Below are 71,705 nucleotides of genomic sequence, written 5' to 3' on the forward strand. Positions count from 1 at the left end.
CTGAATCAAACTGGAAATCCTCCCATCCAGATGCTGCCTTCAGGTTTCTACTCCTTAGACGTGGTGCCAGGCACTGGCTTATTCTGCATCCATGGAGGGCCAGAGCAGTTTATGCCATCATTGTCCAGCCCACAGCAGCCACAACAAGGCAGGGTGGTTTCAGTTTTATGAAGATTTGGTGTTTGACACAAATGGCCTCAAGGGACCTGGGTACCAAGAGGATGTGCTCAGCAAGAGCCTGGTGCCTTCTCCAGCTGCTTCAGCTGAAGCTGCACAAGGGCTGTGGGTGGTGGCATTGCTCAAAAAGTCACCATGTTTCACACATCATAGAGTCATGGAATGGTTTGGGTTGGAAAAGACTCCAAAGATCATCAAATTCCAATCCCCTGCCATGGGCAGAGACACCTTCCACTAGCCTAGGTTGCTCCAAAGCAACCTTGGCCTGGAACACTGCCAGGAAGATGGGGAAGCCACAGCTTCTCTGGGCAGCCTTGGCCTCACCACCTCCACAGGGAGAAATTTCTTCCCAATATCCCATCTATCCCTGCCCTCTGGCAGTTTGAAGCCATTCCCTCTTGTCCTGCTTTATTCTTCTAAGAACAAGTGGTAATGATTTCACCTGATGGCATTTCTGCTTCATTTCCCCCTTTATGTTTAAGAACACTGATGAGGAGCAGGCACTGCTGAACAGGGAGGCCCTAAGGTCCTGCAGACCTTGGGTTAAAAATAAGGCAAACCAAGAGATGCAATGTGCATGGACTGTTTCCAGACCATCTCCTCTGCTGTGTCATCACTCCCCACAGAAAGAGCTCATCATCAAACAGAAATTAATAACTAGTCATTTTTTATTTTTCTTGGGGGCTTTTTGGGTTTTCTTTCTTTCTTTTTTAATCCATTGCACAAGCATTGTCTAGAGAACATTTTCTGCAGCTGCCTGTGTGTCACCCATCTATTTTCTCCAAGCCCTGGGAACAATGGGCCCTGGTGTTTACTGTCAGAGGCTGGGGCACAGCTCTGCTGTGCCATCTGTTTGGGGCAGTGGGACAGCCACACTCTCCTCCTCTCACCCTTTGTGTGGTGGCTCCAAAAGCAGAGCCAGACGAGACAGCCATAAGCATCCTTAGGTGGGCAGGGGGATAATGTTTCATTTCCAGAACAAGGGAGAAGGTGATCCAGGATCCCTCCTGCCTTTTGGGAAGCCACAGGAGCCAACTTGCTGTTGGCCAAGGCTCCCTGACTTGTACCAGAGACTGGTATAGAAGGCTCAGATGGCTGACACAGATGATTCATCGGGGAGCTAATGAAATAATCGATGCTGGGGATAACTCCCTCAAGTAATTGTTTACTGGGGTCCTCCAGGTAACAGCTGTGACTGACAAGTAATAATCGCCTGGCCAAGAGAAAATTGCTGCAGTGCAGATCGCTGTCAGAGGTGTCTGCTGCACGTGATGGATATCTCCAGCACATCTGTCCCCATCTCCTGCTTCCTCAACAGGGAGTGAATCCACCCTGCTGGAAACCCCCTGCCTGCCCCCCAGTTACATCCACAGCAACCAGATCATCTCAGAGATTGGTCCCCAGCCACTACCCACCCTGAGCTTTGCAAACAAAAGAAATGATGGCTGCTCCTTGTTTTATTACAGGTCTGCTGAGCTCAGAGACCTCAAAATGCTGCCTTGCAAATATTAATTCATGATGCTTCACATTTGCCTTTGGTATCAAGGAAATGTTCACAACCATTCTCAGCTAATCATAAAATCAGAGGCTGCTCCTCACTATTGTTCTCATTGAAAAGTGCTTAGGAAAAAAGTTGGCTAAGTCATGTGCTCTATTCACTGCTGATGTTGTCTTTTATTTATTTTTAAAAAGCGTAACCATTTGCTCATATTTTTCTACCCACTATAAATCACCTCTGTTTGAAAACTAGACAAAAAACCATCACATTGGTTTAGCCTCTGGGTTTTCCTGTTGTTTTTCCAGAGGTCTAGATAAACCATCGACTGCAGCGAAGGTTAAACACAACAAACCAGAGCAAAGTTATTCACCTGTTTTAATTAATTTACCCATGAAATCTGTTTGTGGCTCCCACAGCTGCAGGGCACTCCTGCACAGTAACCTTCAGTCTGCATGCTGCACCTGCCCCTCTATCAAACACCTTGGGCAACCCCAACCCCAAAGATTTAACCCAAATCCAGAGGGCAAAGGGGAAATTACACCTTCAGCTGAAACATCTGGAATGCATCACACTGCCAGCGGTCCCCTTGCACTCTTAGCCCAAAGTGCTGCATGTGATCATGTGCTTAGGGCTCTGTTCAACAAAAGCATCTTAGCCCGAGCCTAATTTGAAGTTAACTTCGTGCCAAGTGCTGTGCCAAGTAGGGATGGGTGCCCTGCTAATAGAAACCATGTGAGTGCAGGCTGACAGAGGAGCCTGTGACTTGACTTTTCTAACCCCTTGTCAATCATGTGGTTGCCTCTGTAAATTCCCTAGGGACAAACCCAGCACCCAAAACACAGGTGTCCTCCACTGTGGCTTATTTATGGTGCTGAGGCTCCAAACTGGTACTTGTTAAATGTCTTTTTCGAGGGAGCTGGGTCAGGGCTGTCGATATTATAATACAGCCTAATCAATTATCAGTTCGCCCCTTCACACTATCACTCCTGTCTAACAGCTCTGGCTTTTTGCACTGAATACTAATGTCAAGGGCTCATCAGTATGCTGGAGGCTGCCTGTGCATCTCAGCCTAGCACAGGGAGAGCGTGAAATCCATAGAGGGTACAGTGAAAATTCTCACAGAGCTCCATAATACCACCAGGACACTTCACAGTCTCGTACCTACCACCTGCAGAAAGAGCTGGCCCCAGACGTCCCGTGAATTTGGCCCTGCCACACTCATTGCCACAAGCACGAAGTTACCTTTGTGAAATGCCACTGACACGCCCAGGAAAATAAAACTCGTTTCCAGTCTGGCTGTACCTTCCTCATTTTTTATGCAAACCTTTCATTTACACACAGATTCTCCTGCTGTCACACTGAAGGCATGACCTTGAGCAAAAATGCTTTGCTGCTCTTAAGGGACCCAGCAAGCTCCTGAAAGCACAAAGAGCCCTGCAGGATCAGCAGCCCTTTGGGGTGTGGGATGGGGCACAAAGCAAGGCAGCACCCACCTGTTCTGAACCACTGGGGTCCACCACTCGCTCTTCCAAGAACGACATTTGTCTGAATTTTATATTTTGAATATATATATTTTATATATTTTATATATCCATTCTTTTCCCATTCTTTATGGCATCTCCCTGGCCAAACAAAAGGGCCAAACTGTTTGGGGCAAGTGTCACCTCTACCCCGGAGCAGTAGGGTTGAGGAGGGTCTCCCTCCACAGCATTTCTGGGTTTGCTCTGTAGCATCCAGCACTGACAGAGCATCGCTGATGCAAACAGCAAATTGATGTCTGACACATCCTGCCATGTGTGGGTCCTGACCACATAGAGAAACCATCAAACCCCAGCCCAACCTGCCCAGTGCTAACCAGTAAGTAAGCAGTGAACCCAGCCTGGGGTGGAGAGGCAACCTTGGTTCTGTAAGGAAGGACAACTGCAAGGCAAGTCCTATTTCTGCTTAGGCAGATGCATCTGTCCAAACCCCATCTACTCCCTTGATTCATGTGTTTGAATGAGTCAGGCCTCTCATAAAAATTATACTAAAGAAACAGCAAGAGAGAAGAGCAAATCCCCATGGTCCCAGACACTGAGTAACCACAGAGTGACAGATAATCTCTGCCCCAAAGCACTTGGGGTATGGCTGGGTGAGAGGCAAAAGCTATGATGGAAAAAAAAAGAGGGAAAAGATGTACCTAAAATCACGTGCTCCCAACCCTGGGGTCAGCACCTTACTGACCTGTACATGTCACGTCTCATTTCAGGAGGAGGAGAAACCAAATGTAACACAGAAGTTAAGCACATGAGACTAGTTGGCCATCTCTTTGTTACATCTCTGTGCACCAAGTGTCTGCTCCAGAGTCAGGGCTCGCTCTTTTCACCCATTTATACAATATACCCACTGTTATCCCCTCTGACTCCAGAGCTGCATGACCCAACCATGAAAAAATGGTTCTGATTCATTTACATTAAAGATGTGGGTATTTTAAGGGGCATAGAAGAGCTTCTCTCGTGATTGTTTAATGTCCACAGTGAAGCACACAGAGCATAAGCCACTGGGTCATAAAATGCAGCATTTTTTCATTCTTATCTTCTTTCTCCAGCTTGCCAGAACACTGCAAGCCATCATATTGATATATAAGCAGCAAAATCTCCCTCCCAGAATAGAAAAAAAAAATGGGCTTTAAGCACCATTGGCCTTTGCCAGAAAAACACACGGCTACAACTGCAGGAAACACAACACAAGTTACTGCAAATATTAAATCCAGGCAAACAAAGGGTGAAGAGGAAATGCACGAGCATGGTTTTGATAATTTGCAACAAGATGTGTGGTGCCATAGGGAAATGAACAGAGCTGGCGTGTGGATGCACAGATCTGAGTTTTCCAGGCAAGTGGAATTGAAATCAAATAGGATGGAGGAAACAGGTTGTTCTGCAACCAGACTCCAGGCTCAGTTCCTCAATTAGCTCTCTGATGGAGCATTGCCTTCACTTTGAACCCACTCCTGGGGGAAGTGGCATACAGTGGATGTATGTGTTCCCATGTGCAGGCCACTCCTGAGTGCTGGAAATGCCTATATACAAGCCAGGCAGATCAGAGGGAGAAAATTACAGCCTCAGCCTCCCACTCCCATCCCTGTCAGCTCTCCTCTGCCTCCCTCACACTGTGCAGAGCCTCTGGCCCCACTTTTCTTGCACTACACCCTTAGCAAAGGGTTCACTGCCACAGGTGCTCCCAGGGTCAAGGTCACTCCCCTCAAACCCACACGCACATCCCACAGACCTCAGAGAAAACAGGCATCTGGTCTTGAAGGTCAATGACAGGCTCTAAAAGCCCTTCAGGAGGGGTGTCCTGCTGACAGCAGAGCCACTGGCTGTGGGAGGTACAGCAAATCACAGCACTGGAGGGGCATGTCCCCAGGCTGGGACATAAAGGGACTCTGGGGACCCATTATTGAGACCTATAGTGTAATATTCCAGCATGGAGCAATCAGTTGTGTGTTCTGCCAGCCATCACACAGCACAGTCCCTCTCTATAAATTAGTCCCTGTTTCCCTCTTTTGTAAGGGAAGAGGAGGTGAGTCTGAAGCCCATTGCCACATCTTAGAGGAGAAATCCTATATCTTTAATATGGCCATCCATCATGCTGCTTGCTCTGTAAGAAACACACTCCTTTTAACACAGAAACCAATCCTTTCCTATGGAAAGGAAACAAATGTAATCACTAAATATTGCTCATCCTTCTTGGCTTTTGTATCTGGGACTCTGAACAACTTGATATTCTTTGTGGATTTTTGGTGCTGACCAGAAGATGAACTTGTTGCAAGTGCAGTTTCTGGAGGAAGCTGGGAGCGTCCCATCTGAAAGCTATAAAGGACTCCATGAAAAACAACAGAAAACACTCCTATGTCTGCAACAAATTTATTTGTTGGATTAAGGAACTCTTCCCTAAAGTTGCATTTTAGGCCCCAAGCTCAGGAAAGCATCCCAAATCAGGATATCACTTAAACAAATTATTAATTTTAAAGCAGACATGCCAAGCACACAATCTGTTGGCCAGTTTCAACCTGTATGACACATTCATAATACATCATATTCTCCAGAACTACATTTTCCTTCCATAAATTATTTTTCTTGCATCCTTAACCAGCAACCTGGTACACCCAGAACAGCAGGGTCTGTGTGAGCAACCAGCAGTTGAACAAATATCATGGATCCCTTCCTTCAGAAGACAATCCCAGATTCTCACAATGAATCTGGGCCAGTACCCCCAATTTCCTGCTCTGTACCCCTCTGGTTCCTCTGAATTTCAAAGTGGAATATCACTCCTACCAACCTCTCCAGGCTCTCCAGAGTGCCCTGTTCATTTTTAACACCCAAGTCCATGCACTGTGCTCCCAGGGGAATTTGGCTGCAAGTTCTCTGCATAGCTCAAATGTCTTTCCTGAATGAAGACCCAGGGGGAAAAAAAAAAAAAAAAGAATTTAGAAGAATCTAACCAGCCATCTATGGAGAGAAAGGAGGAATGCAGAGAATGAACCCACCAACATCAAAACCCAGGAAGCTGCCTTTTAGCCACCAGACAATCTCACTGATAGACTAGATTTTTCTCACCCCAGCTGGGAGTAATGTTTTCTTTCTTTTTTTTTTTTTTTTTTTTTTCATTTGCTGAATGTGTTCATTCTACGGAGGGCTTTTTTTTTTTTAAAAAAAAAAAAAAAGACAACAGACATTCATGGCTCCCAGCTGTCAAAAGCCACAAAATGCCTGAGGCTGTCTGTCTTCTTGCAAATGTCGAAGCCATTTTCCTGTAGTGTATGTGCTCATTAATCAAGTTTCAGACTCGTCTCAGTCTATATCATTGTCCCTAAGCCAAGAGAGACACTTTGGGGTCAGCAAAGTAACACAGCAAAGCTACCCTGGCACTGTCAGATGCAAAGGTCTCAGCTGGGCTCTTCTTCCACTGAAGTCAGTAGGTTTTTATTTTAACCTGGCTCAATTCAGAGTCAGGAATAGAAGTAATATCTACAGATTGGACAAGTGTTTGTTTGAACATAGTTGCCAAAAAGAAGCAAAGTCTCAGAACCATCACAATTAAATAGCTGTGGTGGGTTGACTTAACTCCATCCCCTCCAGACCTAGCACAAAAGTGTTTAATTTTCACTGAACCACTAGACAAGGGCCAGGCTAGTGACTGGTGCAGTCCCCCAAGCTCCTCTTGCTGAAGTCCTGAGAATAAACAGGGTCCTGGGATGTGGATATGTGGAGGTTGCCAACAGGGAGAGCAGCACATTCGCCATTTGCTGCTGGAAAAACATATCCATGCCTGGGGTTCTCACTTCAAAAAGAAAGTTGAAAAGCTCTAAATGGTTCAGAGAAAAGCTCTAATAAAGGGGGAAAGCTGGTTTTGAGTGAGAGGTTAGAAAGTCAATCTGCTCTGTTAATGCAAGAGAGAGTTCAAAGATGCCGACGTTGAGGCACATAAATATTGCAAGAAGAGCCAGTTTCCAGTATCAGAGCCTCTTCCAAGCAGCAGAAACAGAATGATGTCACATGGCTGCAGGATTGGTCTGAAAGTGTTCAGACTGTAAATCTGGAGCTACAGAAATGAGAGGGTGGCAATCACGAGGAGGTGGAATGATCTCACCGGTGTTCACGGGGAGCTCAGCCAGGGGCAGAGAGAGCACAGCTCAGGCACTCACTGTGCCCACAAAACCCTCTCATTTTGCTCCTGGCCATGGGGATTGAACTAGTCAAAACTGAGGCCAACAAAGAGCAAGAAGTGACATGAGCCACCACTCACTGCCAGCTCAGCAACATCCCCCGTGGGCCCAACCCAACCAACGAGCACTGGAGAAATTGGGTGGAATTGGCCCTTCTTGACATTCTTACCTGCACAGAAGCCACAAAAGCACCTCCCACATCTCCCCCGGTGGCTGAGGACCTGGCCCTGACATGGGAGCCCAGCAGACAGCTCACAAAGCTCCTCTCAGCTGAGGATTACCTTCACCCTAGTAATGAGATATTTCACGTGCTGCTCTTCTCTCCTTTCAGGAAGGTGGAGGGTCAAGGCAGGTTGGCTTCACAGTGGAACATTTTTTCACTTGTCAATAATTCAATTAATGGCTGTGAAAATGTCCATCAGGAGTCTGGTGGCAACCAAGTGATCTGAGGGTCACTAAGGAAAGAAAAGCAGCAGCAAAAGGAAGAAGCAAGAAATATGAGCAGTGTCCTGCATGCACTCCTGGGAGAAAAAGAGGTCCTTTCTTCATCTCATTTCATTCACTAAAAAAGCTTTTGCATAGAAGATTTGTGTCTTGTCTCACCATTCAGGTTGTCTTTTAACTGCTGATAATTTTCATTTCAACAGGCACTTAATGTGCTAATCAAACCCAATGGTTCTCAGCAGGATGAAAAATCCCAAGCATGGATGTGATCCTTTTGGCTTTTAAAGATAAACACTGGAGTGTCAAGAGGAAAAAAAAATAAACAAGACATCTTTTATAGGGATTATTTATTGTTATTTTTTCAATAAGCAAAAATACACTGTTCAGTTTTATATCCAGGCACAGGTTACCCCATCTGCTGCATCTTATAGTAGCAAGAGGGACACAGCACAGGGCAAATGGTAATGAGAGCTCACTGTTTCTTTTGCCATTAACCATAACTCTTCTTTTTCTCCAAAGACGACAACAAAGCCAGAATCTCCCATCTGCCATTCCTGCTCACAAGAACTGAACACCTATTAGCTTCAGGAGCAGGATTTAAAGCAGGTGGGGGTGCAGATGTGACACGGAAGTTCAGGACAATGTAGGCACTTCAGGCACAAGTTCACTTTCCTGGATTCCCATGGCAATGGGAACCCAGCTGATGAGGAGCTTTCATGGTATGCAGGCTCCCTCCCTGCCTTGCTATGGGCTCCTGTGGGTGGGATCACAACTAGAGAGAAGAGAAATGTCTACTCACTCACCTTCCCCTGACTCAGCCTTGTAAAATACAGCCTCTTGGAGAGACCAGCACCCCAATGAATCCTGAAGTGCCTGGGTGACACGGTGGCTGCATGATACAATCAGTGCCAGAGGGGGGAATTCCTGCCTGACACCATAAACTGATGGGTCACACTGGCTGGGCAGGATGAGGAAACTCCCAAGGAATGGTCCAAGCCTTCCTCCAGCCCTTTCATGAGAAGAGGTGCTCCCTGAGCAGGCCAGGGTTTGACAGAGCAGGAGGCTGATGAAAACATGGAATTACTCATCCAAAGCAAAGCAACCTCTTCTCCATTTGGGAGCAGACTTCAGGATTGATCCCAAATCTGTCCCTACAGCCAAGCCTTCACACACAGCATGTGCCATCCCTGCCTGATCACAGCAGGGCAGATAGATGAGACAAGGGGGAGTGGTTTCAAACTAAAGATGAGGGATGTAGATGTTTGGAGTAAATACCTCACTGTGAGGGCAGTGGGTCAAGTTGGAACCTGGAACGAGTTGCTCAGAGAAGCTATGGATGCCCCAGCCCTGGAATTGTTCAGGGTTAGGTTGGATGGGGTGGAGAGTAACCTGGTCTGGGGGAAGCTGTCCCTGCCAGTGGCAGGAGGTTTAGAACAAGATGATCTTTAGGGTCCCTTTCAACCCAAACCATTCTAGGATTCTGTGACGCCATGCACATGTTTGCCCCTAGGTCTGCTGTGCAGGTGTCCTTGTAGGGGTCAGCCAGGCCCCTCTGAGACAGTTCTCATGGAGATGGGGAGAGAAAAGCAGCCACTCCTGCAGGATTTTCCTCCTCTCTGTGTACCTGCCAACAGGGACTGAACTGGGAGCTCGCTGCTCAGGCAGCAGTGCACGAGGGCATCCGTGGTGTGAGTTGGTTTTCAGAGGCTCAGCTGGCAGCCTTCTGGGGAAACACTGCAGCTGTTTATCAGCCTGGATCCTCTTGTGTTTTGTCTTCCACAGAAATCCAATTAACCTGCTTCCTTTTGCACTTAGCGTTTCTAACGTCAAAGAGCATCACCTGCAAGACCTTTTAAAGGCAAAATAAATGCCATGGCAACTGCCAAGACATTTCCAATAAATCCCAGCTGCAGCCTTCAGATTGCAAGTCAAGGAGACATTTCCCACATCGTAATTTCTCTCTTCCAATATCCTCTGTTTCTGGGGAATTATTGACCAAGTGTTAAGCCCCCAGACTTAATCTTTGGTTCGATCCCTTGAAAGACCAAGAACCCCTCGTTCAGTTTATCTCTAAATCCTGGTACAGAAACACTGATTGCTGTGATTAATTGTCACATCTGTGGGAGCATCTTGTTAAGGGAAAAATTAGACCCAGCCCTACATAGGTTATTTTCAGCCCAGCTGCTCCAGCCATTAAAATTGCCCTGAATAACTGCTTCCCCCACCACAGTGTGAACAAGCAGATTAGTGCCTGAGATCACAAGCCCCAGTGTTTTCCAGCTCAGTGCACCTCATCACAAAATAAAGGCCTTGCTTCAATAAATAGTAGTGTTGAGGGCACTGCTGGTAGAATGAGCCTTCCCTAGCAATGCTTCCACTCTGGGAAGAGCCTGCTCTGAGCAGTGAAGAAACCCATCAGAAATAGCCTTGGATTTTGTATGTTTATATCAGTGTAGCTGTGGAAACACAGTGAAGAGGAATGGTTTTTGTTTTGCAAGGCAAATAGAAGATCTGTGGTATCAGATATTACAAGGCTTCCCTCTCAGCCTGCTGCAAGCAAAGGCCTCTTGCCCAAGCTGTGTCTTTTTTTACATAAATGCCTCCCTTCCCTAGCATAGATCAGTCCAGTTGAGCACATTCCTTGGCATCCTCACCCCTAATTGCCCTGAGGCTGTTGCAACACTTCCCATGTTCCCCTCTGGATGTGGTGACCAAAGGGTTGACTTGGCACTGGAGGAGGCTGGGCTGACCCCTGCTCTTGCTGAATCCACACTCCCAGTGGAGTGTCTGGGTCACACACAAGGAGGCTGCTTGGGAGATGAATCACCTGTTTCTTGGGGTGAAATGGATTCTCTTCTCTCAGCTTGCTGGAGTTACTGCTGAGGAGGCTGCAGGCAGAAGAGAGGCTGGAGAGCCCAGAGCAGAGCATCTTCTGGGACACATCCCTGTTGGATCCTCAAGCAAACAAGTGCCCCAAAAGTATCCACAGGAATAACCTTTTCAGTTTGACTGCATCCCTCTTTTCTCCTCTCTGCTCTGGCTCTTGTCCCTACTTTGCACTGCTGCTGGGAGGGCTCCCTGCTGCCTCTTTGTATCTGGTATCACAGAACCATGGAATTATAGAATGGTTTTATGGGAAGAGGGCATCAGGACCACCCAATTCCAACCCTTCTATGTCGGGCAGGGACACCTCTCACTAGACCAGGTTTCTCCAAGCCCTGTCCAACCTGGCCTTGAACACTTTCAGGAATGAGGTATCCACAGGTTCTCTGGTTTCCTTCCTAACATGCAGCCCAAGCCCACGCAGTGACTGAATGTTCTGTCCAGCAATCACCACTCTGCCCCACCACCAAAAAGATCTCTTCAGAGCACAGCAAACCCCTCCTTGCATCTCTGCTTTCTCCCTCCTTTCCAAGACATCAAGGAGAGTCATGTCCCCTGCAATGGGAGCAGAGACTCCATATTTCTGCCAACTCCAGCATTCACTGGCTTTTGAATAATGTGCTTTCTGGCACAGAAAAACCTCGAGCCAAACCTACACAGGGCAGTCATCAGCCCCCCATAAAACCTCTTTGCAAACTACCTGATGCTTGTACCACATCAGAATTTCTTTCCCAAATATCTGCATGGCACCAAGTGTGCTGATCCCAGCCTGAGGCCTGGGCACCTCAGTAATGTTAATAACAGGCACAGCCTATTAGTGCAACCCAGTTATTGCATGTGCCTCACACACGAGCTTGTCTTTCATGCTGTCTGTGTGCACAAGCTGTTTTTCCCTGCAACAACCCCTGCAAACAGAGTAACCTGGGGCAGCACAACGAGCTCGTCTAAGACAGGGTTAAGTAGGTGATGATAAACTCTCACCACCATAACCCAAGCCCACGCACACAGCACCAGATGTGTTCTGCATCCTGCAAAAAAAGGCTCAGGGCTAGCTCTCAGTGACGTGTGAGCCAAAAGGTTTTCCCAGAACTAGGCTGAGCCTGGCATGAGGCCTGGGAAGGGAAGTGCTCCTTAAGGCAGGACTATCCTCCAAAAGACTGTATGGAACACCACCAGGAATGGGGCATGGGACCAGCATTGCTCTCCTTTGGTGATGCAGGAACAGAAACTCCCTGCTGCAAAATTACCCGAGTAAGTGCTGGTGGGGGCACGAGTCCTTGATAGGACAAGGGAGAAGGGCTTTAAACAGGCAAAGGGTGGGGTTAGATTAGATGTTAGGAAACAATTCTTCCCTCTGAGGCTGCTGAGGCCCTGGCCCACGCTGCCCAGGGAAACTGCGGCTGCCCCATCCCTGGCAGTGCTCCAGGCCAGCCTGGCTGGGGCTTGGAGCAGCCTGGTCCAGTGGAAAGCGTCCCTGCCCATGGCACAGGGTAGGAACTGGATGATCTTGAAGGTCCCATCCAACCTGAACCATTCTGTGATTCTATGACCAAAGGAGATTTTCCAGACCACCTGTTGTAGCCACACTGTCAGCCTCCTCTGCGAAGAACACAGTCCTCAGGACCGGAGGCTTCTGCTGTGTTCATTAGGAAGGACTTTCAAACTCTGCTCAGGAAAGCATAAACATGTGGAGGAAAGGGAAACCTAGATTTGGGTAGGATTCAGTGGCAGGACCAGACAAGGAAGCCATGAGTGGGAGGCAGGTAGTCCCAAACAGACACGGGGGGAAAGTATGGACAAGGAGAGAGAATTAAGCCTGAGAAAATCACTTCTGGTATTGTCCAAGTTTGCGTGCCTTGGCAAGCATGTGATCTTGTGTGCAAGAGCCTCCAAAAGGGAGGGTACAGGAGCTGTTTTGCTGGGGGATGTTTGGATCAGGACAGCAGGGTGAGGATCAGGAGTCAGCCAAATGACATAAATCAGTGGGATTTCAGGGCCTGGTCTCAAGGCTTTTGAGCATAATTAAGCATCATAGCAGATCTGAGATACTGCTTCAGAGCTCTTTCAACATTCGAGGCCTGCAAGCATTTTTTAGATGTGTAATAAACTGATTCCTTTTTGCCAGGAGTAAAGATAATGTGTTATTGATGTCCTTAGGTATGGGTGTCTTTGTGGACATTTAACATAACCCTTTCTTTCTGCCATTAAAAAAAAAATACAACAACCAACCTACCCCCCCCCCAAAAAAAAAAAAAACCTCTTAGGGAAAATCTCTTGCTTAATGTCTAATTTAAATCTCCCTTCCTTCAGCTTAAAGCCATTTCCCATTGTCCTGTCACTCCATGTCCTTGTCCAAAGGGCCCTCCCCAGCTCTCTTGAAGCTCCTTTAGGTATTGGAAGGTGCTCTAAGGTCTCCCCAGAGCCACAAGACCAGCTCCCTAAACATTACAACCCTTTGCAATCATGCATTTCCTCACCCTTCCCAGCTTCAGTTTGTAAACTATTGTATGGTGATGGTTTTTAAATAGCTCCCAATGAGCATTTTACATACAGAGCATGGCAGAGGAAAATAAATCTGTGGGCTGGAGATTTATGTAAACACAAATTCCCTGCAACAGCAAGTTCCTCACTGCATGTGGCTCATTTTACAAAAACACATCATCAGATAAAGCGGGTACGTGATTCATTTGCTGCTCTCTGATGTGGTGGGGCTCTTGAACGAGAAGTTTAAACTATCCTGCTTAAAATCAGACTCACAGGATTTCCAGGCTGAGGAAGCATGGCTGAAGGCAGGCTGAGTTTGTAACAGACATGGAGTTGTGCAAAACCAGATTGTTCTGTGGGTGATAAAAATTCTCATGGGGTCTAGGAAGAGGTTTTGTTTAGCTGTGCCAAGCTGTTGGTCATAGAAAGTCATAATTATATCTACTGACCTGCTCTGGAAGCTGTTACAGGCTTGACATTCATTTCCAGTGGATGTTTTATCTTCCCCTGCTTGTGCTAGAAATATCTGGGCCCATAATGATGGCAGAGTGTTAGACAGTGTAAAATATTAGACCAAAATAGATGGGTCCTGTCTTTCAGCAGCACTGCTGTCTTGCTCAATATCTAATCTAAACAAGACAAAAAGCACTTTGGTGTGGAGATCTAGGACTCTCTGCAGGGAAATCTTTTAGCCCCATTCCTCAGAGAGGAAACTAAAGCTCTGGGTGAGTCTCTTCCCATGTGATTTGACCTCCAAATCCCCAGCCTCTATGTCCTGGCCACAGTCTGTCTCACCACAGTGGTTACTCACACTCATATGACACAGGGAGGGTTTCACACTGCAGTTCAAAATCCTGTTTTGTCCCTTAAGCTTGTGTTGGATGTCTTACTCTCCATGAGTTGTCCAAGTAAAATGCCCAGGTACGGCTTATGCAGAGAAAGAAAACATTGGCCCTTGGTGTCCCTGCAGTAAAACTCCTTCCTCGTCCCCCAAACCCATCCCAGGTCTTCTGGCCACACAGACCCTCTGGCACAAACTGAGCCCCCACCCCCTGCCCCCACCTGTATTTTGGAGAAACTGGGTGAACACAACCTCCAAGCACAGGAGTGAGGAATTTTGGTCTGGTTGGTGGGCAGGTTTGCTCTGGAGAAGAGGTTGAGATTGGTGCAGAGGATGAATGAACTTTCTCCTGAGCATGAAGGAGCATCCCCCATGACCAGAGGATGCACATCCTTGGTCAGCCCTCCAGGCAGTGGTGGGGAGGGAAGTGGTATCAGAGCAAAACTGCTCAGCCATCACCAAATGCATGCAACGAGGGAGCTGAAAACCAGGCACTTCAGAAAAAAAAGCATCAGGAAAAGCGTGTACAAGGTTCTGGTTCCCAGCACTGCCCCCACAGTCCATCTGCTGAGAGCTCCCTCTCCTCTCCTAAGGGATGTGTTATTCCCAGCTACTCCCCCAGGACCAGAGAGGAAATTCCCTTGTTTGAACACACCAGTGCCAGTGTCCCACAGCCCTGGAGTTTCCCTACAGAAGCCAGCCCACATTTTGCTCCCGACCACAAAGCATTTGCTTTGCATTTAACAGGAACAACCAGTTCAGTGTTTGAATGAATGATCGGTGTTAATTAGTATAATTCAAAATTAAAATAAAGGTCAGAAGAGGGTAAGCATTATCAAAGGGCCTTGTTTGCTCAAAGGAAGCATTAATGACACTTGTTCAGTGCTTCAAGATAAACTTGTTCAGGCACTGAGTTAATGAAGAAATAAATACTCATCTCCACTGAACGTCACTGCTCCTCAAACACTAACCACATGTCTTTCATCTCAAGGTGTGCCCTGCCCTATCTCTCATCTCTCCTGACTGTTTCGTTCCTCCTCACTCTGGAGATGCCAGCTCCCCTCCCTGAGCAGCTGCAGGATGGGCCCAGCATTGGATTTGGGCTGACAGCTTCCCACTGCAGAGCTGTCACCCAGTGGTTCCTGCAATGACATCTCACTGCCCTTCTCCCAGCTCTCCTTCACTATGAAGCAATGGACACAGGGGTGTCACAGGGCTTGGGATTATGGGCCAGGTGCTTTCAGGACCTTAGATTGTCCAGCTGGTCCAGACAAGCATGAGTTCCTCTGTTTCCACCCTAAACTGGGCATCCAGAGGTACTTCTGACAGGCTGGGTCCATGTAAACTTCGGGAAGTTAAATGAGGTCAAATGCAAGATCCTGCAGCTCAGTCAGGGCAGTCCCAAGCACAGGCAAGAGATGGGAAGACAATGGACTCAGAGCAGCCATTAGGAGAAGGATTTAGGGATGTTGGTGTGTGAGAGGCTGGACATGACCTGGCAATGAGTGCTGGCAGCCCAGAAAGTCATCTGAGTGCTGGGCTGCATCCGCACAGGTGGGCAGCAGGGAGAGGGAGGGGAATTGTCCCCCTGAACTCTGCTCTGCTGAGAGCCCTCCTGCACTGCTGCATCCAGCTCTGGGACACCCAGCTCCAGAAAGACATGGAACTGCTGGAGCAAGTCCAGAGGAGTCCATGAAGATGCTCTGAGGGCTGCAGGACCTCTGCTGTGAAGACAAGATGAGAGAGCTGGGGGTGTTCAGCCTAGGCAGGAAAAGGCTCTTAGGGGATCTTCTAGAACCTTCCAGTACCTAAAGGGTCCACAAAAGATCTGGAGAGGGACTTTTTATGAGGTCATGTAGCAGTTGGACAAGAGGGAATGGTTTCAAACATACAAAAGACTGGTTTATATTAGGTATAAAAATTTTTCCCTGTGAAGCTGGTGAGGCCCTGGTACAGGGTGCCCAGAGAAGCTGTGGGTGCCCCATCCCTGGAAGTGTTCCAGGCCAGGTTGGACAGGTTGGAAGGTGTCACTGCTCATGGCAGGGGGCTGGAACGAGATGCTCTTGAAGGTCCTTTCCAAACCATTCTGGGATTCTGTGCCTGATGCTCCTGGGTTTGCAGCTCTCTAGGTAGATCACAACCTGCCATGGGCAGGGCCACCTTCCTGCCCCATGTCTGTGCAGCACCTGGTGCAGCATAGCCTGGTTGAGGGTCCCAGATACACAGGAAGATGTGTGGGTCCAGATCCTTCCCAGCTGCCTGCAGGTGCTTGGCTGGTGCAGCATAAGGCAGAAATAAATGAACTGAACTCTCACCTGAGAGCTGGGTCACCTTGTGCAGGTGCTTCGCTGCATCGACAACAGAGGGAGCCCGAGCATGTCTGTGCTCCAGAGTCAGGCACCTCAGGAAAATTTAGGGTGGGATGAATCCTGGGCTAAATAAATATTAATACGTTCAGAAACCAGCAGTAGCAGCATTCACAGATATTTATATATACACAGAAAGAAAGAGGGAGGAAAAGTACGTGCACAGCCTTTGGCTTCTCCATGACCCCCAAAATTCCATCAATCACTTTCAGCAGGAGAGCACAGCCCAGCAAGTTTTGCCTCCTGCCACATCTTCCACGCTGCCAATAATTTGGCAAACCCTGCCCTGCCATCCGCAGTGGAGTGAGGGGCTACACAGAAGAAATTGGGGTGCAGGAGCTGGATGTTTCCAGGCTGCACCGTGCTCCATGAGCCAAGAAATGCAGCGTTCCAGCTCCTGCTGCTAAAACCACTGAAGGCTGTGGAAGATGATATTTCCATCTTCTGGAAACTAAACACTGGGAACACGCCTACACAGCCGTTGTCATAATCTCCCAAATTCAGTCAGAGCTAAAGAACAGACAGAGGTCAAACTTTTCCTGGCTTAATAGAAACACTATCAAAATTTTAACCACTTCCCTGCTGGAATTTCACGGATCTCACATTCCCAACAAAGATTCCCATGTGTGATGAGCACACACAGGCCTTTGCAGCAGTGAAATCTCTCTTCCCTCCCTTCCCTGTGCACTCAGGGAAGTACACAGCGACGTTTCTGACACTGGCAAGGGCGAGCAGACCTGGTTGTGTGAGGACCATCTGTGGGGAGATGCAATCCTGCATCCATCCCTCGTCCCATCCGGCTGCAGCACCCGGCAGAGCCGCTCGCTGTGCCAGGAGCCCAGCCCAACACTGCTGCTTCACCCCATCTCACACGCACGGGAGGAGAAGATGGGTTTCCAGGGGGAGCAGATGGGCACCTGTCAGCAGCCATATGTCAGGAGATCAGTGCTTTGGATTGTGCATTAACCCCCCCCAAAAAAATAAAAAAGGAAAATGGAAAAAGAAAAACCACCTTCTGTATGATTTTTAATCACGTGGTCCTCAGATGCTATGTGGAAAAAGAAATTGGCAGGTCTTCCTTTTTTTTTCCTGAGTGAACAGGAGCGAAGCAGCCTGGTATCCCACATTTATCCCAGCACTCCTCACCCTTTTGGAGAAGCACCAAAGAGGGGTCTGCCTCCCTGAGCTACTTCCCTCTGGAAATAACCATTTCATGGGAGACGAGGGCAGCTGCACACAGATGGCCAAGCTGGAGAGCAGGAGCAATGAACTGGTGAAAGGTCTGAACCCTGCAGCTCAGCACCATCACTGCTCAAAAGGTCAGGAGTTAACTCAGATCTATAGGCTGATGGTCATAAGGATGCCAAGCCCTGAAAGTCGATAGCAGACACCAAGTGAGACACATTAGACAGTGATGGGGTGAAGATGCCCAGGTAACTTTATCCTGCCCGCCAGACCTCTGTGTGGAGGCTGTTTGCTCCAGCCCAGCTGTCTCTGAGCTCAGGAGCCATACGGCTGCTGGGACTTCAGAGAGGGAGATCAAATTCAGAGGCAGCAAAGCAGGAGGTTGTTTGCTTTCCGCGCCCCTGCTCAACTTTTGGCCTCCTACTCTCATAATGAATTTCTGGGAGGTTCTCAGCACTGCCTGCTCTTTAGCAGACTGCACTTCCAGCTACAAAAATAGCGCAGACACTAAAACGATCTTCGGGGATCAGATAAGAGCTCCTCCCAGGAGGAAGAAAAAAGATTTCTTTCTTCTCTTTTCTTTTTTTGTTCTTTGTGTTTGAGGAGGCTGATGTGTTACAAATATAGATTGTGATTTCCATCCCAAAGTGCTTCGGCAAGAGCTTGGCTGGCACCTCTGCATGGAGCTGGCAGCAGGCACTGCTGGGATGAGCTCTGCAGCTTCCCAGAGGAGCACAGCTCACCCCAGCCTCTCACAAAACCTGTCCAAATAACTGCACAGCAGAACTGCAAGAGACATTCTGGTGTAGAAACTACCAAAGATGACAGAAAACACTCTTTTCTGACATTACTTCCTCCTAAAATGGAGCTCAGAGAGGAAAATGCATAGGTAAAAGCTCTGTCACATCACAGATTTCTTTCACAAGGAATCTTTCCCACTGAGTTTTGCCAAGGAAAGCCTCAGGGAGCCTCCCACATCTCCAGCTGGTCACCACACTCCTCCCTACACCCGGGTTTGATGGTGACCAGACTCTCCCAAGCCACCTCAGCTCATTAACAGGGGACCAGTGCCTGTGCTGGGTCAGTGATCTCCCACCCCTGTGGCTTCTATCAGCTCTTGGAGGGATCCCACCAGTCCTGGAGCTGGGCAGAGATAAACCCTGGGAAAATGAGGGTGGGAGAGGGGAGGGAAGGTAGTGTGGGATTTCTGCCAGTCCTTCCCCCCACTTGCTGCTTTTCATGGAAACGTATTATAAACCTTCCTCTTCTCTGAAATGAGAGCTTCACAACCACCTTATCTGCATATCATTACTGATAACACTCTGATATATGTGTCCGGTCCCTTGCTGAAATCCCTGTGCACAGGAAGAGATACCCACAAGCCCCCCAAAAAGAGCCTTTAAATGCAACATAAACACAGATAAATTCAACACAATACATCAAATGGAGCCATGAGGGACGTCCAGTGGTGTCCTAGTTCATCCCCCAAAGGAAAGGTGAAATTACACTTTATTGCCCAACCCAGTTTTAAAAATATCCACTGGCCAAAATTCCAGTCTTCCTGAGCAACTGCTTCCCTCGACTCCCTCCTTTTGACCTTTCAAAGCTTTTTCTGGAATTGGATGTTCCTCTTTGCAGTTTAAGCCCAGATACTTTGCTGTCCCTGGCAGACCCATGGAATGGTTCATTCCATCCTGCTCACAGCACACATCTGGAGCTGGTTACATCTCCCACTCAGGCTTTGTTACATTTGCATCTCTCCTCTAGACAAGCAGTGGCATTTTTTTCAGGAAAAAACAAAGAGCCAATGGTTAGTCACAATGCACAAAGTGGAGCTGGTGACAGTACTGGAAGGAGAGGGGGATGTGGCTCATTTGTGGGTGAGCTGTGGTAGCATAAAAACAGGTCCCAGCTGGGGCCAGGCACTAGGAGACCCCAGAAATGTTTTGCAGCACAACTTGTGCCAGCATTCCTTTCCCACCTCTGGGCTGGCACACATGTGCAAGGCTGCGTTTTGCAGTATTTTTCCATTTTTAATGCTCTTCTAAAGATTTTCCTTTCAAGAGGTCAGAAAGTGAGACAGAGTTATAAAATAGTTATAAAACCAGAATGAGAACATACTGGACCAAACCTACATGTTCCAGCATCATCTGACAGAGAGAAGGGGTAGATGGGATATTAGGAAGAAATTCTTGACTGTGAGGGTGGTGAGTCCCTGTCAGAAGTTGCCCAGAGAAGCTGTGGATGTCCCATCCCTGGAAGTGTTCCAGGCCAGGTTGGACAGGGCTTGGAGCAACCTGGGATTGATGGTGTCCCTACCATGACAGGGGACTTGGAACGATATGGTCAGAACGATATGGTCTTGAACATCCCTTCCAACCCAAACCATTCCATGATTCCATGATTCTGTGAGTATGACCCTGTTTCATGATTTGTCATGGTCCTCACTCTGCTCCCCCTCCAGCTGCACACCACAGCTCCTCGAGCGTGACTCAGCTCCAGCCAGGAAAGCACATTTTCCACCCACACGGCTGCAGCTCCTCCTCTGAAGCTCCCTGTCCTGGCTGGGGACAGGACACAGGTCCACCCCTCTGCTGCTGCACCCACTGAGCACATGTGCTCTGCCAGCAGTTTGCTCCAACACCTTCCATGGGAGCCCTTGATGGGAGAGCTCCTGCTCCTCTCACATCTCCTCATTGCATCTCCTCTCACAGAGCACAGCAGAACAATCTTGTGCAGCAGGGGTAGCAGGAGACAAAAAGTGCTGCGTACATTCCTGGGCACTGTTGCTCTCTCTTCCCTTTAACACCAGCAAAGACCATTGAGCCCTAACTGTAAAGCTGTGATCACAGGCAGGCAAGAATTTTTAAGAGGGAAAACACCACCTCCTGCACAGGTTAGTCAGCCTGTGCCTTACAGAAATCCCTCCTGAGTTTCTCCCAGTTCAGTAAAAATATGATGAAATCCCATCTGAAAGTGTCTGGGCCTCAGGTCAGTGTAAACACTCTTCTGGGAGCATCCCGAATCCTCCTTCCTCCCCCAGCCTTGGAGATGCTGATCCACATTTTTGCTTTACTGTTTTTCTTGGCAGCTGTTTTCTTTCAAGTCAAGCTGTGGCTGTGTCGCTTTTCGGTACTTAAATTCATATTCTTGATTCATTTCTTCCCTAATCACTTGGGATAGTGAGTTTTACAAAGGGGTGTATAATTAATCTTCCAGGTTTGTGCATGTGTGATAAAAAAAAAAGATGTGATCCGTGACAATTTAATGCCCTAGCTAGCTGCTGTTAGACAATGGAAATTTCTGAGTTATACCCAAAAAAAGCCACACCCAGCTCACAAAGGCTCCAGCAGCTGACAAGCATCTTCTCCAAACTATTCAGCGGGAACTTTTTTTTTTTCAAAGCTCTTTTGGTTTTGTTGTTGTTTTAAACTTGGCCCCAAATATCAGCTGCAAAAGAACAAAGCCTCAAACTTGCGCAGTTAGTTCGATGAGTTCCAGGAGCTGTTGAATTTCTCACGGCGTTATCAGCGATCTTGGGAGACCCACGGAGCTGAATTTCATACAGCGATTGCTGCTAAGGTGCTCCGCTCCCCTCTGACATGCATTCCTCCTCCCATTCCCCTCCAACATGCATTCCTCGCGATCCCGGCGGTGGTTTGACAGTCAGCATCGCTCCAGACAGCTCCATCCCATCTCAATCACTCTCTTAGAAGTTAACAGCCCTGCGATGGCCAGCGTCGATATTGGCTGCCCATAACAAAGCTATTAGTGTGGCATTTCGGTAGGAAGTGGTGGGAATGCTGCAGTGATCAGACAGAGTTATAAAAGGTTAATGAAGATGAAAGGGAAGAAAATACGGAGGTAAAAAGCAGGCAGCCAGAGAGATTTTGGCAAGATTTGCTAAGCTGCTGCCTAGCCACACACTGCTTCCTGCATTTCCCAATCCAGCTGCGCATTTCCCAATCCAGCTGCACATTTCCAAGAGCCTCAGCAGGTCTGTATCGCTGGGAGAAACGCTGAGCTAACTGTGTAGCTGGTCACATTCATGTCCATTATTGAGGAAAATGTTCAAGCTCTCTAGAGGAATTAGGAAAGAAAGTTAATTTCGCCTAAATACACTGTCCCTGAGGAGGGCAAAATCAGAAGTGCTCCAGCTCAGGCTGGAAACGCATAACTGAAGTATTATCCATGTAATGCTCACCAAAATAAGAGGTCTTTCCAAGTCACCTCAATATTTTTGGAAGGAAAATTCTCCACCTAGAATTATCAGAGGCCTGTTAAGAACAAGAAATCCTCTGGTACTGCTGGGTAGGACAGGACGTTGCCGCTCTCCTTCAAAGAAGGGGGAGAGAAGTGTTTTATTTTCATTCCACCCTCACCAAGGGACAATTCCGACAATACATTTGTACTGTAATATTCCGATTTCACACTATGGGACTCCACCCCTTCGCCTTAGAAAGCTAGTTAACGCCTTAATAGGTGTCCTCATCACGCTTTTTTTTTTTTTTTTTTTAACCACACCATTGTTTTATTCGCTATGTCTCTCACAACCTAAAATGTCTCTTCCTCCTCACCCCCTCGTCAGGCTTTCAAAAGACTGCGGGCTGTTGCCTAATCTTTGCCCTATTCCTCATCCTTGGTCCAGACGGGTGCTTAGCTAAGCTACGCACGTAGCTCACTGTCAGCATCCCCATCAGCCTCCCCAGCTCCAGCCGCTTGTGCTTTCTGAATTCCTGACACTCGTCACCCTGTGGCAGCTCCAGGAAAGGGACACGGACCTGCTGGGCGGGATCAGTCGGGCTCAGCAGAGAGGGACTTGCACAGCCCAGCCCATCACCCTGCAGTTCTGCTGCTCTGTCCTTGCTGCTCATCCTTCATACGTGAATTTCCACGCAAATTTCTCCGCGGTTTTTTTCCCAGCTTCCTCATTTCATTAATAAGAATGTTCTTTTTAGCCATGATGCTTAGCTGATGTATTTCCAAAGCAAGCCTTGATCTCCTCTGCTGCTTGTTCCTCCCCGCTCCTCCCAGTTTCTCCCAGTTCCAGTGACTGCAGCTCTGACTACGCTGCCTTTAGCACTGAAATAATTTATAAAGGTATCACATTTGGTCAGATTTACCATCTATAACCCAAGAGACACCTCCTGCAACCCAGCCACACATCCATCCCCCTGCAGTTAGGGCTCTCATTACTGATGTTAATTGTACAAGTAGCCAAGCAGAGTTTGCTCCAAATTAACAGTCTCCATAGAGTGGAGACTTTTGGGTCTGCCACATCTCATTCTCTGGGGATTTTTTGGCTGTGACAAACTGTGAGCTGGCTTTCAATTTATGGGAACTGATGTATTTGTGCCACTTGGAACCTCCTTCATGAGTAAACCACTCTGAGAAGCCAGAGTTCATGGGGTCTGTAGTCCATGACAGATTTAAATGCAGATTAATTTTCTGTGGCAGAAATACTACAGTAGACTCGAGATCTTCATTGTATCCTGTGTAAAGCAGGGGCTTAATTTTTATTTTTGAACTCTCAAATGCTCACAGCCAATATTTTGGTGTGAAAAAGCTGAAGATGCAACTTCTCCCTCACTGTGAGCAGGTAGCAACTTCCAGAGTTTAATCTTACACCTTAATTTGTTCTTAATATTCAGATCATGGCAGCAGCCAGGAGGAATTATCAAGCTAAGTGCTCTTTTGTGTCAATACACAGCGGTAGAAAAATTCCCCGCCCAAACGAGCCGTGATTGTTGTATCGTCTGGAAGAAAAAGCCACCCTCTAGTGCAGCACTAATGCACTTCTAGCGACAGAACTGATTAGGATTCCTGCTTTGGATTTGCTCAGATCTAGCCTGGTTGGGTTTTTAATCTTTGGGATAAGCTGTGGATAGAGAATTAGCCATTTAGATGTAAGTGCATCCCTGGGAAACGGTTCAGCAGCACCCGGTGCAAAATGACTTCAGAGTCAGATCTGGCAAGTGCTGCTCGATAATAAAGTGATAATAAACCTGGGGTGTGGGAGCAGAGGGGAATTTTTGGCTTTCAAGGAGCACCAGACATCTTTGCCCAATTCTGTCTCCACTAGCACAGAAACTAGAAGAGTGCTGAGGAATGTGTGCGAAGAGTGAAAATAAGCACCCGCCAGGCATCTCAGATTTTAAATGATGCCTGATAGGGGAATTACGGAGTCATTACTGACAAGGGAGGCAAAGGGGGGCATTGCTCGGGCTGTTTGAGCCCCGTGGCTCTCCGGTGCTGTATTTTGATGCAGCTGCCCAGTGAAATCTGGCAGGATGTGTGTCATTCTCATCTTGGTGAGGCTGAGAATCAGCACTGCACGTGTGAGAGACACCAGGGTCAGGTTTAATCCAACGGTGAGCTTCTGCCCCTCTGAATCTCCAGTGTCTGGCAAGGAGCAGTGCTCCCCATCACACTCTTCTCTTGCAAACAGCAAATTTCAGGTATTCTTCCAGAAGTCTTCTTTCTCCAAAGCCATTCTTTTTCCCCTAAAAATCCTTCCCCTAAAAAGTCTTAGTCACCTCCCTCTGGTTGTCCATCACATAATGGCAAGGCCTCCTGAAGCTGAGGAGGACTCAGGAGTGACACAACACCACAGTGGACTCTGCCACAGCACCCAAGCACCACAAACTGCTGGGACACCTCTCCCACACACTTACCACCCCACTTTCTCTAGGGCATGCCTTGAATTTGGCTGGACATGCGGACTGCAGCCTACAGATCTCAGATCCAGAAGTACCGGCCAAACTCAGCCTGAAATCGATGTCCTTTCTGATTCTCATGGATGTCAGAAAGATTTATCCAGAGAGATCTTATTTTACAGCCTGTGTCTTCTGGTGTGTTTGTTCTTTTGGTGCTCCGGGTTCAGAAGCTGCTGCCTCCTCCCCAAGCCCTCTGTCACCCATGCTGGGGAATATAAATTACAGCAGCCAGCAATGCATTCAGCTACGGTCCTGTCCATCATCTGTGCATAGCATTAACCCTCTGAAACTTGGTCACCCAGATCTGCATTTCCCAAGCTTTGAATCCTTATCCATTGCTAAAGCCTCTCAGACAGCCAAAGAATGAGGCGCGTACTGCAGCCGGCATTTCTAAAGAAAACTTGATGGCTTTCTGACACCCGACACATGCAATTCCCAACAGAGCTAATTGAAGCTAATTCCTCAAAGGCTGAGATGAGAATATCCCCATAAATTATGTTCCTGCTTCATTCCAGACAAGGACAGCATGAATGCATTACACGCAATCCCCTAATTTACGGTATTAAAACCAGCAAGTCAATCAAAGAGACTGAATAAAGTCACTTGAAAGATGAAATTCATTTTCATCCTCTCTCCATCTGTACTGTAACCTGAAAGGTTGATTTTTGAGGGCATGTTTCCACACACAGTAGGACCCATTCAGTGAGAGAGGAGCCTTCTCCATGGATGAGACATGTGGTGGGTACAGCAGAGCACCTCCTTGGGAAATTTTGCTGGGGTGCAGGTTATCAAGGCTGTTATTGAGGCAACCTTCAAAGGTGTCTCTAGAGACATTTGGGTTTCCAAGACAGAGAGAAAAACACCACAGGACCAAGGGCACCATGTCCCTGCTGTTGTCTCAGAAAGCCAGGGCTGTTATGGTGGAGGGCACACAAAGAGACACGCAGGCATAAATCTAACCTATAACACTGCTACTGCCAATCTGCTCTCATTAAAAGAGAGCTATTTTTAAATTCAGTGTTCTTTTGGACACAGTCCTAATGACAAGTTATTTTTAAGTGGTACTTTAAAAATATAGGCACATTTCACATGCCAATCAAGTCACTTTTAGGGTCTGAAATATCACTGAATTGTACTATAGAGATTATGCAAATTAAAGCCAAATTCAGTGAAAAAATGTCCAGCTTCTGCACTGCTCAAAACCAGAAGGACTGAAAATATATTTCTGGGAATTTTTACTGCCTTGCAGAAGCTCTGGAGATGTAAAAGTTGGAAATCACTTGATCTGTGGTCTATACGCAGTTGGTTATCTGTTGGAAGAAGCGAGAATGCTTCATGTTGGATACTGGGAAAATAAATACCCAGGTGAAGAAGCCAAGGTGAAAAGCTTAACCCAGAACCAACAGAAACCCTGTAACAGAACCAGGATCTTGAGTCACACCATGGTTTAACCCCAAACTCATGCTGTAAACTGGAACAGACTAAAGAACACGACTTCAGCATCATATGTCATGCTATAAATGAGCCGAAGGGCAGCTCTACTATGTACCTTTTCATTTACAAGGTATTTTAGACCTCCAGCATTTGGCAATTAAAGTTTACACCAAGTTCAACCAAGCTGTGGTGAACCTCCAGTAATTCTCACTGGAATTTATAGACTTCAAGGGCCCAGGAAGATCTTAACAACTGCCTTGTCTGACCTTCTGCACAAAATGTACCACAGTTCCTGCCTCAAGTCCCTAACTCCTGACTGAGCTATGACCCATCTCCAGGGAAATATGCACACTCAACGTAAAGGCTTGGAAGATGGAAAATCCAACTTGTCTCCTTGAATTGCTGTTCCAAGGTGAGCTGCCTTCTTTGCTCCAAGTCCTCCTGCTCTAATTGACTCTCATTTCCATTGTAACCTTTCTTGCTAACATGAAGCAAATCACCTCCCATTAGAAATTTCTCCAAGGTCACAATGAGTTGTGTCCTAAACTCTTGGATCAGTCAAACCAGGGGGGGTTACTCCATCATAATATATTCACTCCTGGCTGCACAGGCAAGGATGTTGCTGCTCTGTAATGAGTAGCAGTTACCACAGGTCAGCTGAGGTTCAGGAAACATCCACACAAATGCCCTTTACCCACAGCTAACACAGGATTATCTCTAGAACACAGCTCAGGAACAGGCAATAAACTCATTTGTATTCTTTTCCTTTCATCTAATTGCTTTGGAGAGAATAATTCATGAATGAAAACGCCCAACTTAAGAAGTGTTAAACGCATTGAGACAGCATCCCAAGTACATTTAAATAAAGTAATATTTACCCATAAGAAAACACAGTGCTGATTTAAACACAGTTTTTAATGTAAAAATTGTGTTACCAGTTTGAGAACATAGAAAATACCTCACTTTAGGGAAAAACATTTTCATTTCTATAAATGAAAAGTTGGGAAAATATTCTTCATCAATGATACATGAGCAATATAATGTTCTGTTCCTCTATTCTACCCGAGAGATCATGTTAATCCTTTTTGATTTATGCACAGCTCCTTAACTAATACTGTAACAAATGGTATTGACAATTAAACTCACTTCTGCAAGAAATTCATTGTATTTGCAGCACCCACAGTAAGAAATGCCTTCACGGTTCTGACAGGAGATCTAAATACAATTAAAGAACTAAGAACAAAGGCTGTAGAAAAATCAGAAAGGCATAGCTGATAAGGGAATATGACTTGCTTATAGGGGGGGATTTTTGTGTATTTCTAAGGCAGTATTTTGTACATAAAAAAAAAAAAGAAGGATTGATATTCTTCAGCTTAAACGCATAAATCTTCTGTTCTTTGCTTCCCAACCCAGAGCTGCCTGAAATACTGACCATCATACAGCACTGGCTTTGAAAAGGCTGGCAAAGACCCGAATCAATTTAATCTTATTAAAATACAGAGCATTTTAAAGATATTATCCCCAGTGGCTTACTGAGGGCTCAATTGCTGCTACAATCTATGCAAAGGCTTGGAGTGATGAAACTCTATTAGTTCCTGCCTTGTCTCTCCTTTTCAGAACGGTTTCAGAGGCTACTGCTATCACTGGCTCATCAGTGCTTAAAGGAAATACTTTCAGAAGCAGAACTAGAAATGTCTCCTCTTGCATTACCAGTATGTAATTAGGGGAAAGCTGCATTCCTTTCAGCTGTACACCCACAGTCACACAAAGTGTTTTCTAGAAATGTAGAAATGGACTTAACTAGGGTCAGACAGCAGCAATCAGCAATAACTCACTCTGGAGCATTCAAAGGAATTAATACTGATTACAGGTTATTTAGTCATTCTGAACAAAGAAAAAAAAACAACAAAAACAACAAAACAAAGAAAAAATAACGAAAAACAAGACAAACCCCCCACTCTTGTTAGAAACAGGCACCTGGCGCAGCAGAGGGCTGCCAGCCTGCACAAAGCACCGGCGATTACACCCTGCAGAGCCTGTGCAGCAAATCCACGGAATCAGCAACAGCTCAGGATGAGGCACCAGCCCAGAACCAAGCTCGTGCCACTTAAAAACCGACCTATGATTATTCTCAGGCAACAGTGCCCAAAGAGCCTAAGGTTTGATTACTAAGAGAGCATTATGTCACACAACTGCGCGACGATGATTATAATGGTCATGAGTTCCCAGGGCTATGGCAACTTCCCGCTGAGCCAGGTGCTTTAGGAAGAGGGAAAATATAGACTATATCATAAAAAATCAACTCCTCTCCTGCTTGGGGAGTGCAGGAAAGGGAGAGGAGCCTGTGCTGTGCTCTACAGCTGCTGTTCCCTTGGTCCGGTGACACTGAGCGCACACAGGGCAGCAGCTCAGCGAGCACAGTCAGCTGTGGAAATTGTCAGCTCACAGGATTCTGAAGTGTCCCTCAGGCAAATTACCTCATAATGAAGCCACTCTTGCTCTCAGCTAAACTCACAGTCCCACACCATGGGGCCAGCAGCAGCTCCAAGTGAAACCCATGGAAGCAGCTTGGTTTTTTAAAGGCATTTCTTCAGTTGTCCTTCAACAAGCACTCAGCAATTTGTGTTCATACCTTGTTATTTATTAAAGCTGGCTCAGGAAGGAGGAGAATTCAATGCCTGCTTCAAGTCAGACCCCCTAGAAATGCTCATTTTCATTCGTAATGGAAATAGAGAATTCCCACTTCCAGGAGGCCATAGCTCAAGTCAGAAAAATCCCTCCTGAAGTCAGCCTGTGAGGTGGTGAAAGAGCAGGAGTTTTTCTGAGAAAAGGTGGGGATTCCCAGCGTAGTTATCATCTCTCTGCTCCATGGAAGTCTTTTTAGTCTGCAGGGAGAGGAATAGCTCAGCACAAAAAGCACAACAAGGAGCAGTAGGATTGGAACTAGACAATCTTTAAGGTCCTTTCTGACCCAAACCATTCTGTGATTTTGTGATTCCATACTCGGTCACAACACATCAAGACATTGCCTGGAAAGCTTGCAAAGGAAGGTTCTCTTACAGAAAATGTCAGTGTTTTAGTGAATGCAAACATCAGTGTTTGCAAACAAACAGTTGCCCAAATTTTTTCAGTCCTTCAGCTTTATTTTGGAAAGGCTGGGATGTTTCAGAAGGCATGTTGCTGTTTCTAAGGATTGCTACCTGCCCTGCTGAAATGCAAATCAAAATTAAAAAGGGGGGTGAAGACATATTTTCAGCCACCCACGGGATTTGTCCCTTGGACTTTCCTCAGAGTTCAATAGTCAAGAGAGGGAACAAACACGGACAGAGAAATTGGGGAGATATTTTATCAGGAAAAGTAAGTACAAGCAGCATATGGTTCGGAATTAGATGGTCAGAGGTGTGAAGAATGTGTCTGTGAAGCTAAGAACATCTGTGCTGGGGTCCACTGATCAGCCTGGAGGATGTAACACTTCCAAGTGAGGGGGAATAGCAGGAAATTAAGTCCAGAGAGTTTCCTGGCTACACCACTGTCACCCTCCACACTCGGAGAATGACCTGACCCAGATGTGAGCAGTCACCTCGGGACTATGTAATGAGTTACCAGTGATACACAGTGGCAGGTAAAGGCAAAAGCATACCTGTGACCTGTGAGATTTTAAAAAAATAAGAGTGTTGGGAGGAAATAGAGATTATGGTGCTTCAGGTGGAAATATGCTTTGTGGAGTGTCAGAAAAAGGGGTCTTTCTTTATGAGGGCTGCAGTCTGCTCATGTCCCCATATTCCAGAAGCCTTAACCCATCTTCTTTGCTGATTTTCATTTGCATCTCAAGGTCAGAATCAGCCTGCTCAAGTCCTCTGCTGCCACACTCAACCACAGGGTGATTCTGCAGCCAGAGTTCTGACTGCTTTACAGTCCCTAGAAAGATTTAGATCATACCCTCCTACTTTACCTCTGCGAGAATGTGACAGGTTCTGCTGAGAGGAAATCTTCAAAGGACTCTGCTTAGTGTCACAGGAAAGTTGCAGCAGCCAGCTAGACCTGGACTGGGGATGGCCCTTGGTGATCTCTGGCGTGAGCAGCCCCTGGTTATTTCTCTTCTCTGCTCCTCCAAGGGCAAGACCCTGCACTCCTGACATTGCTTTTGCAACAGAAGAACACTTGAGAAAACAAGCTGTAGGGTGTCCCAGACCTCCCAGCTCCCAGTCCCATGCCTTCCACAAAAATCTGGAATTTCCAGATGCGTCGTGAAGCTGCTGCAACATCCTTTTGCAAGAGAAGCGCACAAACCGAGATCTGAGGCAGATCAAGGAATCACCCTGCACAGTTGCCTCTTTCCAAATACCTGCTGCTATCGTCCAAGTCTTTCAACTGAGTCCAGCGTCTTCCTGGTGATTACCCAAGGCTTTGTTAGACATGCAAATGAGACACTCACCCGGGATCTTCTTAGATGAGGACTTCGGGATGCGCAGCTGCCTTGCAGTGACAATGAAAGACAATTTTTTTTTTTTTTTTTGGTCATACTGGGAACTCGCTGAGTGTGCATGGGAGAGCAAGCGCTCAGAAACGAAGGTTTTTGAGGAGCTGACAGCATTCCCAAGTGACAGCACACCAGCTCGCCTGTTCAGCGAAACCTCCCTGGAGAGCAGCGAGGAGCAGGCAGGCAGCCGGCAGGGATTGCTGCCTGCTGTGCTCATCTTCACCTTCCTTCCATCCTGCAGCCTCACTTGCTCTCCTGGACAAAGCCATAGGCTTCAGTTTGAGGCTGCCTGCCTGTTTAATCATTATTTCTCTGACCCCTCCTAAAAGGGCCTTTGGACACAGGTACATCTAAGAGTAAGAAAGTGCAGTCACCGCTTAGGATCAGCATCCAACACACCCCACAGTATCTCGAACACTGAATTATTCTAGCATTCCTGTTAAGAACAAGTTTTCCAGGTAATTGCTGATAAATGTTGGTGTTTTGAAACACGGTCCCTGATGGATTATTGCAATCAAGTTATGGGCATAGCACTATTTAGTAACATTTATCAGGTGCTGCAATTTAAAATAGTTTAAACATTATCAATGAATTGAGTGGTTATTCGCTAATAGTCTGGACACACTAAATTATCACTCTCCCTATATTATTCATTCCGCTGTACCAATATTTTGTGATTCTAAAACTTTTTTTTTTTATTAGGATAAGGGAATGGGAAGAGCAGGGATCAAGAGATGTAAGTGGGATAGTAAAGGAGGAGTGAGAGCTCAGCAGAACTCAAGTAATTTGCAGATCAAAGTCTGCCTGTTCCATCCCAAAGTGAACTTTTGCAAAACAGATTCCTGGGTTAGACCCTTCTCAAGGGCAAAGAGCACTGGAGAATCCACTGACCTGCCAGCAGCCAAGGAGATGCATCTCTGGCCCGAGGTGATGAGAGAGCCTGAAATCCCAGTTCTGCATGGGCAGAGAGAGCCACACACCCAGCAGCTCAAAGTGACACAGCTTGGTCAGCACGGTGCTATAAATTCATTATTAGTGGGGAGTAGTGAACCTTTCTTGATGGCAGCCCTATTCTGCTCATTCAAGGACCATGGTCACCACTGAACAGTGCAGCATCTCCTTGCTCCAAAACACCAAGACTGAAATGCCTACACTTAGAGTCCAGGATGGGCTCCTCCATAGTGCATTTGAGCATTATTTCCACATGCTGCCGTGTTTTGCTAAGCCCTTCTGCTCATTTCCAGGAGGATCCCAGGGGGTTTAGAAATTAGCCTGGGGCATGGGAAAGTTGATCTTCATTCCTTGATCTGCCACAGAAACCCCAAGCGCCACTGGGCATATCACTCAGCACCTCCACTTGGGTCTCCTAACTGTAAAATAGGGATAGGAACCCTGTGAGGGTGTTGGCAAGAAGATAAAACATATTAACCATCTGGGAGGTGCTGTGATGCTGTGATAAGAGGGGCCACGCAAGAAACTTCAGATAAACAGTTTCAAAACTCTCAGCTTTTTGGTGTTTTCTCATGTACCACATTCTGCATGGTCTGTGATTTCACACAGCCAGCTTCAGTCTTGTTTTCTCAACAGCTTCCTGGGCACTAGAGGTTTCCAGCCCAAATCACAGGCCTTCCCTTGAATTGCAAAAGGCTGTGGTCTCCCAAGTTCGCAGCCCATGTTTTCAAGGGGGTGAGCAGAAATATCCACACTGCTTTGACACTCTCTGATGTGAGGGTTTTCACTTTGAGCACGAGGACATCTGTCATTTCCCACTTGGATCTCATTGACCACAGCATTGACCCCCAGTGCATGGCACCACCAAGGCAAGCCTTCTCCAGAAATGTTACATCTTTAATGACTGCAGGCTCTGGTTTGCCCATCAGCACCCCAGTGGATGTTTTAGGAGCATGAGGGAGTATTAAAGATAAATCATCCCCCAAAAGTCCAAGAAAAAGAAACCCAGTCTGCTACAGCACTTCTAGCTAACCAGCTAAAAATGGCAATGTATCTCTCTCTCAATAAAATCTCTTTTAAGCCTAAACTGTCCAATTAAGAGCTAACACCTAAATTATTTTTACTTTTAACCCAATTACCAATCACTTGTGACCCATAATGTGGGATTTTAAATCCAGTTACAAAGGTACTACCTAGATCCATGAAAAAGAAGGTGAAAAAGAAAGAAACCTCCACCCTAAAACCTCCATCTTACTTTCTATATATTGCTATATTCTAAAACCTTAAATTCTAAATTTTCCACCATGTGACATTATACACTTCTATTAAAACTACACACCAGTGATTCTAGTTCTATCATTCCATTTTGGAAGCCTTCATGGCCTCAGGTCAAAAGCAGTGTTTTCTTGAGGGTCAGTGCCTGTCAGCACAGAAAGCCCAAAACTCTCAGTTTCAGGGCTTCCAACACCAGTCCTGTAAATACTTTCTAGGATCAGTGGTTGAAGATTTCATGTACACTGAGGAACTACGAGGTGACACGAAGTCACTGCAGGGAAATGTAACCAACCCATGAAAAAAACATCGCATTTCAAAAGATAGGGCGCTTATAAGGCCACAGCATTATAAACAGAATTATCTGATGCCAGCACTGTTTATTTGCTGTCTGAGGTCTCACATGTAGGGCAGCCACAGCTTATCAGAGAAGAGTTGTCACCCATTTAGAGAAAAGCTTTAAGCTAACAAATTCTTGTGCTCTGGAGATACCAACCACATGTGAGGATGGGGCTGACCATACTCATTTTCCCCTTGGGAGAACAGTTACCAGCACCACTACCACCTTCCTCAGGATTAATGCCAATCAAACTGCACAGGGAAGGAAGAGATGAGCCTGGCAGGATCCTGACATCGGTATTCCAGCTGTATCCAGTGCATTTATATATGTGTATATATATATATATATATACAGCTAAACACTTCATAGATTGAGCAACTTCAAAGCAACACATTACCTGCTGAATTAACCCCCCCACTTCCACCCTATTAGAGGATGCTTAACAGAGTAAGAAGCTTTCAGCAATTCGGCTCTCATGCACCCTGGGATGCGCTGAAGAAAAAAAAAACAGCAAGAAAACGGTGTGAACTATATTTCCAGTGTCTGAAATGACTTTGCTGATGGGTCAGTGTCCTTCTGCAGGCTCAGATGACAAGAAATACCCTTCTGGCCCTTTGAGAACCTGTGAATTACAGTTAAACGAGTCCTAATAGCTTGTTGCTTGACATTAACTACAGAACTGTGTTGACACACAAAGAGTGGAAGAGCCAACTCATGTGTTGCTCAGCACTTACCCTGTGCCAGCCGGGAGCATGCTCAGATAATTCTGTCTAAGTAGTTAAAAAAACAGCAGAAGTCGGGAGAAAAAGGCTCCTGTGAAATTTGGCATTCTTCCAGCTCACCCGCTAAATGATTCAGTTTGATATTCAAAACAGGCAGGTGGAAAATTATCCAGAGACACACCATCATGTTCTGCCTGAACAAATGCAAGAGGGACCCAAATACCACTTTGGACAGCAAGTCAATTTAAATCTAAGTGTTTTCCTATCGATCCTCCATTTTTTTCCTGGAAAATGCGCATGCTGTTTTGCTGTGGAAGAGACCTGTGTGTCTGAGGGCTTGGAAGGGGGTGTTAATTTAGGTTTTCCTCCTCACTCAGTGGGATTCAAAGGGCGTCCAGCTTGTTTTGCCATGCCAGCCTGCCGTTTAATTCCACCTGGCCTCCCGTGCAAATAAAATCACCCAGTGGCTTTGCAAGGTCTGCTCACAACAGTGTTGTGGCTAATTAGCCACAGGAGCCATGGTGATGCTAAGCAGAGCATGTTCAGAACTGTGTTTCACCTGACATCCAAAAAACGAGACGAGCACGCATTAAAAACCCCGGCCCTTGAGGTCACCTCCTGAAGCAAGATGGGTTTTCTTCAGTGCAATCCAACACAGTCCTGGCACGGTGTGACCTCCAGGTTCAGCACACCACTGTCCTCACAGGCTGCACAGAGCCAGGGGTCGTGTCAGCGCTTCTGGCACTGCAGTGTCCATTAGAAAGATGCATTAGGCTTTATTGTAAACAAACAGGCTGTGGTACAAGGAGCTGGATTTCAATTACTTAAGCCCTAATGCCAAACTTGCTCTGTTTCAGAAGCAAGATAATACAGCACTGACAAAGTATATTATCCTTGCTTTTCAGTAGCCACAGATAAGTATCACTATGTCACTGTGAAAAAATGCGCTCAATTATCCTATGTTGTTATTACTTAATCTGTGTTTCAAAAAAAGCTTTAGACTGAAAAGATGTTAGATAAAGGCTAAGTATTGCAGATAAAGGCATTGCTTCACTGAATATATGCTGTAAAAGCATGAGCTGTGGTTCCACACATTTAAATGAACCAGGCTCCTCTCAGCACGTTCCAGTACTGGCAGAGTCGCAGCCACGACTGGCTGCTTGCACAAGAAGGTGGTTTTGGAGCCCTAAGAGCAAAATGCAGAGGTAGGCTGGGGAAGGAGCCTGGTCCATGTCAGGGAGAGCCTTTCCAAAGACTTCCATAAGGCTTGGCATGAATCTCCTCCCCAGCTCATGGAGACTGGGTCCCTGCTAAGGTCTGTCCTAGCACCACATGTACAACCAAGCTGTAAAAGGCACAACAGACTGGGACGGCCCAGCCTGAGGTTTTCTCAAATGAACAAAGGAGCTTTATTCAGAAGAACCTGGCCACCAGATTCTCATTCTCTACACAGCCACCAGCAAGAGGTAGCAGGACTCTGGATACCCATGTTTGGATTCCAGCTGCAACCCCGTGTCAGTGCTGTCTACTTTAATGGTCCCAGAAAAGGAGTCCAGCACACTGAATTGATGACAAATTGATTGAAACCAGATGTCGTGAAAAAAGCCTTTTCCATGTTCAATGGCACATGAATAGTCTCTGCCTGCCCCCGGATAATCTGACTTCTGTGCCCCAGTCTGCCACAATAAACTAATTGGGAGGTTAATATTTTGTCTCTGCACAGTGAACTCCTTTGGGGAAAGGAGCTTTTTAATTGCACACACAGCCCATGACCTGGCAGGTTCTAAATCTCACTGGGTGATGGGCAAAGTTATATTGGGACCTCAGCTGAACACCCTGAGCTCATGTTACTGTCTGGATTAACAAAACTCCAGACTATTACATCGTCTGTAGTCTTCAGGCATTGCTGGGAGTTTGGTTTCCCCACTGAACTAAGCTCTTTTTTGGCACAGTCAAAAGAAGACAAACAAAACACCGCAGGTACAAAGGCACAGGAGGAAAAGCAGCATCAAGCTGTTGTTTGGCCAAGCCAGCAGATGCACGGTGGCAATATTGGCTTTGTAGGAGAGCAGAGGTGGCCAGAGCCTGCACGCCCAGGTCTCACCACTTTGCAGACCTCATCATAACAGATATATTTACACTGGATACGCCTAATTAACACACCCTGCCAGACCCAAGCTTGCACTCTTCAGCCTGTACACGCAGAGCAAGACTGCAGTTTGGTCAGCTTGTGCTCCCCAAGGCAGATAAAAATGACCTCAAAAGCCAAGCTTGATTCATGGACTGCCATCAGAGGGTCCCTGGGAGGATGAGTGATTGATCCTGTTTATCTTTGGCACAGCAAGGCATTTAACATCAGGTTGGGAGAAGCTTTGTAGTTGTTATTCTAATGGGCTTCAAGACAGAACTATTTGTTTTGGAGCGTGATAAGACTTTTCAGACCACTGGCTCCCAGGGCAAGGCTCTGAAAGTCTACCACAGCACTAAACATGCTCTGCAGAGCATTACCAAGAAAACCTGTCCCTGTTGTATCTCCGCGTCAAAATTACAAAAAGCCCAGCAAATCCTCCAGCGTTCAGCTCACATCTCTTCCAAAAACCGGGGGAAGAAGCCAGCAGCTGAGGTACGGCAGAGAAAAGGTTGAGAGCAGACTCTCCTGGTGACTAATGCAGCGGAGATAAGCATCTAGATGCTCGCTAAAACATACAGTATCACACGCAGATTAAAGGCTCCTTCCGAGATTTTGCAAGCAGCCTGTAACTCCTACCCAGCCATCTGCCCAGAGAGGGCCTCCGACTTGTCAACCAATGCATTTCCCCCAGTGCCACAGGCTGGCTGATACCGATCTCTGCTGTGTTTTCTTACGAGAGCTTTGATGTACGAACTCCTCCAGCGGCAGCCCCCTTTGGGGAACAAAGCCCTGCTCTAGCCAGCCTCCTCACCAGTTGTCCAGGTATTAGGTTCTTTTTTCCAGCTTCGGGGCAGCCCTATCACTAACCTTTTCCACTGACCTTTTGCAGGGAACCTTCTGCTCGTGGCCATCTGTGTCCTCCCCCTTTTCTTTTAAAGCATTCACCTGAGCATTTGCAGCAAGCAATTACACACACACACACACACACACACACACACACACACACACACACACACACTGGTTTGCATCAGTCACAAAAGCTGTGAGCCTCCAATTAACCACCTCATGCCTTTTAATGATACAACGCTGAACAAGGAAGAGAATTAGAGGGAACATCCTCAGAAGTGGTTTGCAGCAGGACAGAGCCGTCTTTATTATTGTTTGTGTGAGGGTAGCACCTAGGAAACTCAGCTAGAGGCTGTGAAAACAAATGGAGAACTTGGGGAATTAATTTAATATGGAGATAGTCTACAGGACAAGACAGAGTAGGTGGATGAGGTGTAGTGCAATGAGAGCACAATGATTTTCTAAGGATCTGAATAACCTGTCAGCATCCTTTACTCATCGGTGCCAAGCTCCTGTGTTCTCCCTCCTTGACACCACTTGGAGAGTGGGAATGCTGGCAGAGGGCTCAGTAGTAAGGGCAACTGTGCCTTTGATTCCCAAAGCCCTATGCTGGAAGCACTGGGCAATGCCTTGTCTCTGTCTTCAAAAGATATCTGGAGATACTGCACCTGCTCGGAAGGTTTCAGGCAAAACAGCATTTCAGAGGAATTCACCAATTCAGCGAAATCTCAGCAAGGTGAGTCAATTTTGCCCAGGTTCCCATGAAACTCGCACGGGGTTCCAAACATCAGAAACCTGCTGAGTTTCCTGCCCGGTCACCCATCTGGTTCCTCCACCGTTCAGGTTTCCAGGGCCCTGGGGCAGCCTGCTGCCAAATAGGCTGCTCAGCAAGAGGGGATTTCACTGCTCCCACACTTCCCAGCTTGGGGTGTCCCAGACATTAGACCATCTCAGGCAGGAAACACCAGAGCATCCACAGATGGAGAGCCCATGAAACCCAGTGGAGAGACTGAGAGATCCATGGATCAACTCTTGAGACAACCCACAGTGTAAGCTGCTGCACTATTCCCTTCTGCAGAATTTTTACCTAGTTGTGTCCTGCTCTACTTTGGCAGGAATTCAGCCTAATTTCATCAAAATGAAACTTTTCCCCAAGCCATAATCTCCTCTTTAAGCCCCTTCCTAGCAGACACCCTCTCAGGACAGCTCATTTTCCTCTCAGCAGCAGCCTCTGAACATCAGTCCAGTTCCAGCTGCTCTCAGGCCAGGGGCAGAGAGCTGTACATCCTGTACAGTCCACCAGGAGCATTGCAGGGATATACAAATCAGCCAAATCTAAATTATCTGCTCTGGAAGACAGATGATATGAACAATCTTAAAGTCCCATGAACTCACCATGGGAAGAGAATAAGGTAAAATCTCTGTATTTATCCATCTAGTGGAAATGTTTGATCTGCCTGAGGACTGCACACCTGATATTGTGACTACAGTGTTGTGGGGCTCAGAACAGTTCAGCAAACTCAGACAAAGGAAATGGGGAAAAAAGAAGAGATTCACTTGGAGAAATCACCGCCTAAATGACATTTATTCTGTGATTTGCTAGAAAATATGGGGGACAGGTTCTGGAAAGATTGAGATAAAGCAATACCAAAACAAAAGGGACTGAAAGATACTTAAAGTGTCTTGTTCTGCTTCACGTAGCACCGAACATTTCTCACTGCTCATGGACCAGGTGACAGCAGCAGCAGCCACTGTGCACAGGCACCTTTGCTTATACCCTGTTCAGCCACCAACAGGCTCCACTGGCACCCTAAATTTATCTGTCCTGTGAGAAACATGTTTCTGGGAGCTGCAACGTGTCGAACAAGCACCGAGGCTTCTCCTTGGGATGCAGCTGGATGTGCTGTGAAAGCTGAGAGCTCCTGAGCACACTGTGGGGAGCTTCTCCTGGGAAACCTCTGTGGGAGACACTGACACCAGCTGAAGGGTTATGTGGGGCTTGAGCAACAAACCATCTGTCAGGACCTGCTTATTAGGATGTTTACTCACAAAACTGGCCTTCCCATCGGTGCACCAGAAGCAGTTTCTGAAAGCAGCCCTGACCACCAAGAAAACAGCCCCAGAATCAATCAACAGGAACAGGAGTGGATCCATCAGCCAGAGGAATCAGTTTCTAGCACAGGGACACTTTCTCCATTTCGCCATCTCTCCTAGCTGTAGATCAGTAAATTATTTTGGTTTTTAGATCAATGTCAGGGAGGATCTTCTGGCAGTACAAGAAGCCTTTTGTTTCCTTGACCCACACAAATCCATTAACTCCGCTATACAGTAGGGAGGGTGATTCATTTTTTTTACTTTGCTGTGTTTCCTGTCCGTATTATGTTGCTTGTCTCGAGCACCTAACGAAGGGTGGGAACTCAACAGAAAGAAAACACAGTTCTCCACTTTTATTGGTTGTTAAATATGAAATTAATTGTTTGTTTCATATTTCTGTAATGAATAATTACCATGTTCATGAGCCCAAGCAACCTACCCAGGGTGACAGTGGGCATCTGCAATGAGCCCAGGGGAAGACACATGCTGTGAATCAAATGTCAGTGGCTCAGCAATAAAAGCCTCTCTCAGGGCTGAGACCATCCTTCAAAGGCAGCAAGTCTCACCGTGGATCAACACAGGAAAAAGAAAGCAGCAGGGACCACAGCAGAGATCCTTATCTCCATGGCAGGGAAGGGGAAGGGAAGGGAGCTTGTCATTTAACAGCAATAATAAACACTTCTGAGTGTGCTTCCTCCTCTCCCTGCATGAGCATCTTCACCCTAAGCCCTGATGGGCTTCAGGTGGGATCAGTGAGATCCAAAGCTCAATCCCAATATTCCTGTCAGAGAAAAATAGTTTGGGGCAGCTGTGGATTGTGCAGCTGTAGGGTTGCTGCAGGGTGTCCCACAGTGTTGAAGACAGTGACGAGCTACCCTGATGTGTTTGTTCAAACCCCACAGAAGACACCTGTAAAAAAAACATGGATATGTTGCAGACAAGAAGAGGATCACATCTCACCCTTCCAAGCAGCTGAACATCAAGGAAAACACTCTCATGAGGTGTTTGACAGGAGAAACAAGCCAGAACTTCACTTTCATTCAGCACTCAGGCTTTAATGCCAAGCCACAATTTATTTCACAAGGAAGAAAAAAAGCAGTAAAGGAAGCACTTAGCAGGATGAAGACGCTGTCTGCTGTGGCCCGGAGGCAGGAAGGTGGCTTAAGCCAAGGCAGGGATCAGGACGTCCAGGGCAGTGGCCAACACTGCCCTTGACCTCACTGCCCACCAGGTGGGATGGCTGTGCCTGGTGCCGCTCCTGTGGCTCCTGCCATGGCCTCTGCAAGCTGCTCCAGCAGGATTTACAGACCTCTCTCTTATCACACCTGATGGATTTCCTCTCCCATTCCTTTCTCAGCTCTTGCCCTGCACTGGGAGATACAGAGAAAGATGCAGCACTGAGGACTGACCTTATGTCTAGAACGAGGAGACCATCACCACTATTCTGCTTTCCAAGGCTCTGGATTATTAGCAAACACCTACTCTTTCCTGAGTTCACCTTCCCGAGAGAAGAGGAACTTCAGGAAGTCGTGTCAGTCAAGAGTCCAGGAAAGAAAACTGTAATGTGATACAGGTCTAACCCACAGAAATGCTGGGAACGTCTCCTTTTACAGAGGGCCCTTCCAGAAGGAAACCAACCCACTGTAAATAATGTGTCTGGGAAGAGAAGGCAAACCTCTCTCTAACCATTCCCTTGCCTCCACTGCTTGCTCAGTTGAACTGCATCTTTCCTTTGAAGTCAGGCAAAGTTACCCTCTCTGCTTTTTAGTTCTGCTCTCTAGCCCGGAGATCCTGCTGTTTTGCTAATCTCACTGCCTGAAACTGGGATTAAAGTTGGATTAGCCAGGCAGACAAATGAGTGGTGCTCCAGACCGTCCACGTTTGGTGTTTGTGCCTGCCTCATTTTCCCAGCTCTACCTGGGCATCCAAGGGAAGGGAGCAGATAGAGAAAGGGCCATCCTGTCACTTCTCAAGTGCCATCCCCAGGGTTTACACAAAGTCCTACTACTGATACAGAGCGCAGAGCACATTTATTCATATAATTGAAGATGTTTTAGCTCTGTGTCCTCAAATACAACAAAATTAATTTCTTCCTTTAAAAGCTCTCCTTGCTATTACTGCTTAAATCAAGGTACTGCTTCTCCCAAATTCAAATTAACAGTTTGAATCCAGTTTCACTATACAGAGTCTGGCTTTTAAGGAAGAGAAGGGAGTTCCTTCCAACATGAGCCACAGAAGTCATTGGGACAGTTTGTACAAACAGGCATGGGACTCTTGGAAAGCTTAGTGACCTTGATCCAGCATTCCTGAGCACATGCTTAATTCACCCCAAAGCGTGTGCTGAAATGCTTCACTGAGTAAGAATGGCCTTAATCACATGCTTAAACACTTACTGCATGAACACTTCAGAGATTAAGATTGATTAGATCCTTCTTCTACCTGTACTTCATACCTCCCATCTTCACGAAAATCTCATTTCTGAGAGCATGAATCTCATAAGGAGACACAGGGAGCACATTTTTCAACAGGTTGCAAATTTTCCAGCCCCTCAGCCACAGAAGACTTGACCTTTTTAAGGGGGGGATAAAGCAATTTACTTCCCATGCCTGATGGCATGAACCCCATCACAAGGTCAGAGTCCAAGTCATATAGGTTTTCCTTTAGCATTGTCAAGGAAGTCTTAGTTCCCAGGACTTACAACTCCTTTAAAACAAACAAAATCCAGGTTTTCAGAGCTTGGCTCAGTGAAATGAAGTTGTTAATGTTGATGCACTTTATTGATCTTAAAGGAATACAGCATGGAAACAAAGGTCATTAACTGAGAGAGAGGCTCTGTTTACATCAACAAGTCACACAGCATGAAAGGAATGAAGGAGCAGATCCAAACTCAGGTCCCCACAAACTGAGGTCCCCAGAAGAGCAAAATGCAATGTTCAAGTGTTTCCTTCAGCCTAGACTTAGTGTGGTCCCCAGTGCCATTTGGGGACCAGCTGGCCCATATTTTTTTGACTGGAAGCTATTCCAGGCAGCCATCACTGGGTCAGATCCCCAGATCCTAGCTCAGGGGAAAGCACATTTGTCCTGCCCCTGAGTCAGTGTTCTACCAGCATGCTCCAAAACTGCTCTGCTGCCCCAGCTGACACTGGTCAAGTGCAGATGACCACGGGATGCACTTCCAGACTAGTCAGTTGTTCCAAACACAGTCAGATGGAGAGGAAAACCCCCCCAAGGACAGCAAATTCCCAAGGCAAAGAGCAGTGGAGGCACTCTGGCTCTGGGATGGTTCATTAGGTTTGTAGGTCACCAGCTTTTCCTGTGGTTTATAAGCAACTGCAGGGTGTAAAACTGCTGCCCAACAGTGACTCCCAAGGTAGATTCATTTATGGACTGAAGTCATGAAGAACACACACGGATTGTGTCCATAACCGTAGCTGTGGTACAGGGGATGATATCCACCATAACAGAGGATTTAAAGTGCCTGCCTGAAAGCACGGATGAAATTCATTGTGCCAGAGGACAAGAGTGACCAAAACTACGTGTCCATAGTCTGGATAAATGCATGTCAACATCAGCCAAGCGTGAAAAGTGAATTTCTTGGCAAAGCAGTGCAAAACTCGCCTTTGGCAGAAGTTGGGAGGGCAAAAGACAAATAAATATTAAGAGTGAGGAAAATTCAGTTGCATAGACAACTCCTATCTTCAAGATCAGAGGAAAACAGGAAATGGTATGCTGGGTTAGCAGGATGGTGCATCTCCCCCAGCTAATACTGCTTCAGCAGCTGCAGGAAAAGACAGTCTTGAGGAGGAACACACAAGCCTGGCCACTGTTTGCAGTCCAGTCACCTCACACTCTTCCTGGCATCCACAATCATTGGTAGAGCACATCCATCCCTACCTTCTCTTTCCCTCTGAACTTGCTGATGTTACATCCATCTCACTATTTCCAGCAGAAACAAATTCCCTACTGTGTAAAAAAGCACTTTCTAGTATCCCTTTTAAAGAAACCCCCTGGTTTTCATGTATCTCCCCTCATTCCAGAACTGTGAGAATTTGCAAACCCCAAAGCAACTCATAGAATCATAGAACAGTTAAGGTTGGAAAAGACCTCTAAGATCAAGTCCAACTCTTAAGCCAAGTACCATCTTGTTTACCACTAAATCAAGTCCCCAGGTGTCACTTTTTTTGAACACTTCCAGGGATAGTGACTCTACCACTTCCCTGGGATGCTTGTTCCAGTGCCTGAACATCCTTTCCATGAAGAATTTTTTCCTGATATCCATTCTAAACCTCCCCTGGTGCAACTTGAGGCCACTTCCTCATGTCCTATTGCTTGTTAATTGGGAAAAGAGACCAATCCCTACCTGGCTCCATCCTGCTTTCAAGGAGCTGTAGAGGGTGATAAGTTCTCCTCTAAGCCTCCTTTTCTCCAGGCTGAGGTTCCCAGCCCCCCTCAGCCACTTCTCTTGAGACTTCTGCTCTAGTCCAATATTTTCATCCATTGCATTGCCCTTCTCTGGACATGCTCCAGCATCAATTGCTCCTCATCACATTTCTTGTAATGTTAAGCCGAGGATGGTTCTGTTTTTTGTATTAGCAGCTCAGTCATATTTATTTTTGTTGGCTATTCCAAAGGTACATACTCTGAAGTTAGCTATTAAAAATGTATTTAGCTTTTTCTGCTTCTTCAAAAGTGCCCTTGTTTCCTCTTGTAAGAAAAATCACATGCTTGGGGAAAGCCAGTGTCCACCACTGCTCATCAAAGCCTGTGCTGCCCTTTGTGACAGGTAGGGGTGCAGGTGTCTCAGGGATGGCCTTGCTGCTACCACCTGAGGAGTGCCTGACCTTCTTCTGAGCCAACAAACAGACTTGGGATTACTGGAGGCACAGGACTGCTGTGGAGAATCTGTTTTCAGTCCTTATCCAGCATGGACCCCAAGCAATGAGGAAAGTAGAAAACTTGTAAGAGATGGAGAGATTGCTGCTGAAGCCCCTGGACCAGGAAAGTTGCAGAGGGCTGGGACCTACAGGCTTTCTGCAAGCAGGGGCTGTGCTGTGGAAGGACAAACCCAGACCTGGGGATAGGAAGCTCATCTTTTGTCCCCAGTTCCTACAGGACTCGGTCAGATGGTTTATGCACCTCAGCAACTGGGAGTGACAAGAGTGGTCTTGATCTTTTTAGAGTTCTGGAAGAAATGAGGCAGAGTCCCTGGGAGGACTCCATTTAGGCCAGTCTAACTTACTGAGCGAGGTGTTAGGCTGGAACACCTGCTCTTCCCACCTCTTCTGGAAATGCAGACCAACCAGGATCAGACCACTTTACCTATGGGACTCTCCACTCCTCCTTTCCTTCAGACCCAGCTGTCTGAGCCCTTGCTCCACAGGCACATTGGATTTCCCAGGACAAGCAGGAGGTCCACAGCAGGGGCCCCGTGCAGTTGGGACATCTGGGCACCAAGCCAGAGCCTGTCCCTGACCCCACACACATCAGAGACAGCTCAAGTCTTTATTTGCTGGCCCACAGCTGGTGGCTGGGGTGAGGGAGCAGAGCATAGACCCAGAAAGGCTGCTGGAAAGCAGACAGCCCAGTGACACTCATCCCCTCAGAGTGTGTGCTGCTGATTCCTTCAGTGGGAGTGATGGTATTCCAGAGGTGTGCAGAAACACTGCATGATCTGAGCCACAAGGAATCCAGCTCAAAGGGGTTTGCTTGTGTTCCTTTATGCTCCTCTACTTTCCTGGACAAAAGGAGCACAGGGATACCTAATCCCAAAACTCCTCTCTACCACCTACCCCCACCTTGAAACAGCTCCCAATGCAAAGAAATGCTCCTGCTTAAGACTTCCAAAGAGAACCATAAACACTGGGAATAATTAAAACATGAACATCATGAAAAATATACTGGCAAGCTGTGAAGCTGGAAAGCCAGGTAGCTTAAAGAAGTGCCAGATATTCAACTGGTCTCCAAGATCAGCAGATGTTTTCCAACCTAATGTTGCAAAAACTCACTAGCTCAGATGTGTTTCCTAAATCAGAACCAGAGATGAGAATGTGTGTTGCGTATTGGGACCATGTCAAGTACTTTTCCAGCACTGCTAAGATTTGTTATTAAAAAAAAATAGAGGGAAAAAAAAAGGAGGGGGTTGGGTGTCGATGGAAGAAACTAGGCCTGTTTAAAGGATTCTGGATACTTACCTAAATCATGTAAGAAAAGTAAAATTCCTTCCCCAAACTGAAAAGACTCGGATGCAATTAAGAGGGAGATAGCATCAGCCCATTTCCAAGTCTGGTATTAAGCTATTCAACAAGAGAGCTGCAGAATACGGTGGCTGCAGCTGATACAGTCTTAGCGATATTAAGCCAGTTGTTTTCTTTTCTTTTTTTTCTCAATTATCTGAAAAGAAATCATTCAGCAGCTCACTTTTGAAAACCAGCCTGCCTCACCCAGTACAAGGCAATCTGCTATAGCACTGCAATTAAAAACTCATCATCCCAATGTCACTGGGTGTTGGTTTGTCTTTCCACCAGCAGCTCCTTTACAGCCAGAGAGAGTGCACAGCTGAGGATCCTCTCTGCTGCTCTTCCACACCTTTGAGGAGATTTACAGGGATTTGCACGTTTTTCTCGCTCCAAGAGAGATTATATGGCATGATTAAGAGATATTCTAGGAAAGAAACTACCAGCTTCCACAAGACATTCCCTTTGTTTGATATAACACCCATCAGTTATTAATGGGATGGCTTTAAGTTGTTGCTTAGCCTCAGCAATGCCATATTTAACAGAAAACATTATTTCTCTCCCCTCTCTGTAGTGACAGCCTTTGTCCAGCAATTTCTGGATGAATTATTCTAAACCAATATATCATTTTTTTATATATATACAGGCTGCCTTTCCATGTCTAAAGTAATAGGAGAGTTATGAGTAAATAAGGGGAGTTACAGCTTTTGCTGTTTCATGGGAGGTGGAAGTGCAAGGACTTACTGGGTCACTGAATCCACGGACTGGTAATGTACAGCAGAACTTCTACAGAAACTGATTTTCCACTCCTTATTAAAAAAATAAACAAAACAAAACAAAAAAAAAAACAAAGAAGCAAACAAACACACAAAAAAATAAGCAAAGAATATGAGACATTACAAATAGGGATTTACTACACTGCAGATTAAAAAAATAAAACGTCCCTCTTAGCAATAAGGGTACCCACTGTCTCAGAAGCTGCTCCCTGAGATATTTAATTCTGAGTGGATCTTTCCTTCCTACATTTGGAATGCAAGGAAACCTGGGGAAAAAAAAAAAACTGCTCTGTATTTCAGGTGGGTGACAGCAGGAAGGACACAGAGGAACCACAAAGAAAAGCTCTGCTCATACTTTGCTATGGAATGGACAGGCTGCACACATATCCCTGAAATCCACACCAGCCACAGCACCCACTCCAGTTGTTTGACCACTTCTTCGTGGATGCCAAAGCAGAAGATGAACCTGCAGAAACCCGTTCAACCTGCCCAAAACCTCCAACCTTCCCACCAGGCAGCTCCAAAGCTTTTGTTGTGAATGGAAGCAGTGCTGCCTATGGAGGGCTCCTTTCTCCTTTGCTGCCAGACTCCCCACCAGTCCCATGGGAAGAGCCTGAGACAGAAACCAGTGGGTGACCCAATTGTCACCCTCCATGACCCTGCTAGGGTTGTAAAAGAGCCAACAGCCAAAGCTACAGACAGCACCATGGACAGGCAGCCTATGCTCTCCTCCACCCAGCCCAGCTCCCAGAGCACACAGCTCTTGGGAATTCACTTACTGGACATTCCATGGGGACACCTGTTGTGTCCCACAGATCGATTTGGTTACAGAAACCAACCATCTGCCCCTGTGTTGTACCAACCAAAGTCTGCAAGCATCCAGACAGAGAGCAGGATTATTATACTTCCATCTGCTTTGAAACATGAGCTGCCCATCAGCAACAACCTCTGAGCTCCTAAATCCCACCTTGCCCTTGGAAAAATGCAAGCTACAAGAAGAACAAGAGGGGCCATGACAAGCCAATTCCCTCAAAGCACAAGTCACGTCCACAGCAGCATTTTAAACTTGCTCTATTTCCTGCATGGCTAAATGCAAGGAACATTAACAAGTCACATCAGGAGACATCTAAGTGGTGACAACACCAAAATAAAAGCACTGACTGGGTCTGCACCAACGTAACAAACTTTAAAAAGTATTAAAACAGACTGTTTATTACAGCATATGATGTGTTATATTAATTTACACAATGATATATATAAAAACAGCCATTGATGATGTACAGTAAATTGGACATCAACAGGAATATTAAAACTACTGATACTCATGCACGTGACATGCATATGGGTTTTTTTTTTTTCTTTATCAAAAGCAGTTTTACACAATATAATGAAGTTACTAAGCCTTAGTCAGCTGCTCCAGCTGCAGTTTACTCTGGACACCACGGCTGTCTGCAGTAGGACTCCCAGGAAATTGGAGCAGAGTGCACTCCAGGGAAGGCAACTTAACCTCGGAGACAGATTGGACAGGAGCCCTTTCCTGGTGGGGGAAGGCTGGGGGAGGACAGGAGTGAGTTTCAAGAAGAGAATCAACAAGAAAAGAAAAAAACAGACCAGAGTACCAGAAGGAAAAAGTTCAAGATGTGGCAACAGCAGCAGCAGAAAAGGAGAAGCAAAAATATGAAGAATCACCCTCACTCCCTCCCATTTATTCCCTAAAAACATATGACCTTAAGATGTCAATATCCTGTATAAGACCCAGAACTGGAAAAACTAGACAAGGAAGATCCATTCCCAGAAACATTTTATCCTTTTCTCCAAGCCTTCTGACACCACATGCTGGAAGCTGCTCACCACTGAAATGGCAGTGCTGTGTTGTTGGGTTTTTTTTAAACAAATGTAACGGTCTTTTATTACCACATAAAAGGCACTAGTATCCACCCAAGTTCTGAAGACAAGTGACATAATTTACCATAAGTTTTAAATATTTGTATTTAAAAAAAAAAAAATCTGTGGAAATATGTACAAAAAAAAAAAGCACCTTGCTTCCAAAAGCAGAAGCAGATACATTCCACCAAGTCACCTCACTAGACGGTCGTCATGAGTTTCAGGGAGCCTGACCGAAAGCGGAGGATTTTCTTCTTGAGGTTATGGGAGGCTTTGATTTTGACAAAGGCCTTGGCTGCATTTTCATGCAGCTCCGGCGCCGTGACTGTTTGGATGGGGAGCGTCTGGACAAACTGGGACCAAATCAGGCCCCCGCTCTCATCAGAGTCGCTGGTGGTTGTGCTCTCCCCTACAAACTCCACCTCGCTCAGGCTTGACTCGCTGTCTCCAAAGCAGTTCGTGGTGTAGTTGCTCTGCTCGTCCTCGCTCGTGTCCACCACGGTGGAGTGGAACAAGGACTCGCACTCGGCCGAGTACTCCGAGTCGCTGGCCACGTAGGCGTAGGGGCTGACATAGGGCAGGGGCACCTGTGAGTAGACCCCCACGCCCTCCCGCCGGTTCCTCCTCGCCCTCCGCAGGGCCTCCTCGTAGGAGATCTCCGCCGAGGACTTCCAGCGGCGGTAGTCGGCACGCTTGTGTTTGGGCTTGGCCACCACAACCTCGCGGCCGTGCCCGTGGGAGCGGAGGGCGGATCTGTGCAGGCCGGCCTGCCGGCCCGGGAGGGTCGGCTCCAGCGGCAAGCCGCTGCCTCTCTTCCCCCGTGACGAGGGCTTTTTCAGTTTCTTATTTGTATCCAATTCCTCAGGAAAGCGGCACTTCTTGCCGACCAGTTTGGCTTTCTCCCGCAAGGTCTGTGAGCTGTTTTCCACCCCACTGGCAAGGTGGGACCTGTGTTTCAATGCAGAGCTTTTCAAAATCTTGACGTTCCGAGTGCCTTTGTGGAGCTTCATGCTTTGCTGCTGGGCCGGGATGTACTGGGCGTTCACCAGCAGCCCGTCATCCAGGCTCTGCGAGGAAGAGCCCTCGCTTTTGAAATCCAGCGCGGGCCTCTCCTCCACGGCTGGTGACGAGGAGCGAGCTGCCTGCGAGCTGCTCTTCAACAGGATCTTTTTGGGAGGCTGGCTGACCCTGTTCTCTGGCTGCAGCACCACCGGCTTCGCTGGGGTCTCTTTGGGAGACGCAGCAAAGAGCTGGCCGTTCTCCTTGGGGACATCCCCGGCCGTGGCCACGGCGTTGCGGCCCAGCTCCGGCGGTGCTGGTTTGACGCCCCGCGGCAGGTGCTTGCTCTGGAGTTCCACTGTTGTGCCGGGTGGGAAAGCTGCTGGCAAAGGGGCTTTTCTACTCTCCGGCTGCTCCCCAGCCAGCTCCCTCGGCCTCTGCTTTAACGGGGAGGGAGCCGTGTGGTCGGGAGCGGGGGCCCCACCGGGAGGCAAACACACCGGCTTGGAGCTCTTGAGGCTCACCACGTTGCCGTGGGCCACCATTGCTGCCGGCTGCCGGACACACATGCTCCCATGCCTCAAGATGCCTTTGGTGGCATCGGCGTTGAGACTCGTCCGGGGTTTGTTAGTCCTTACTGCATGAGTCTTTTTCTGAACCAGGCTTAAGATGTAGCTGTCTATCCTCTTGCTGGTGGAAGGGCACGGAGCCGGCCAGGAGCTCTGTGGGGGGAAGGCGTTGGCGGATTGTCCCGAGTCCATTTCGGATGGGGTGCAAACGTCGCTCATATCGCAAGGGAGCCTCTCCTCTTCTCGCTGGGGGTTCTCAGTCACGGGGAGAAGGAACATGGGGCTCTGCACGGCCACGGCGTGGAGCGGGCTGGGGTAGCGGTAGATGTCGTTCCCGTTTTTAGACACCAGATCGCACTGGTACTTGGGATGTACATCTGCAACGACATCGAGGGAATTTGAGTGCGGTGTGGACAAAGAGCGACAGACAGAGCCTGCGGTCTGGTCCTCATGCTGGCCTTCCTTATTATAGTCCATCCAGCCTATGAGATCTGAAAGGCATTTTAGAAGAGTTTAGAGAGCCTGCCAGGGACAGCTGTGCTACGTTTTTAATGTGCTGCCAAGGACGCCGGTCCATCTACACGCACGGTGCAAAGCTTTAACTACAGCAGCAGCAACTTTGCAACCGGGGTGCTGTTCAAGCAATATAAAAAGCAGCACTACCCTTCTGTGGGTCTCCCTGTCACTGCACCTCTGCGGGATTTACCCCACTATGACCACATGGCTAAAACAATAAAAATCACAGCCCTAATGAGAACATGTACATTGGTTTCAAACCTGGGCCCAGGTTGTTAAGATCTTCCTATCTTCCTTTCAAGCCACCCAGAAGTCTGCAAGGGTCTCATGTGTTACACAGTCACCTGTGAAACTCTCTGCAGGCCTCAGCACATATGAATTTTAAATACAAAGAGAAACATAAAAAATACAGACGAGAGAACAATTAATTCTTGTAGCTTATTGAAAAATTTAAATTCTGGATTCTTTCAAGCATGTCCTGGGTCAGGGAAAAAATCCAGACTTAATTTTACTGTTGCTTTTATTATTGTTACCACTATTATTAACATGATATTTATAGCAATGCCAATAGTAATAACAGCTGCTCCTTTTGAGTGTTAAGGGGTTAAAGAATGGGAAACAGGCTCATGTTTTGACACAAGTACAAGGAGTGCAGGTCAATCCAGCTGACATCCTAGCCTTGGCTCTGCAAAGAGAGTTCTGCCAGAGAAATCCAGTGTGTTTCAAAATGCATGAGTCAGATTTAATGGCTAAGCAGCTTACTAGACAGGTAAGCAGCCTTAAGAGCAGGGCTTCCACCCAAGCACCTAAGATGATTATTATTTTTTAAGCTTAAGTTGCCCTTGTCTTCTTGGGCAGGGGTACAATCAAAATGATCCTCTGCCAGTCCTGTTTTCTGCCCTTGGGCTGGAAACTTCAGCCAGGGTACTCCAATTGGATTGCTCAGTGTTCATCACTTATCTAAGGTTTATTTCAAAGAGGTCTCATGAGCATTTATGAAATTTGCTGAGAGAGTGATGTTCTTGTGTGAGCAGGAGGGGAAGAACAGAGAAGTTAAGAGCATAAACTTCCTCCAGATCACCTCTCAGTTTTCCTACATTTCCTAAATTCTATGTTGGCTTCAAGGAACATTGACAAAAAAGACATTTTTGAAATTTGTCAGCTTGTGAAATTTCATCCCTGAAAGTGAGACAGTATGAATAAAGAGAGGTTTAGGTTTTTGAGGTGTACACAGAAAAAACAGCAATGCAATCAGCTGGAATTACTTGTGTGTTTTTGGGTTTTTTTGTTGTTTTTTTTTTTTTTAATGTATGGCCCATGAAGGTCACATATACCTTACAATAGGGAGCATTAAATTACCTTGAGCTGCTCACAGAAAAAATTAGAGGAGTTGTCAGCATCTCAGAATGAATGCATCCCAGGCTGTATTTTCCCAGTTTAGAAACAGAAGATCATGAATTATTCTGTCCTTGATTCACAACAAATCACTATAAGTTAACCTTAAAGAGCAGAATGCAAATTGGAAATACTGAGGCTGGAATCATCCTCCCCAGCCCAGAATCAGCTAAAGCTTTTGAAAATGTCTGCAGTCAATAGCACTTGATCACAACAGTCCTATTGAAGAGTCTTTTCTGGAGAACAGATGAACAGGTTCCTATTGAACCATCCTACAAATCAAGGCTTGCATCTTCAGACTGGTGTCTGAAGTTCACAGGAAGGAAAGTTCACAGCTCTCTGCCAAAGAGACAAAATGTACCTGGCCTGTTCATGGTGTCTCTTTGTCTATACTATATAAGTGCAGGACACACCTCACCATGCTCACCCGGGGATCAAGGACCATCAAAATTGACAAAATGACAGCTAAAAACATGTGCTCTGACCCCCTAAAACCTGTAGCTAGCTCCTTACTCTGTGACTTTAATGATGACATGGCTAAGAGCCATCGTTAATTATTGTTATTCACTAAAAAATGCTTTTCTAAAGAAAGAGAAATCAGCTGACTGATGTGTTTCTGTGTACAGGTACCACTGCCCTCTGCTGGGTAGAGCAGCTGTCAGAGTTTCACATGCCATTTTCATGTGTTTAGAGTGACATACTCATGTGCAAAGCAGGACCAGTGGAGGGCAAACAGTCCTGCCTCATGACCCATGTACGTGAGAGGCACTGGGATCTTTTCAGAGCATAATATGGCACATGAAAGGAAAAAGGGTTAATCCAACCCAGGTACTCCTGAGGCAGTATTTCCAAAGCCAAAGCCACCTCCTGGAGTATGATGTATTCGACCTGCTTTTACTATACCTGCAGATTTAGGGCGTCCATCTGAGATATTCAGTGTTGCCTCCAAAGGGCTGCAAAAGCAAGTGCTAGAATGGCAACTGGATAAACACTCACTGAAGACAGAGTTAGATGAATTGGAAAGCGATCCAGAAGCTCCATCACTCAGCTCATAAAACCCTATAAAAATAAGAGTTTGGATTTATATTAGTTATGTCTACACAAAGTTACTATTTGTGTCCCTAGAAAGGCAGTCGAGCTGGTGTTTGAGTTGGCTTACCCTAATACAGGGTAGTTATGGGATTTCATTCAGTCACCCTAAAAACAGCCAACAATTTAGTAATATCCTTATTGCCATGAATTTACCCTGTTTAAAAGTAAAGCACTTAAAACAGAAGAACATATCTTAGCATATGGAATTTTTTTTAACTTGACAAGGGCTGGGGTTCTAACCCTTACAGGGATTTTCAGATTTTAGCGACAAGGATCCAGGCTGTGTTTGGGAGCCCACTCATTTAATAGAGTGTTATACTTCCAAGACAGACTCTCCAACTATTACTTAACTGTAAAACGGACCCAATGCTATCCATTACTTTCCTCAAAGTTCTGGAGCTAAACATAATGTTTGTGGATGACAAGAAAGAAGAAAAATGGTAAATAATGTACATATTCATCAAATTTAATTTTCCTGGTAAACTGGGACTACTCAAGGAAAAAAGGACACACCACAACCAAAATTTAAATTGTTCATTTAGGAATAAGGAATGCAGAGCATGCCTACAGAATGGGGATGCATCCTGAAAAACAATAATCCTGGAAAGGGCTTAGTCAGCATGGAAGAGCAGCTCAATCAAGCTTAATGATATGGCAAAAAAAGCTAATGAGATTGTTGGATGCACAAAGGGGCTAATGAATAGCAGCAGGGAAATGACTTCAGCAGTCTACATGGCCCTGGTAAGAAACATTCGAATGGTGAGCCCAGTCCTTGAATCCAGCATGCTTAAAACAAAGCTGAAAAATTGGAAAGAGGCCACCGAGCTATTTAGGAGCTTGGAAAAATGCCTTAAAAAGAATGACTTCAAGAACTTGACCTGTTTAGCTCATCAAATAAAAGCCAGGAATATACTGTATAGCACCTTCAAGAGGAGGAAAGGCTGGGTATTAAAAAAGACCTTTCTTTAGGGGAGAAAAGGATATAAAAAATATCAGTGCTGGAACAAGTCAGATTCAGACCAGAAATTAGCAATGGCTTTAACAATTGCAAGTTGGAGGGTTCTTCACTTTTTTAGTGTGTTCAGAACAAGTCTAGAGGCCTCTAGGAAAGGCTCCCCTTAGTTAAATACCACTTACTGGCTTCAACACAGTTAGAATGAGATGGAATTCAGTATATGGAGGATGAAATTGTTTGATTCCGTGCTCCTTTCTGACTGTATGACCACTTTTGATATCTTCCTCCTGATGGTGCTGCTTCCTTTCACCATTTTTCCTTCATCCTCCTCCCTAATATATAGGACAATTAGAACTTTTTGAACTAATGTGGGGGTAACCTTGAAAAAACAAATGCCCAAAACACTAAAAATCTAATTAAGCTTGAAATGCTCCTCTGAAAGAAGCAAACAGCAGCCTTTCCAGTGGGCAGTGAACTCTGTTAGTAGGAATTCATTACCAGAGCGTGAATGAGATGTAGACATTTACTGCTGCAGTACTGAAAACTCCAGCACTAAAATCTACAGGCAGTTCAATTCCAGGTCCCAAGGGAGGCTGCATTTTGCTGAGCACTGCCCTTACCTGAACTTGGACGACTGTCTGTCTCCAGGTGTTCATCTGTCGTTTTTTCCACGTCCAGGCGGAGATCACTTATTTGCTTATCCAGCTCTTGCAACTGATTTAATAGCCCAGCATCCCTCCTCCTCAAGCAGTTCTGCAAAAGAAGAGGACAAAGAACATCAGCTCCTTCAGTGGGGCAGATGTGGAGGGGTCCCAAGGATCAACAGGCTTCTCTATCTAAGCACTGTGAAACACCTTGTGGATATTCTTTTATATAAAAATCGAACAAAGCCCTGACATTTTAGATGGATGCTCTGGATAAATACTTAAGTGAAAAAATACGCAGGCACTTCATCCCAGCCTGTTCCAGCCAGTTCTGCATGAGGAGCATGTTCCACAGTTCAGGAAGACCAATGGGCTGTGCTGACCACAGCTGTAAGAACAAAGCTGGATTGTGTGATACGGCCAAACCAGACCTGTGCACATGGAACGGGCAAGGACGGCCGTGCCAGCCTAGCAGGGCACGTTCCCCACCACACTGGTGTTACTCAGAGATCACATCTGCTCACACAATGGCACCAAACAGCTCTGCCAACAAGTGCCTGTGCTGTGGGAACCGCCTTGTTCTGCTGCACATTATGAGCTCAGAGTCCACCATCCAGAGAGCAAGATTCCCAGGGCTGGGATCACAGCCCTTTTATTAGTTTTGCAGTGCAGCAGGAAGGAAGAGTAATTCTTCCTCTTCTCCCATTATAATTGTATGAAATTGCTGTGAGATGAATTCTAAGGCTATTTATGAAGGTAATTTGATGGCATAAAATAAGCAATAAGAAATTATTTTGCAAGGCACTCATTAACCCACGGTCAACACAATCAGTTTCCCCCTGTGTATTATAATGTTGCTTATCCATCATCTGTTCAGCTTCATACCCTTTAATTGCTCTTGCTGTGGGGAAAGTGGAGGAGGCAGGAGGAAGGTTCATCTACTTTTGTTTCTTCGAGTGCATCATTTGCCTGGCACCCAGGGTGCTCTGATACATTTATTGCAATGACTTCTGATGCTCATAGCTGGACTAGTTCTAAACCTGTTAAATCCAGGATAATCTTTTCCACAGAGTGGACCAGTCATAGAATCACAGATTCACAGAATGGTTTGGGTTGGAAAGGACCCCAAAGATCATCTCATGTCCTTGCCATGGGGACACTAGACCAGATTGCTCAGAGCCCTGTCCAGCCTGGCCTTGGGCAAAAGGAGAGCAAATGCTAAAAGCACTGGCAAGCACTGGTTGAAGATGCGCTGGCGTTTAACTCCATCCTTTGGAGAGCCAAAGGGGAGATCCTAAGCCTTCTCCCTCATTCCTGCGGGAGCTGGGGCTGGCTGGCAGCCAGGCTGGCGGAGGTGATGGGTTTAAGGGATGACTTCGCTGCGCCACCTACTGCCACCAGCGCCCCCTCCCCCAGTCGGCACCGCATCTGGTTCCAATCTGCAATGTCAAGTGCACAAATTAAAGTGCTACCACAAATCCCCGACTTTTTCTGGTCTCTCTCTTTTTTTTTTTTTTTTTTTTTTTTTTTTTTTTTTTTTTTTTGGTAATGATTCCGTGGTCCTTCACTACGGCTCTCGGCCGACGGCCAGCCCCGTTTCAGCAGAAAAAAAAAATAAATCTTTTTTTAAAAAAGGAGGAAAAACGGGGGGTGGGGAAAAGAAAAAAATGAGGGAAATAAATCACGCAATCCTACTTCTCCCTGGGTGAAAGCAAATGCTGAGCCGCGCACAAAGAGCGCCAGGCACAGCTGTACGCTATTTTCATTGAAAAATGATCTGCCGCTTCATGCCGCCCTCCATCTCTCCCCACACCAGCTCCAAAAGGCGTCTTCCAACAAAAGCATCCCTTCTTTAGGGGCCCGATCCTGCCGGTGCCCGAGCGCCCGCAGCCTCCTCTCGGAGCTGGGACCCGGGAGCTGGCTCCCAACTTCCATTCATGGCAACGCCGGCGCCTCTTTTGCCATGAATGGAAGTGGGACCGCCGGCCTGGCTCCGGGACCCGACGGGAACCGTGCGGCCACCGGCACAACGCCGGCACGACCCGTGCACCCCCGAGCTGTCAGCGGCTCTCCGCCGTGCCGGGTGACAGCGGGGCGGGGGTGCTTCCAGCTGGGGCTTCCCAGCTCCTTTCACGTCTCTCCGCAGGCAGCAGCCGCGGGTCACACCGACACGGGAGCACCGAGCGGCCGCGCATCCCGCGGCACTCCCGGCCAGCATCCCCCGCGCTCCCTGTCCGCATCTCCCGGCGATCGCCACTCGCATCCCGCGGTGCCCCCCGCCCCCGCTCACCAGCTGCCTCCGCAGGAGGAGGATGTTCTCCTCCAGGAACTTCTCCTCCAGGCTGCGCGGCGCTGGCCCCTCTCCCGCCGGCTCCCCGCGGCCGCCCTGCGCCCCGGGCCCCGCTCCCGCCGGCCGCCGCAGCAGGAGGCTCTTCACCAGCAGCTCCTGCCGCTGCCGCAGGTACTCCAGCTCGCCCAGCCCGGCCAGCGTGGCCTCCAGCCGCTCCCGGGTGCGCTGCCTCTCCGCCTCCGCTTCGCCCTTCTCCCGCCAGCGAGCATCGGGCTCCCGCGGTGCCCCCGCGGGTCCCCCCGCCGCCTGCCCCGGCCCCGCCGCCGCCGCCGCGGCGCTCGCCACGGGGCTCGCCTTCATCGCCGGGGACGGGGCGGCCGCCGCTGCCAGCCCTGCCCGCGGGGGCACCGCGCCGAGCCCCGCGCCGATGCCGCCGCCGCCGCCGCCGGTCGCGAATGGTCCGCGGGGCGCCCGGCTGATTCCCCGGCTGCCACCGCCCCGCGCCCGCCCACCGCCCGCCTCCATCCCTCCTTCATCCCTCCTTCATCCCTCCTTCATCCCTCCTTCATCCCTCCTTCATTCCTCCTTTCCGCCCGCCTTCCTCCCCGCCCGGCCGCGGCTCCACGCCCGTGGTCGCCCCGCTCCTCATCTTCTTCCTCCTTCTCCTCCTCCTCTCACCTCCGTTGTCCGCTGGCCGCGGCGGGGTGCGGGAAGGAGGGGGATGCGGGAGTACAAACCGCTGACCTTCCCAAAAACTCCATCCGTGACCTCTGGAGTTCTGCACGGCGTAGTCACGGGCCGTCACTCTATTCTGTCATCGCTTTGTGATTCTATCATTATAGAACCGCAGAACGGTTTGAGTTGAGATATTAAAGAACACCTCTTTCCAGCGCCCCCGTGCCATGAGCAGGGACATCTCCACTAGACCTGGCTGCTCTAAGCCCTGTCCAGCCTGGCCTGGAACACTGCCAGGGATGAAGCATCCACAGCTTCTCTGGGTAACCTGTGCCTCACACCCTCACAGGGAAGAATTTCTTTCTAATTCCTAATCTAAACCTGCCCTCTGTCAGCTTAAAGCCAAACGCTGTTTATACAGACCAGCACATCCAAATCCAGCAGGAAAAATGATGCATCTGGCGGGGGGAAATCCAGGCACGAAGAGGAGAGGGTATAATGAGAGGGAAAAGTGGAAAACAAAGGAGACCATGGAAGTCCTTGCGCTGGAGTGCTGACCATGGCATGGGCAGTGGGATCAAAGTACTGGTGAGCTGCTGCTTCAAAGCCTGTGTGAGTAAACCAGTCCAAAATAAAGCCATAATGAAGTGAACTTTGCAGCAGCACGCAGACTAATTGCAGCAAAGGATCTGCAATTAGGTTTTCAATGGGCATGTGGTGGAAAGAGGCGGAGAGTGGAATGCAGATGCTGAAGGGAGAAAAAAAAAGAAAATGTTAGTTTCAAAATAGAACAAAAATTGAATTGCAGACATTTACTAAGGGAAGAAAATGGAAGAGCAGGAAACAGGCATTGAGGACGTCCTCCACAATGTGGGGTTTGTTTGGGAAGATGTGAGCCCACTGTACATTGGCTCTCATGGACATTATGAGCATAATGAAATGCTCTTTCTCACCATCCCTCAAAAGATTATGAGTGTTTGTGGTACTGAAAGGTCTCAGATGGAATTTGTCTCCTCAATCCCATGCTGTTTGCACATAGTGGTATGCCTTACACCTGCTTTAGCTGGTGGGCCCTTGTCCTGAGAGCCCACAGCTGGCAACATCCTTACTTTGCAGTCTTTTTAAACCACTGCAAAATGCTTTCAAAAATGGACATCCACTTCATCTTGCAGCTTAAAACCAGCCTTCCCAAATCCTGGCCCAGACGTAGGTGAGGACATGTGCTCAGAGGATGGTTGAAGCTAAAGCCAACTCTGTTTCTTTTTGCTTCTTCAGCCCACAGCCATGGCAGTGCAGGGCATCTATGGCCATCTTTCAGTTTGAATTGGGAGTGACTTTTCAAAGGGTCTCTCCAGATCATCCCAGCTCACCTGAGGTTGGTAAGAAAAATTGGAAATAAAAAGAAGCCACATGCTGGACCTGTGTCTCTCTATTCCTTTTATTTATCTGGGCCCATAAAAGGCTCAAAAGTAGGTTCAACCCCTGCCTCACAACATTTAGGCCACCCCTGCTGACTTAAAAATCCTCTCTATGGCTTTCCCTCCTGCGTGGATCTTGGCTCACAGCATCCCTGAACTTTTGATGCTCAAAGTTGTATTGCAATGCAGAGTACCTTTTCAAAGAGCACCAGAAGCTCTCCAGATATGGAAGCAAAGGCTTCCACATTTTCATTCACCCTTTCCAGCCAGGTTTTGCATATAGCTCTGTGCCTCGTATGTGTTTGCACACAAAGATTCATACAATATTTATGCAAAGCTATTTCAGCTCTTTCTGAGCTGTTTTGCACTGTATGCTGTAGACATTTGCTTCCAAAATAAATACAGCTGAATAAAATCTGTCTTAATGGTATTTTTTTTTGCCACTTATAATCTGGTATATTTCATTTTGATTCCTCCCTCCCAAGTCACCTCTTCCACTCTGAGGAATATAAGGTGCAGTCTCCAGGACTCTCTCCTGACATTTCTGTGTCCATCCTTCACAGTGCATCAGTTCCAGGAAGGAAAAGAAACACAGGAACTGCCAGAACAGTCAACTCTCTACATCACATGGAGAGAAGAATGCAGCTTCAAGTGAACCAGGCTCACTGTGTGGTTATAGAATCAGCAAAGAGGAAGGGAAGGAGCATCTAATGAAGAGGAAATCAGGTTTTTCCCCACAGAGGAAGGAATGAGGTGCCTGGGCAGCAGTGGGACTGGGGAGGCTGGACAACACGGGAGGAGGAGATGCGCAAATGAGCAGCCAGCAAGAAATGACAATTTGTGTGAATAATAGAAGGAAAACAAGGCATCACCTAAGACAAAACAAGGGAGAGGAGGGCCAAAGAGACTATTTGAGAGTTTGGATGCAGCTCAGCAGAGTGTAGGTCATGGGGACAAGGGAGGAGAGAGCCTGGAAAAGCAGGGTATGAGGGCGGGAGAAAGAGCAAAGATAATGAACATAAAATACAGGCCTTTTAATTTACTCAGGAAGCCACTCAGAAGACAGCAAAATGAAGGGCCCATAACAGCAAGAGGGGACAATAAGGTGAGAAGATGCAGAAAGGGGTAAGTATCATCCTTTAGTAAAATGGGGCTTTCAAGCACATGAGGAACAAGAGACTGAGATTGGTTTCTCCCCTCTCAGTTACACTGCAGTCAATCACGCCCCTGAAAACCCAATCTGAGAGAAGAGAGAGGCCCCAGTCCCTACATTGGCTCTGACTGGACCTTTGGTAGCCTCTGTCTCAGCAACTAAACATCTCAAAACTCTTAGCAAGAGCTGCATAACAGGACTCTCATTTGAAAAAAAAAATAAAAAAAATGAGTCCAAAATTGTCCCCCATTCAGTTCCTGGCTTATGGCAACAGCTGAAGGACTTGCTCTTCCACTCTTTTGGAAAGCTGCTATTCCTTCACTGGGGTATTCAGATTAAATTCTCCACAAATGATCCCAGATTCCCCACTGAATATGAAAACAGCAAGGATTGAGGCAATGAGATATCTGCAGGTATGGAGAAGAGTTGATGATTGAAGAGCTCTGTTGCTAGGATGTTATGAGAGATGTAACTCTGTCTGCTACAGAGGCGGTTATGAAATGGCTCATCTCTTGTGATTATCCTGGCTCATCTCCTCTGCTTGTATTATTAAGTGGTAGAAATGCTCTGTTCCTTCAGAGTTCATAGATGGGGAACGAAGAGATGGTCTCTGTTCCCACAGAGTTTACAAGACAAGAAAGAGCTGCCTCTGGTAATATAAGAGGAGCCCTGGGAAAGTAGTGGTTGGCACAGTGAATTCCAAACACACAGGCAAGGGGTGAGAGATGCTGACCCCCATCTCCTGGTCATTTCCTTCCCACTGGGAGCAAACCCCTACATCTCAACCCACACATTTGTCTTTCACTGTGCTGATCATCAAATTCAATTTAGATTGAATGAGGCCAATTAACACTTGATGCTTTTCCTAGGTTCATTTCTGACCTGTCACACTAAAATGAGTGTAGGGAATTGGAAAAACTGAGGAACATGACAATACCCTGTTGGTGAAATGAAAGTAAATGCTTTCCTTGCTCATTGAAACACAGCAGGGTGACACAAACACTTGGGGACTATGCCTAAGACCCACAGCTGTCTGATCCTTTATTTTAATCTATTCTAATGTTAATTGTCCAAGTATTTCTTAATTGCATTGGATAATATAATAGGGCATAAATCTTATCAGCAAATCAGCCTGGCATCAGCCTGTGTTATCGTATTACCATGGTTACATTATTATTACAAGCGAACCTTGTGCTCATTACTAACCACAAACAATTCTAGCAAACAAGCTAAACTGCAGCAAAATATCATGGCAGTGTTTCCATTTTTTGTCAAACAAAACTAATTTCTCTGGGTGCTAGGTAACAGCAACATACCTATGATGAATTTCCAACCTTCTGCATTTATTTACTTGCATTTGTACAGCACTGAAATATTTCTCTGCTGTCAACAAGGTGCAGAGGCCAGATTCTTGGAAAGTGGAATGGAATATTTAACACAAACTCACAGTATTCGGATGACAAGCACTGCCCCAGCCTGTCAAAACACTGCCACGCTTGTACTGTTGTGACAAAAACTGCTGCATTGGGAACCCCTGGCAGCTTGATTAGGTCCCTCAAGGGCCCAGGTTCCCCTTGCTCTCATCTGCTGTGGTCTCCCATCAGAAGACACTTCCCATGGGGTCACTGTGAGGGTCCAACTCCCCTCACCTGATGTAGGAGAGGAGGATGTGATGGATCCAGCAAGGGCAGCGCTGCCCTTCCCTGATCCAGACTGTTAATTTGGGCATTTTCTACTGCTCCTCTGCTGCAGAGCATTGTTCCACCAGCTGTGCTGGGACCGTGGCTGGAAAACAGATCTCTATTCTGGTCTGAGTTTAAAAAAAGTAACAAAAAATAACAACTTCTTTCATTTTTTTGCTGATATTTCAGTGATCCACTTTTAAGGGAGAGCAGTCGTGCTGGCATGACTGCGAAAGCAGAGCTGAGAAGGAATGGGGAGACAAGAGCAGGAAACCCTCCAGCAAAAACCTCCATCCAGACGGAATGTGGAAGGAAGGATGGACTGTTTTCAAAATAAGAAGTCACCCAGGAGGCCATGGAAGAGGATGCAGACGACAGCTGCTTGTGGGGAAGCAACATTAGAGCTTCTCCAGACATTCCTGTCAGACTACAAGCCATGCAATGACATCCATTTCCTTTTCACAGCAGCAGCCCATCTGTTGTGTCAGGAAAAGGGCTGGTTTTGGATCACCCACTGCTGCCTCCAGCACTGTGGTGATCCCTAAGGCCATGAAAGACCCAGTTCATGCAGAACCTGTGGAGGAGTGCTGAGCCCCGAGCCCAGCGAGGTGTCACTGCTGCTCAGCAATGCCCAGCGCCTGTCAGGTGTCACACTGGCAAAGGTGATGCAAAACTTGCTTCTAGTCGCTTGGTTAGGGAAGATCTGTGAGGAAATCTGATGGAAAGGTGGAAAAGACTCGAGGGTGACCTTCTCACTCTCTACAACCACCTGAAAGGAGGCTGTAGCCAGGTGAGGGTTGGCCTCTTTTCCCAGGAAACAAGTGGCAGGACCATAGGAAATGGCCTCAGGTTGCACCAGGGTAGGTTTAGATTAGATATTGGGAAAGATTTCTTCACTGACTGGGTGGTCAGGCATTGGAACAGGGTGCCCAGGGCAGTATGGAGTGCTGGAAGTGTTGCAAAGGCATTGTGGATGTGGCACTTGGGGACATGGGTTAGTGGTGAGCACAGTGGTGCTGTGCATGTTGTTGGACTCGAAGATCTTACAGATCTTTTCCAGCCTTAACCATTCTGTGATTCTATGAAAGCCTGGCAAGATGAGCCCTATTTTAACCTGTTTTCTAAGGATAAGAGAAGGTCTGATAAGGACAGCACGGGGAGGGAGGAAATGGAGTTTAACAAACCAGTGTCACTTATGATGTTCACGGCTGACAAGAACCAGAGCTTGAAGCTACTGCCCTTGTTGTTCACCATAAAGAAACTTCACCAGCATTTCAGCAAATCACCTAACTCATCATGTCCTGATGCTAACTGATGGGGCTGCATTCCCTCTTCAGGCTCGTGGACACCTCAAATAAGTCAGAGCTGGACTGTTCCAACTGACACTTCCTTTCTGACTTTATTTTTCCCCCTCATCACCAAGCAGACAATGTCAGTAGAGTTCTGCTCCAGTTACTTTCAATTCATCCTTACAATATCATGTCTGATGTTCTTGTATTTTGACTCCTTTTCTTGTCCTGGATTGGGTTTCATATGTATGTTTCAAAATGCTTAAATTTGGAGACATGAACTTCTACTTAGTTGAATGCCTTCTTACACCCATGCTGCCAGTGTTCACTGAGCACATTGGGCTGGGACAGCCCTCAGCAGCATGGACTTTGTGGAAGAATACCTATTAAACTGGGAACAGTCAGGCACTGGGACTTAAATTACAACTTGAGACTTAGACAGCCTGGGAGAAATTCCCAACAGAAGGAACTTTTCCAGGGAAAGGAGGATGTAGCCTGCAGTACAATTTGCATTCAAACTGCCCGTGACGAAGGCAGAGGTGGCTGCAGTTGTGTTCTTTGGATGGCCTTGGGACCCCTCAGCTGAAGCTGGCACATGATGGGAGCCTGGAGCCGGGCAAAATACTCAGAGGAAATAACGAGAGTAAGTCTCCTTAGTGTATAACAACAGCATGTCAAGGAACCACTAAAAAAACCCAAACCCATAAATCATTTTGCCTGAAAAAGTTCCTTTTCCACTGCTCTCAGGAGAACAAACACAGACCTCTTGCTGTCCTTAAGGCACATGCCTGGGGAAAGGAGGGTGTCACTGGCCCCAGGCTTTGCATCAGTGAGTCCCATAAAGCTGGGAAGGTCAGGTGTGCAGTCACAGAGCCCGGGGCACATGAACAGCAGGCTCTGGAGGTTCTTGTTCTCAGTCTCTGAGCCTTAACTGGGTGAGCTGAAGACCTGCAGGTTTTAACAGGATGACCCACAAGTCAGCTCCTTTCTCCTTTGAGAAACCTGTGCAGCTCTTTTTCCCCCCTCACAGGGTGGGAGCAGCTCTGGTCCCTGCCATGGGAACATTTATTCCTGCAGCTCCTTCCTGGTATGTTGGGTCACTCCATTGTCATGTTTGCCTGACTCCTTGAAAGTCTTTTCCAACCTAAACAATTCTATGGTTCTGTTTGAAGTCAGGTGCAAACTGACACACAGAGGTACCTGAATCTCTGCTGATTTTTTGTGGTTTTTTTTTTGTTTGTTTGTTTTTTTTTAGTGTTGACCCTTTTATCAATCTTGATATAAGAAGGAATAACACTTTTTAATCTTCTCTAATGAAAGCTTTTGTCCTGGAAGAACGCATTTTCAATCACCCCAGGCATCTGCAAACCTGCAAGAGGAAAGAATGGCATTTCAATTTCCAGAAATCCTTGGCCCAAAAACTTTGATCTGATTCTCACAGTTGAACTGTTCATTCAGGGCACGCTGCATCTTTACATTACTGTTTCCTGCATTGCCATAAGATGTGCAGACAGGACCATTTCTTTGTAGAAAAAAAATAGCCTGAAACAGTAAGGCAGCACTGGGGATGTTATTCCATTTCTAAATTACCAATCACAGCCTCTCTCATATGGCACTGTTTGTCCAGTCCTGGACAGAGCCAGGAGTCCTCCAGACCTGGGACAGGACATGGGGATGGAGGGGCTGGTTTGTCCAGAGAAGACCACGCCACCCCTGCAATTTCAGCTCCTTCCAAAGGCAGCTGCTGGAAACCTTTTGGGTGCCCCTGCAATAGGCTGGTATTGTTGCCCAGAACTGTTCCCACTTTTCAGATGATTACCTCCCAGTGCTTCTCAGATTCCAACTGTTAGTCTCATGCATAATGTATTTCATTTCAAGCCTTTCATCTGTGCATAAGTTTTCCATCTATTTCCATCCTGGTCTCACATATTCTTTTACCTGTAAAGCAGGAAAAGTTCTATTTTTTTCCACTTATTTTCTGGAGTCTCATTCCTCTCAAACACATCTCCAACTTTTTTGCCATCAAAAGGCTGTCTCAGGGGATGAGGTTCACATCCTCTTGCTGCAGATTTTTGGGGACACTTTTTTCCAGCAGCATCTTTGCTGGCTGCAAAGCCCACTGCCTGCAGCTACTCTCAGTTCCCTGCTGTCGGTGAGGGATCAGTTGCATTCCTGGGATCACTCTCTCAGCCACAGGGAGCCAGCTTAGCTCAGGCTCACCCACTCCTTGTAGCCACCCTGACTTCAGGAGCTCTCACAGCAAGGTTACAAGCTGGTTACAGGCACCAAAAGTGGCCATCAGAAGGTCTGCAGTGTCAGCAGCACAACAGCATCACATCTCAGAGAATCACAGAATGGTTTGGGTTGGAAGAGACCTTAAAAAATCATCTTGTTCCAAACCCTCGGCTGTGGGCAGGGACACCTTCCACTAGACCAGGTGACACTAGAGTTGTTTTGGTTTTAGTTATGGGGTTTTATTTAAATGTCAACATTTTGGTTTATAAATTTAAGCCTTTATCTTCAGGCAGATGCCTTAAAAACAGACACAGCTCACACAGCAAGTAGATGTTTGAAGGAATTCTGTGTGAGTTTCTTGGTCTGAGCAACAGAGAAAATTAAACTGAATCCTAAACAACCTTAACATCCTAATCCTGCTGGGATTGAAGAGGCTCCTGGAGACAAGCAAGCCCCTCAGGCAGCAATCCTGGTGTTACCACTCTGCCTTGGGACTGCTGATGGAAACTCCAGGACATCCAAACTTCTCCAGGAGTTATGCCAGGGCCTGTGTTAAATGTCCATAACCCTCTGTGCTCTCTTCTCAGTCATCTGATGAGCAGGGACAGGCCCTGGAGATGGTTTGGAACAGCAACGAGAGCAGATTCAGAGGAACCAGCCTTCAAAGCAGGAATGCAGAGCTCAGCAGTCAAACATCCAGCAGTACCCGGAGGAGCCACTTCTTTTCCAAATCCTTTCAGATGCAACCTAAGGGTTTAGAGTTGACTTTAAAAGCCGGGGGGGATGGGTCCTGATTCAACAAAAACAGTTAAGCTCTTAATAATATTAAGCACGTGTTCCAGTCACTTCCTATTCAACAAAGCACTTAAGCACACACTTCACCCCTCTTAGATGGCCCAGAACCAAAACACTGAGCTCTCAGGATTTCTTCAATCTTTAATTTTGGAGGAGAGATGGGAATTCAAACCTTGATCCATGCTTTGCAAAGGGTCCCTATTTGCAAGTGAGTCAGACTCCAGCTCCGGAACTACACACCCAAGAGCTGGCACATTCTTATTTTGGACTGGGATCTGGATTTTTCAGCTTGTGCCTCACTCTGATCTATTCTTGTGTTCATTAGGAGGTTGGAGTGCAGGCAGGGAGCTGTTAAACCCTGTTTCTATGCAAGGTTGGAGTTGATGATTCTTTCCCCAGCTCCACCTCACTGCAGTGCAAAGCTGAGGCACCACCTCAGTGGTCAGCAGCGTGCAGGATTTGCAAAGTTCCTCCAGTTTGGCTTCTCCCCCCAAAATTTAAAGTCTCTGCAGCAGAGCTCCCAGAACTGAGTGAAATCCTCAGGTTTGGTGGTTATCCAAATGCCATCCAGCATCCACTTAGTGGCTGCAGGGGGAAAGAGCAAAGGCAGTGAGCCCAGCCCAGCAGGGGATGCAGCAGAGGAAAGGGATGACAGCCAAGAGGGAGATCCTCCACCTTCCTCCAAGCTGTTATCTCAAGCTTTCAGCAGACTGAAGCAAACATCACCACGTTGCCTCGTGTACATTTCCAAATGTCACTGCTTCCTCCAACGCTTTCTGTTCTTCTTTTTTCCCCCGTTGTTTATTTTTTTTTCTTTTATATTAATTTTAATTTGCTCCTAACAAAAGCTGAGATCCTCCAGAGCAGAGCAGCAGGCATCAGGAAAAGCAGCAAACAAATAAATCAAACCCAAAACATCTGGGCTACATGGCCAAATCCAGGCCTGCTTCCCATCTCGCATCAGTGCCAGCCACATCTCAGTGTGTGGACCATAACTCTTCTCCTCTCTTGCTTTGACAAAGGAGCTTCAGGGCTGCTGGCAGGGCAGAATAGAGCCATGAAATAAAAGGCCAGGCTTGTTCCAGGGAGGCTGAAAACAAATGGACTGCCAGTTGTCTGGGTGAGCAGGGGAAGTGGCAGTCAGATGTCTGAGGCAGCAGCAGGAGTCAGGAGCCCCTCCATGGGCGTTACCAATGAAAGAGAAGAAATAAAGAAAATGAACTAGGTTAAAAAAAAAAAAAGATAAAAAAAGCAGAATTCAAATAGCTGCATCTTGGGCCTGCCAATAAGAGCATCACTGAAGGATTTGCTTATGAAGTGGTTGTCAGAAGACAAGAGGAGAAAGGAGCATCCAAGGGCTATAGGTCCCATGAGGAGCTGTCACTTGGAGCAAAAAGAGGCCCAGGGAACCAAGGCCTTTCCTTGCTGGTCACAATAATGCAATTGGCTAGAAACCAAATTTCTAATACAATTTAAAGTATTAGAAAGCAGACTTTCGTTATTCTCTGCAGGCTGGACATCCAGGGATATTTCCTCTAATCAGGTGTGTTGTGATATTTACAACAGGGTATTTATTCCACCATGATCCCACATACTCATTACAGCACACTTCCTAGGTAATCCATAAAAAGCATTTTCCTAGAACTCATTTGCATGCATCTGTCCCTGACTGGAAGGTCTTGGAGGGTCATCTAAAGGGGTCTCTGCTGGTGGTACTCACTGAGTGTCCCCGATGTGACAGATGACTCTGCCCTGAGCATCTTGTTCATGCGCTGTTGCTTTCTGTTACACGGCTTTGCCACAACAGCCGCGCTATTCCTCATGTATCCGGGCTCTGGTCCTTCCCAGGCAGCCAGAGCCAAAGGGAGCCTGGCAGAGGGACTGACAAGGAGACCAGATATGAGGAGAGGCAGGAATGACCACTGCCCTGTGAATGTGCTTTCTACTGTATCTGCTCTGAGCCAAAGGATGTGGGCTGGAGAGGCCAAGAATCCTCCATTCCAGAGGCAGATGAAGAGTGAATGCCCCGTCTGAAAGTGGGAAACAGGGATGGGGAAACCTGCCTGAGCTAAGGCACAGAGGAGAGCAGAGCTGGCATCTGCACACAAACCTGATCAGTCACCATCTGGCACTACTGACACAAAATCAGGCTCCTTCACACCCCTGGATGACACAGCGGAACAAGGATTACTCCTGGGAAGGAGCAGACTTGGAAAACAATAATAAACCACTCAAATCAGTCAAGCAGCAGCTCCTGGCAGCCCAGCAGTGCTGTGAGAGCTGCAGGCTGGGCTGGGCACTGTGGGGCTGTCAGGCTCTGCCTTTGAGGTGGTGATGCTCAGGAATGCTGGTGCCACAGATGTTTTCCCAGCTTTGCAAATGGGAGACATCCTGGAGCAAGAAGCTCTCAAAATAACCTCACTGCACTGCAAGAGACACCAGGCACTGCTGTGATGAGGCAAGAGCTTCGCCTTGCAAGGACAGGCCCATGAAGGCACCAACCACAGAGGGCTGCAGTGCTGGGAAGGACTGGGTGGCAAGTGTTGGTACCATAACAAGGGTTTGGCTCCTGGGTGTCACTCAGTGCCCTACAGGCCATTCCCTGTCCTCTCTCAGCCTCCCTGGAGCTGGAGCAAGATAAAAGGAACAGGCTCCCCAGGAAAGTGGTCACAGCAGCAAGCCTGCCAGAGTTCAAGAAGTGTTTGGACAACACTCTCAGGCACAGGGTGGGATTCTTGGGGTTGTCCTGTGCAAGGCCAGGACTCGATGGTCCTTGTGGGTCCCTTTCAAAGTCAGATATTCTACGGAAAGGTGAGGAGAGGCTGGACCCAGCCCAAGAGCAACATCCAGACTGCAGGGTGCTGGCTGGACTGCGCTGATCTCTCAGACCCTCCCCAGATGTCCCCAGAGCCCAGGTCATGTCCAAGGGAGTGCACCAAGCCCCAGTGTGGGTGTAACCCTGGGTTTACCACAGCAGGGGTTTTGCCAGCACTTCCAGCTTAATGCACAAAGCCCTGGTGACCCACACTGGATTAACCAAGAAGCAGGGGAAAGCTCCAAAGGCTCTTGTTACCCTCTCTTGCCTTTCCTAGCAGCTTATCCAGGCAACCTTTTAACTAAAGTGACCGAAACCATTTTTCCTTCTTTTCCTTAATGCATGCACTGCCTTATTTTCTATCCCACAGCTGCACTGGGAACCTGCAGCTCTCAGAGAGCACTGCAGCAGCCACCCTGGGAGATTTACTGGGGCCACCAGCTCTTGGTTTCCCTGGTCACCCTGGGAGGATTTACAGCCCCTGTGCACTGAGAATGAACAAAGACCTGCTGTTCCTCATCACAGACCTTGTGATGGTGTCCGTGGGGAGGAGGCTCCAAACCTAGATAACCTCTGGGAGGAGAAATAGCCTGGATGTAACAGGAGAGACAGGCAGGAAGAAAAGAATCCGCAATGCTCTGGGAAATCTCAGAAAATGAAGCTGGGAGTTTGCAATGTTTGTAAGGGTGGAGAGGAAAGGTTAGTCATGGGGCAGCAGGAGCAGGTTGGTGGCAGAGTTTGTTGTTGTAAATTTGGCTTCTGGACCGATTTTCTCTTGGTTGTGACACAATTAAAAGTGGCTTCTGCACAGGATCCAAGTTCCAGCTCCTTCTTCTCTCTTCAGAGCCCGGGGTTCCTTGAGACCTGCACCAGCAGCTCCTGTTTTGGGTGGGCTGCACCCTGTGACACACAGCTAGGAGGCACCTACAGGCATCTTTCAGAGTAGAAGGGCTGATAAACTTTCAAAGGATTCTCCAGAGCCCTTTGCCCTTCCATCTGTGCCGGGGCTCTGATCTCCCAGTAACCAAGAGCACTACCAGCAGCACTTCTAACAGCCTTGGCTCCGAGCTGTGATCTCTGTGGTTTTCCTCCCAGCTTTTCTGAACGACTGGCATGAGACTTGCACTCAGCTCCATCCTGCTAATGGATCTGACCGTGAATCCCACACAGCTGTTTACTGTATCTTTTGTGCTGGAGTCACCAGCAATGGGGAAAGGAGGGTAAACAGTCATTACTATGCAGATTTCAAAGAGAGCTGCATCTGTGCCTGGCTTTCTGCTTTGTTTGGTGACATCTTCACCGAACAAACTGGAGTTTTGTTTTTTTTTCTTTTTTTTTTTCCTTGACTCTTGCATTAACAGGGGAAGTATGAATTTGTTGTGATAGTAGTTGTCATATGCACAAAAAAAAAAAACAAAAAAAAAAAAAACAAAAAAAAAACCACCCTGAAAGCTCTCAAACAAACAGCAACACAATTCCCTGGGACTGCTGAAGATTCTGCATCTCAGCAAGTGGCTTCCTGGAGGAATATATCCACAAAGGATTAAACTCCCATCCTAATTAGAAGGGAATCTCTGAGACAAGCTTTTCCATAAAGGAAACAAAAAGGCAGCGCTGACATGTCTAATGCATATATTAACACTAAAGACATGGAAATTAATTGGATTTATTACTCTCACAGCTGCAAAGATGGCTCATTTCTAAGTTTATTTTACAGAAAGTGGCAGGAGGAGTGGGATTTAATAGTCAGCTCAGTTGAGCTAATGAGCCAAAACTAATGGTCTCTTCTTGTTTAGAGAGGCCCCAGCTCAGTGGAGCACCTGAGCATGTGTGTGGCTCTCAGCATGGTGAGAGTCCAAGGGATGCTTGGCATCTCCTGGAATGTTTGCTGATTAGTAGGACATGCACAGATGCTTAAGGTCAGGGAGGGAGAGGAAGCATCTTTCCCAATGGCAGCCAAAATCAGTGGGATGATCTGTGGGGATCAATCGATGATATAATTTCTGTCCAGAAGAAATGCTCCAGACAGAAAAAGACAGTGAGAAACTGTCAACTTCCAACCAGGTCGGTTTTCTGCTAATTTACCAAGCCCAACCATCTTCCCAAAGAGGTTGGATCCATTTCAAAAGAAAGCCACAGCTACCTGGTGATGGCTCCAGCAGGTAGGGCACTGAGACAGGAGGGCAGGAGCTCAGCTGCAGCTCAATAGTGGCACCAGTGTCCCTGAATCTCAGCCTCTCTCATGTTTTCTAGGCTGCATTACTTGAAAGGATGTTAAAAAGGTTTCTAAAGGAGCTCTCAGAGATCTCTCCTCTCCTGTAGATGAAGAAAAACAGAAGGTTTTTGATGGGAAAACTGAGCATGGAAATGGCAAGTTGAGTGTTGTTTACAGAGCACTTACTTCAACCCTCCATGAGAGGATTTGGAGGATTTTGGTAGCTTCCTTCCCAAATTAGAAACCAATTTTCTGAGGCAAAGGCAGGCTGCCTTGAGCAGGGAGGTGTTAAACTAACAACAAAAGGGAAAGGTGCAAAGAGGGAACAAATGGAAACTCATTTAGCACGTAATGAAGGTGCTGAGAACAAAATTAATCAAAGCAAAGAAGGAAGTGGAGAAAAACGCTTTCATCACCTATTCAGCAAAGGTAGGTCCTGGCTAATAAACAGGAATCTCTGTTGTACAGCAAAAATTTGGCCTAGCTGGAAAGGTGGAAACCTGGTGGGAAGCTCATTGGAGTGTTAAAACCATGGCTTTTAGGGAGGCTGAAGTGGGGGTAAGATAGGGACCTGTTAGAAATGGGATCATGAGCATCCAGGTCATTGGACTCAGTAGTAAATGAATCTGAAAATTGATGGCTCAATCATCTAAAATAGAAAGTACAAAATAGGCCGGCCAGTGTCTGCAGTGGAGCACAAAATCAAACCTGTGAACCATCTGAACATCCCCCCCGAGCAGCTGCCAAAGGCAAGGAGGGGAAAAGGGCCAGATTGTCACAGGAAACTTCAAATGGAGCAAATCTGCAGGAGAGCTGCCTCCAGCATGGAGACAGGCGCCGTGTTTGTGAGGGATGATGGTGATTATTTGCTATCTCAAAAGAACTCACACATCCAACAGGGGATAACTGTGGATCAGACCTTTTTTTCTTGGCAGATACAGAGAGTTTGATCACAGCACTGAAAACACACAGTAGCTTAGGTGGGAAGTGATTGCCACTCAAAAACATTTGTTATGTGCAGATGGAATAAAATCAAACCCAGTCAGACATTGCCTTGCTGCTCTCTTAGGCTGCTGTTACCAATCTGAAAACAATCATGAGATAACTGAGTTCAGAGAAAGAATCTTAACCAAAAAAAAAAAAATAAATCCCAAGAATTCTAATAGGGAATATTGAAGAACATTTCTCTGTACTGATCAAAAGTCACAATCTGACAAGAGAGGGCCTGTTCTAGTGGTTAAAACAATACCTCTTCATCAAGGGGAGAACAGAGATATCCTTTATAAACAAATGGGGAACAGAGGTGCTGAAGGCAGTGAGCACAAATCCAAAGGTAGCATCTATAGATCATCCATATGGGAAACAAAAGGGTAGGAAACAGCCGAGAGAATTTGGGCAATTGCAGCAATTTTTTTTTTAAAGTACAGGAAAACTTCTTGTTTTCCATGTGGGGGGCAATAGCCCTGCAAAAAAGGCAGCAGCAGAAAAGCACTAATTTTTGTGT

The 71,705-nt window shown here is 47.0% G+C and overlaps 1 protein-coding gene across 1 annotated transcript; it reads right to left on the bottom strand.

The window, feature by feature from the left end:
• Positions 1 to 47,184: 47,184 nt before the first annotated feature.
• On the bottom strand, positions 47,185 to 56,284 carry DACT1 (dishevelled binding antagonist of beta catenin 1). Its single transcript, XM_062495084.1, has 4 exons — positions 55,925 to 56,284; positions 53,611 to 53,743; positions 51,847 to 52,002; positions 47,185 to 49,523 (listed from the first exon to the last, which is right to left on the bottom strand). Exons 1-4 carry the CDS (start codon positions 56,282 to 56,284, stop codon positions 47,665 to 47,667), a joined length of 2,508 nt encoding a protein of 835 aa, XP_062351068.1. The 3' UTR covers positions 47,185 to 47,664.
• Positions 56,285 to 71,705: the final 15,421 nt, after the last annotated feature.

Source organism: Cinclus cinclus, chromosome 6 (genome assembly GCF_963662255.1).
Source record: "Cinclus cinclus chromosome 6, bCinCin1.1, whole genome shotgun sequence".
Lineage (NCBI taxonomy): Eukaryota > Metazoa > Chordata > Aves > Passeriformes > Cinclidae > Cinclus > Cinclus cinclus.

Coding starts and splice junctions, on each gene's coding strand:
- DACT1 (XM_062495084.1), bottom strand. CDS start 56,284: ATGAAGGCGAGCCCCGTGGCGAGCGCCGCGGCGGCGGCGGCGGGGCCG. Junction 53,744..55,924: donor TCCTCCTGCGGAGGCAGCTG/GTGAGCGGGGGC, acceptor CTTCTTTTGCAG/AACTGCTTGAGGAGGAGGGA. Junction 52,003..53,610: donor AGACAGTCGTCCAAGTTCAG/GTAAGGGCAGTG, acceptor TTATTTTTATAG/GGTTTTATGAGCTGAGTGAT.